General features: G+C 44.0%; 5 protein-coding genes across 5 annotated transcripts; 3 read left to right on the plus strand and 2 right to left on the minus strand.

Moving 5' to 3' along the window:
• Window positions 1-2,471: 2,471 nt before the first annotated feature.
• On the minus strand, window positions 2,472-5,966 carry LOC310835524 (uncharacterized protein). The gene is made up of 3 exons (XM_083720196.1): window positions 5,914-5,966; window positions 3,796-3,942; window positions 2,472-3,392 (listed from the first exon to the last, which is right to left on the minus strand). The coding sequence occupies exons 2-3, from the start codon at window positions 3,863-3,865 to the stop codon at window positions 2,875-2,877; spliced, it is 588 nt and encodes a 195-aa protein (XP_083576322.1). The 5' UTR covers window positions 3,866-3,942; window positions 5,914-5,966; the 3' UTR covers window positions 2,472-2,874.
• A 3,557-nt stretch (window positions 5,967-9,523) lies between these two features.
• Window positions 9,524-16,839, minus strand: LOC310837764 (uncharacterized protein). Its single transcript, XM_083724840.1, has 4 exons — window positions 16,729-16,839; window positions 12,438-12,533; window positions 12,254-12,337; window positions 9,524-11,091 (listed from the first exon to the last, which is right to left on the minus strand). The coding sequence occupies exons 2-4, from the start codon at window positions 12,504-12,506 to the stop codon at window positions 9,949-9,951; spliced, it is 1,296 nt and encodes a 431-aa protein (XP_083580966.1). The 5' UTR covers window positions 12,507-12,533; window positions 16,729-16,839; the 3' UTR covers window positions 9,524-9,948.
• Window positions 16,840-17,533: 694 nt separating this feature from the next.
• LOC310835878 (vomeronasal type-2 receptor 26-like) lies at window positions 17,534-33,073 on the plus strand (the record flags this gene model as incomplete). Its single annotated transcript, XM_083720865.1, has 6 exons — window positions 17,534-17,739; window positions 20,250-20,541; window positions 25,533-26,336; window positions 31,012-31,242; window positions 31,473-31,599; window positions 32,175-33,073. 6 exons carry the CDS (start codon window positions 17,534-17,536, stop codon window positions 33,071-33,073), a joined length of 2,559 nt encoding a protein of 852 aa, XP_083576991.1.
• A 5,003-nt stretch (window positions 33,074-38,076) lies between these two features.
• Window positions 38,077-46,808, plus strand: LOC310835892 (vomeronasal type-2 receptor 26-like; the record flags this gene model as incomplete). Its single annotated transcript, XM_083720866.1, has 5 exons — window positions 38,077-38,238; window positions 42,216-43,016; window positions 43,958-44,188; window positions 45,184-45,310; window positions 45,910-46,808. The coding sequence occupies 5 exons, from the start codon at window positions 38,077-38,079 to the stop codon at window positions 46,806-46,808; spliced, it is 2,220 nt and encodes a 739-aa protein (XP_083576992.1).
• A 2,692-nt stretch (window positions 46,809-49,500) lies between these two features.
• Window positions 49,501-60,138, plus strand: LOC310837273 (vomeronasal type-2 receptor 26-like; the record flags this gene model as incomplete). The annotated part of the gene is made up of 6 exons (XM_083723562.1): window positions 49,501-50,328; window positions 51,857-52,148; window positions 52,569-53,381; window positions 53,801-54,028; window positions 56,745-56,871; window positions 59,240-60,138. The coding sequence occupies exons 1-6, from the start codon at window positions 50,114-50,116 to the stop codon at window positions 60,136-60,138; spliced, it is 2,574 nt and encodes an 857-aa protein (XP_083579688.1). The 5' UTR covers window positions 49,501-50,113.
• Between the last annotated feature and the right edge of the window lie 6,297 nt (window positions 60,139-66,435).

Here is a 66,435-nt window from a genome sequence, read left to right on the forward strand (position 1 = left end):
AGCCTTTCCTCCACATCTGTCCATCTGCCAACTACCTGGCAGGAGAACAAAAGCCAGAGAGTTGCAGGGAAGTGGAGACAGGCTAGAAGCTGGAGGCATCGACATGCTTGATCTGTGCTAGATTCAAAACTGTGACTAACGGAGAAGCAAGATCTCTTGGGGCGTTAATGTTGTGTGCTGTCAGGAGTAAGCAAGTCACACTGTGCAAGTTGGAGCCAACTCTTTATTAGCAAGAACAGGATCTGCACAGACTTGAGGGTCAGGCCTGATGAGCACAGCAGCTCATCCCAGGTAGGTCTTGCCCCATGGATTCATGACATGCAATCTCCATGGTATGCTCAGGTTGTACATATGTGTCAGTAAAACCATATATCCTAAAGACACCAGTCTCTGCTGACCTTCATTATAAGGAAACTGGACCAGGGTTAGCACCTGGGACCCCTTGAATCTCACAACAGGTGTGCAGGGCCGGCCCAGCCATTAGGTAGCAGAAGCCCCTGATTCAGTGTCCCATGGGTATTCCATCTGCCCTATCTTCTCTGCTGCTGCTGGAGAAGGGGCAATGGCATTGGTGCTGATTTCCAGTGAAATCCTACCAAAATCATGTACAGTGGTGCCTCGCAAGACGAAAATAATTTGTTCCGCGAGTCTTTTCGTCTTGCGATGTTTTTCGTCTTGTGAAGCACGGTCCGTCGCAACTGCGCCTCTTCAAGTGGCTTTAGGAAAAAAGCGAACAAACGAAGGGGTTCTAGTGAATAAGATAAATAAGAGTATGAAAGAAGGCATAGATTTTGGATGAAAATTTGAATAATACAATATGTGAAGGAACTTTTAAAGGATAAAATTAAATATGAATGAACTTGCTAAATTAATTTTAAAGTGGAATACAAGAAAGGAGGGCGGGTGGAAGTCAAGAAAATAAGGTTATGAAGGATATGAATTTGAAGAGAGCTCTTTTTCCCTTTTTATGTTAATTTTTTTTTAGGTTTGTAATATTTTTATTTTTTTCTGTTTTTTGGCGGAGTTTTGATTCTTCTTTTTGTTGTTTGAATGTTGGTGTCTGTTGGGGTTTTGATGTTTATTGTTCTATTGTAATCTTTTATTTTTCTTTTGAAAAAATTTAATAATATATTAATAATAATAATAATAATAATAAAAGCGAACAAACTCGCAAGATGTTTTCGTCTTGCGAAGCAAGCCCATAGGGAAATTCGTCTTGCGAAGCGACGCAAAAACCGAAAAACCCTTTCGTCTTGCGCGTTTTTCGTTTTGCGAGGCATTCGTCTTGCGGGGCACCACTGTATTATCATGCCGAGTTTATGAGATCGGTGCCAATGCTGGTGCCATTTCTCTGCTGATGGCGGCTGGGCAGAACTTTCCATTTTTGCCTCAGGTGGCAAAATGGGATGTGCCACCCCTGAGATGGTGTGCAAACCATATAATATTTTGGTAGTCCTAGCTTAGCTCTCTTTCTGCTGGAAGTCTTAATAAAGCGAAAATGCATCTTCCCTTTCCACCTCAGCCATCCAAACAGAGGGGGAGGGTGCACGCAAGGATATTCTCCCTGCTTTTACTCCGAGAAAGGTGCCAACAAGAACAAAAAAAACCAGTTCCAGAATGAGAGTCAGATCTAGAATAATCTGGAACCCAGGAAAGCTGATGCCAGTCAGTGTAGACAATACTGTAGCCAACAGTCTGGTTCAGGGTAAGGCAGCTTCCCATGGAGCCAAGTGTGTTGATTTTAACGGTGAATTTTGGATATAATGGAGATGTAAAAGATTTGGATGATTATAAAAGATGCAGGAGGAAATGATTAACAATAGGACCCGCAAAGGGGAGGAGGGAAGTCCAGGGGATTCTCTGGAATCTTGTCTTTATGTTTGTGATTGTAAAATTTTAATTTGAAAACCAAATAAATAAATTTATTTAGAAGAAGAAGGAATGAGCCCCTTGCATTCAAAAGGAGCACGTTCCTTACTGCTTAAGGGGGCAAACAGAGAGCAGAAAACAGAAAAAGGCACACACACTAAGCTTTATTAGCAACACAACCACCATCAAAAAAGCAGGAACAGCCTATTATTAAGGAGAAGCCAATAGATTTCAATCCAGGACAACCTTCGCCCTCCCCCCTTCCAGGTGCTGATGACTCCAACTCCCATCAGCCCCAGCTAGCTTTACCAATGATTAGAGAAGATGAGCGTTGTACTCCGATGTCCAAAACTGTCATCAAAAGACTCTTCATGATTATCTGAGCATTTAGATCAGGTGCACAGAACATTAGGTGCTCCGGACATTGCTGAACTACAACTCCCATCAGCCTCAGCAAGCATGAGCCACGGGCCAGGGGTGGTGGCAGTTGTAGTTCAGCAACTCTGAAGGGCTAGCGGTTCCCCCACACTTGATTTAGATGCTTATTTTGTGACAGGAACATCCTGGTGTCTCCTCCCAGGGAGGGGGAAGATGGCTGTCCCCAGCTATCTAGCTTCTTCCAAAGACAATTTTCACAAATCGGTCACTCAGAACTAAGCAATTAAAGCTATGCAACTGAAAGAGGACAGTGAGCTCTGCATCAAGCAGTCAGTGAAACGCTTTCCCACGTCCTTCATGCAATCACCTTCCTAAGCTAAACAACAACAGATCTCCTTTGGTCGGTGTTAGATCCTTCAAGGTCCACCACGTTCTTGGAGCCTCACCACCTTCCATGTGGCTTATGTGGTTCTCCTCCTGTGGGTATTCTCACGATCATGAAACTTTGATTCAGCCTCAAAGCTTTCATCACAGTTTAGACATTGGCAGGGTCTCTCCATTGCATGGAATGGTCCACACAGCTCAAGGCCTAGCTGGAGACCTGCTATTCTTGCACACAACAAACATTTACATTCTTTGGTTTTGTCGCGAGTTGTCTGGGGTTCTGTGAGGTTTCTTCCCGCAGTCCGTGGACCTCATTGCCTGGTGAACTTTTTCGTGCAATCCCAGGTTTGATTTGTGATGGAAGCACTTTCCGCATTCATCGCATTTGTAGGGCACGTGAAAGGTCTTGTGTAAGCTTAGGCTTGCAATCCGATAGAAACCCTTCCCACACTCCGAGCATTTATATTGTTTCTCGTTTGTCCTGAGTGACGGCAATTCAGAAGTCTCTCTGCTGTGACTGCCACTTTTTCCAAGTTTTGAGCTTTGAAATTGCTTCCCTTCCCCACAGATTCTCAGGTGAGCACTATGACTCCCCTTGTCTGGATCTTCTCGTTCAATGAAGATTCCTTTCAGATCAGATACACCCTGAGCCCTCTCATTTCCCAATTTCTCCCTTGATCCATCCTGATCATGCAAGATCTCTCCTTCTACTTCAACCTCCATTCCTTCTCCTTCAGTCTTCCACTCCAGCACATCACCTGCTGGAAATAAGAGTGAAATTTTATTTTAGAGAGAGCTGGCAAGTTGGATGCTAACCTGAAGAAGGTGCAAATACAAATGTGTAAAGTGTTTCCTTATACTTCTTCTCAACTTCCCTCCTCCATGAGTGAAAAGCATGTTGCAACGAGTTTACTTTTCTTTCAGTCCTAACCATCAACAGGGAAAACACATATTAAATAGCCAGGAAAATTAAGCCAGAATTCTAACAGGACAGAAGGAACAGTGATGGATTGGAAGTAAGGGGAATTTCAGGAGCAGAAAAAGGCAACATAAAATGAGGTTGGCCCTTTGGGCACAAGTGGCCACCTACAGGATAGGAAGATATCACAGCCCTGATCCCTCAGCAGCTCTGTGACCCACAAGAACACACGGAAAGGGCCTCACCTGGGGGGAATTCTTCCATCCTGTCCAATCCCACTCCAGATGAAGGACTTGAGGGTTTGTCTTCTTCCATGACCCTCTTTACAAAAAATACTGTTGCAGTGTACAAGATGAGAAGGAATGCCAGTGATCTAGGCTGATGAGTTGAGTCTATGGACAAGAAGATAGTAAGAAGAACCTAGAACCAGCTTGTTATGGAAACTGGGGGCGGGGGCACATCTTTAAAGTTGTAAACAATTACAGATATTATGCCTGAATGTATCCTTTCGACTTGACAGCTCAGGGAATATACCTAGCTTTATGAATCATATAAAATCAACACCTTTGCCAAGTTCCTCCATTCCAACGCCATATTGCCCTTGGAAAAAGGACTCTTTCCCCTGCCACCTCCCCAAGCTTGAAGACATGTATACACTCCAGGAAATGCCTAGAGGTGACAATTGCTGGGCTCATTGTTCTCTAAGGGAAGCCAGAGCTCATCACCAGACTTGCCAAGGGGTCCAGACATGCAAAGGAAGTTCTATTGTACTTTGGGTGGTGGGACTTCAGAGGTGTTTGCCTATGCTAATCTTATACCTGGGTCTTGCCCAGACATGTCTGCTTATGCTAATCTTGTACCAAGGACTTGTCTGGACATGTTTGCCAAGGTTAAACTAGTGTAACCCCTGTCTACCCCTCCCCTTTTGTGACATGTCAGTGATGTAGCAATGATGCCATACGAACTGTATTCTGGGATATGGTAGGATAGTTCTAAAAGTCCTTGTCACCCCATCCTCAGGGTTCAAAATTCCTCTTTGAACCTGTTGCGCAATAAACTTTGGTTTACAGCTATTTGCTCCGGTTGGTGGCCGGACTCCTTCCTTTATTCTGCAGGGAGCCGTGGGCTCTGCCCGACCAGCTTGGGGACTGAGCAGCAAATCAGTCTCTTACGTTTAAGCCAAGAAAGAACATTCTCTATAAGATTGACTATCAATATACATATCAAGACTTTGAGACTAGACCACTGAAGAAGCCTGGAAAACTATTTGGGAGTGGGCTACCTGCAAGCCCCAGTTAAAGGGCCCCATCTGGGGCAAACAGCGGCCTTTTGATTACTTGGACTGCCAGGGAGAAACTGGAGCAAAACGCCGGCACCCTGTCTCTACAACTCTACTAGCATCTCTTGGTATTGTGAATATCACCGAACTTACCTTTGGTTGGTATCTTCATGAACTTATCTAATAGACTGAGTGAAGCATTTGAAAAAAATCTATTGAAACCAGACATTATAAGTTCATTTTAGGCTGGGTAGTTTGCAAGTCTTTGAGGCTTTGTTTAATGTTTTGTATTTTTCTCAGAAGGTTCATAAAGTAAGCCTAGCTGGAAAATGTGATGAAAATGATGTGAAGATGGTATATTACACCCGTTAAGTTAGCAAAAATGTATAAAGTTAGTAATAAGTGCTGGAAATGTAAAGAAAAAGAGGGAACATTTTATCACATGTGGTGGGAATGTAAAAGGGTGAAAAGTTTCTGGGAGATGATATAAAATGAGATGAAAAAAATGTTGAAATACACGTTTTTAAAGAAACCAGAAGCATTTTTACAGGGCATTGTTGGGAGTGATATAAATAGAAAGGAATGTAAGCTCTTTTTATATGCAATAACAGCAGCAAGAATATTATTGGCCCAAAAATGAAAGCAAGAAGAATTACCGACAATTGAAGAATGGAGGATGAAGTTAATGGACTATGCAGAACTAGAAAAACTAACAGGAAGGATTCGGAACCGTCGGGACCAGAAATTCACGGAAGACTGGAGTAAATTTACGGACTATTTGAAAAGTATTTGTGAAGATCAGACGACGTTTGTAGGTTTGCAAGAAGTTTTGTGAGTATTATTGGAACTATTGCAAAAATGCAAAAAGTTAAGAAATGCATAAGAAGTGGTTAAAACGGTGGATCATCAGAGGTGCTGATGGAAGTCTAAAAAGATTGTATAAGTGATAAGTTTTGTGGTACATTTTATAATTTATATGTTAAAATCAATAAGAATTATATATATATATATGTTTGTGTGTGTGTGTGTGTGTGTGTGTGTGTGTGTGTGTGTGTGTGTAAGCCTAGCCATCATGCCTACTTACCTCTTCCAAGCCCCTGGCTGCAGATGAAACCCTCGTAAAGGAAACAGGTATGAGAGGACTTCTTCTACACAGCTGGGCCTTGGCTCATTTTGAGTGGGGCCAGCTGCGAGTCGTTCCCTTGCTGGGAGTGCCTCAAACATTGAAGGCAGAGCAGGTGTGTAGCTTTAAAGAGAACTGTATTCCCCTCACAGAACTACAATTCTCAGGAGAGAGATGATGGTGATGATTAATTGCATTTATATAATGCAATGATATTAATTGCATTTATATAATGGCCAATACCTGCAGGTTTAATTATCTATTAAACCTGCAGGTATTGGCCATTATATAAATGCAATTAATCATCACCGTCTGCTAAACCATTCGTATATATATATATATATATATATATATATAATTTTATTAGTTTTTCAACATATTTTTTTCAACAATAATTAACCATACTTTTGTATCATATACCATTTTTTTTACTTCCATCAATCACATCGGAATTTTTTCCAATCTTTTCACTTAATATACATTTCTTCTTTCCACTATTACATTTAAATCTCATAACTAATATCTCTATTCATAGTTGTCAACATTTTCCTTTTTTTAAAAGGGAAATTCCTTTATTAGCTTCAACCAGAGCCAGGGCCTTTTCAACACTGGCCCCGGCCTGGTGGAACGCTCTGCCTCATGAGACCAGGGCCCTGTAGGATCTGATTTCTTTCCGCAGGGCCTGTAAGACAGAGTTGTTCCGCCTGGCCTTTGGCTTGGAATCAATTTGATTCCCTCCCTTTCTTTTTTCTTTTCCTTCTCTTCCTGCGATGAGGCTACATTTTAATGTTTCAATATTTTAATGTTGTATTTTAATTTTGTTTTTAAGTTGTAATCATTCAACTTGTTTTTATTATTGCTTGTAAGCCGCTCTGAGCCCAGCCTTGGCTGGGGAGGGCGGGGTATAAATAAAAATTATTATTATTATTATTATTCCGAATAGGATTCCTCACAAGAAAAGGGAAAAGTTGACAGCTATGTCTCTATTCTTTCTCTACTTGGCAATGTTTCATATATTTCTCCTTACAAAACTTCTTGCAGCCCTACTAGCGTAATTTGTTTTTTACAGTTCCTCTTCAAAAAGTTCGTATATTTCTTCCAACCTTCTATGAATCTCTGGTCCTGCAGGTTTCGAATCCTTCCTGTCATTTTATCTAATTCTGCTTAGTCCATTAATTTTGTCTGCTTCTTCTTTTGTCGGAATTTCTTCTTGCTTCCATTTCTGGGCTAACAATACTCTTGCCGCTGTTGTTGCATATAAAAACAATTTAACATCTTGCCTATTAATATCCTCACCTATAATACCAAGTAAAAATACTTCTGGGTTTTTTTTTTAAAATGTATATTTCAACGTCTTTTTCATCTCAGACTGCTAAGTAAAGGTAAAGGTAAAGGTACCCCTGCCCGTACGGGCCAGTCTTGACAGACTCTGGGGTTGTGCGCCCATCTCACTTAAGAGGCCTGGGGCCAGCGCTGTCCGGAGACACTTCCGGGTCACGTGGCCAGCGTGACAAAGCTGCATCTGGCGAGCCAGAGCCGCACACGGAAACGCCGTTTACCTTCCCGCTGGTAAGCGGTCCCTATTTATCTACTTGCACCCGGAGGTGCTTTCGAACTGCTAGGTTGGCAGGCGCTGGGACCGAGCAGCGGGAGCGCACCCTGCCGCAGGGATTCGAACTGCCGACCTTTCGATCGGCAAGTCCTAGGCACTGAGGCTTTAACCCACAGCGCCACCTGCGTCCCTCACCTGCTAAACCATTCCATAATTGGGTGGGGGAGTTCCTAACAGTTCTCAGCACCCTTGAACTACTTTGTCATTTCATGGTGATTTAAATAGTCCTTCCTTGGAGTTTTTAAAGCAGAGTTTGAATGTCCATCTGCATTGCAGGGGGTTGGACTAGATGACCCTTGGGGGTGCCCCTTCCAACTATGATGCTATGAAAGATACATGGGGAATATGGTCATGGGTAGGACTCCATCTAAACTTCATGACAGCTTAAACTTTGTTGCAGCTTAATAGGGTGATGAACTTGCTCAAGGTCATGGGGCGAGTTTCATGGCTGAGTGGGACTTTGAATTCTTGGGTCTCCCAGCTCCGAGGCTCACTCTCTAAGCACTACACCACACAGTCTCCTCAGTTCTCCCAGGGGGGATAGGGGTCTCTAACCACTCTTGGCACCCATAACAGACTACAGCATCTATGGTTTTTGGTGTGTCTGTTTGCTGTAAAAATGGTGTTCACATAGTGCTCCAAAGAGGAACAACACCTTAAAGGTAAAGGGACCCTTGACCATTAGGTCCAGTCATGGCCGACTCTGGGGTTGCGGCACTCATCTCGCTTTACTGGCCGAGGGAGCCGGGGCACAGCTTCCGGGTCATGTGGCCAGCATGACTAAGCCGCTTCTGGCAAAGCAGAGCAGTGCACGGAAACGCCGTTTACCTTCCCGCCGGAGCGGTACCTATTCATCTATTTGCACTTTGATATGCTTTCGAACTGCTAGGTTGGCAGGAGCAGAGACCAAGCAACGGGAGCTCACCCCGTCGCGGGGATTTGAACCGTTGACCTTTTGATCGGCAAGTCCTAGGCTCTGTGGTTTAACCCACAGCGCCACCCGCGTCCTCAGTGCCACAAATGACCAAATTCTCCCCACCAGAGGCTTTTGATCCATGCAAGCCTGAAGCAGCAGTTCTCTCCTTGCAGCAGTTGGTGGTTTGCATAACCCAGCCAGGAGGCCCATGGCACCATTCACATAACAAAAACTACTGTAGATATTAAGATTTTGAAAAGTGTGTGTGTGGGGGGGGTCCTTGACTTGTCTTTCGAAAAACGGGGGGTTTGCAATACTTGAGTACTAGGGAACCATTGCCCTACAGGAATTACTAGAAAACTGAATGTAGCAACCCAGGTGCTTTGCCTAATTTATGCTGTGTGGTAATTATCTCACTGCAGGAAGTGAAGTTACAGGGAACCAGGCAGAGGGCCTTCTTGGTAGTGGCACCAGCCCTGTGGATCACCCTCCCAACAGATTTCAAGGAGATGAAGAACCTCACAACTTTTAGAAGACATCTGAAGGCAGCCCTGTATTGGGAGGCTTTTAATGTTTGACCAACTATTGTATTTTAATATTTTGCTGGAAGCTGCCCAGAGTGCCTGGGGAGACCCAGCCAGATGGGTGGGGTATAAATAATAAAATTATTATTATGAGTGTTCTGAGCCATGATATCGGAATATGATGAATCTTATTCATCACAAAAGGGCCTGGTCTAAAGCATTAAGTTCTTTGGATGGCAGTGAAGTTAAGGAAGCAGTGGAAGAAAGTAATTTACGAGAGGAGAACAAACAATTTAAGGAAGATGAAGTGTGGATGAAGGCGGTACCCTAGACAAACCACAACCAACTGTTGTAAAGGCTTGAGTCAGTTCAGGGAAAATTGCCTTGCAGCATGCTGAGGATTGTAAACCGGAATGATAAAAGTGTAATTTGAAAAATCAAATAATTTAAAAAAAATAAAATAAACTGGACTGATGAATCCGCCTGTTTATTAGGATAAAGTTTATTCATAACCACCTTTTAAAAACAACTAGGACATCTCACAGGCCTTGCCTTTTAAACTTTGTACGAATATATCATTCACATAATCTTCTAGAACCTATGAAATGTACAAGGAACAAGCAGCAGAAGAGAGACAAGCTATATCTTGATTGCAGGCCATTTAAGTTAAACCACTCCTTGACCTTCGTACCGATTACTGGACTTCTTCAGAGGAAAAATACATATATTCCCCCCACTGAAAGAGTTCTGGTTATTTAGAGGTTAGCTTAGGCAGGTGAGGTTGATAAAAGTTTTTTTTTTAAAATAAAATATGCTAACCCACCATTCCTCCTCTAAAACCAGGGCTTCAACAATGCAACACGCTCCCTACCCCCCAAATATAAAGGCTGAAAATCATGTTGCTACATCGGGACTGCCTGGCAGTAGCAGATGCGGAGGACATCTTAAATACGGCGATGATGATGTAGAAGTTGCAGCATAAGCAGTAGCGGCAGCAGTACATAGCACCATCTTTGTATATGGCACCCTACAAAGGACACGCACAGATTCCAGGCTGCCTGTTGTAAGTCAGGTGTGCCTCCATTTATCTGGTCCTGGGATCTGGGCCTTGATAAGTCAAGAGGACCTCCAAGGAGTTGGCCCTGGGGTCTGTACTCTGGAAAGGCAGGAGTTTCTCCAGCTATTGGGTCCTGGGATCTGGGCTTTGATAAGTCAAGAGGACCTCCAAGGAGTTGGCCCTGGGCTCTGTACTCTAGAAAGGCAGGAGCTTCTCCAGCTATTGGGTCCTGGGGTCTGGGCCTTGATAAGTCAAGAGGACCTCCAAGGAGTTGGTCCTGGGTTCTGCATTCTGGAAAGGCAGGAGCTTCTCCAGCTATTGGGTCCTGGGGTCTGGGCCGCGATATGTCCATGGCCCTCTCACCTACCTGGCCCTCGGATTTGCGCTGCAATGAACCCAGGGCCCCCTGGCCCCCCAATCTGTGTTGTGTTAAGTCCAGGCCCCCTGAAGCTCTTTGGGGATTGTGCTGTGATAAGTCCAGCACTGCCCCAGCTCTCTGGCCCCAGGGTGGAAACCGCCAAAAGGCCGGGACCCGGGACTGACGCCAAGATGGTCTGCACCAAAATCCAGCCTGGTCCCCTTCCTCTTCCTCTGACAAGGGCAGGGACTCTTTCTGTACAGGCCTGCTGCGGCAAACCGTCACCTCCCCCAGGGAAAAAATTCCATGGGTTTGGATGCCGGACACCACCCCTTCTCCCGTCTTTGTCCCTCTGTCGGTTTCCTTTCCTCCCTCATAACCATTCTGCGGCCTTTCTTGGCAGCTACTTATAAATGTCTCCCAGTCCCACTCCATGCCTTCACCCCCCAGAATCTGTCGGTGGCTTTCCTCTTGCGCAAAGGGGCCTTGTCCCGGAAGGAGTTTGATTGATTTTGTGGGAGGCATCAGGCCTCGGCCCAACCCAGGGGACCAGCTAGCAAGACCGTCACTCTCCGCAGCTTCTGAGCTGTTGTCTTGCTCCTCTTCTTCGGCTTCCCCTTGGGCCTCCTCCGGATGAAACCGCTTAAGTCCCGTCTTCGGCTGGGCTGGAAGCTAAAAAGTGAGGGGAAAGGGCGATATTATAGAACAGCATCAAACGGGGAATAGAGAGGAGGAGGCTAAGAGATGACAGCAGTTACCAGAGGAAGAAGGGAATGGACTAGGAAGAAGGGATGAAAGAAAAGGGGAGTTTTGTAGGAAAGGAGAAGAGGAGGAGAAATTGCAGGGGATTGATAAAAAACAGCGCTTTTTTCCTAGAAAAAGGTGCTGGAACTCACCACAAAAACCTCCCTCGTTCTCGTAGAAGGGCAACAGTGCCCACCTGAGAAGTGCCGGAACTGAGTTCCGAAGCCCTGATAAAAATGCTTTTTTGAGAGGCATGTGGAGGAAGGGAGGGGGAAAATATAAAAAGGAAAAGCCTCCTCTGCTTACGAGCCTTTAAGAAGAGCAAATTCTGCCGAAAATGGGGAGGGTCACAAGAAAATCGCCAGGTTTCATCTTCTTCCCATCAAATATGGTGGGAATGCCTGCTTGCTACAACTCCAAGGAGAATAATTTCCTCAATGCATTTCATTTCATATACAACAGGCACTGCAACAAGGCCTACTACTGTTCTGTCAATTTTCAGAGAATCGTAGAACTGCAGAGTTGGAAGGGACCCCACGGTCATCTAGTCCAGTGTTTCCCAACCTTGTGCCTCCAGATGTTTTTGGCCTACAACTCCCATCATCCCTGACCACTGGTCTTGCTAGCTAGGGATGATGGGAGTTGTAGGCCAAAAACATCTGGAGGCACAAGGTTGGGAAACACTGATCTAGTCCAACCCCCTGCAATGCAGGAATCAGAGCTAATGTCTCTGGAAACGAGTTATATAATAACAACAAATCAGAGAGATACTGGCTTGTATAGTTTATACAGTGGTACCTCTGGTTATGTACTTAATTTGTTCTGAAGGTCCGTTCTTAACCTGAGGTACCACTTTAGCTAATGGGGCCTCCCGCTGCCGCCGCCACATGATTTCTGTTCTCATCCTGAGGTAAAGTTCTTAACCCGAGGTACTACTTCCGGGTTAGTGGAGTCTGTAACCCGAAGCATTTGTAACCCAAAGCGTTTGTAACCCGAGATACCACTGTATATGTGTTTATCTCATTTTGTTTGTTTGTTTATAAATCAAGTCTTTTCTTGAAGACAACAGGGGGCTTTGAACTGGGCTTACTTTTCTGGGTAAGCAATCTTTGGAAAACGCTGAGGGACTTCGCATGGTATCACTCAAGGAACTCACACGCGCCTCCCGTAACACCTGCAACAGTGAAGAAGAGATGTTTTAAGGCAGAGCATTAGGGCCGAACCCCATCTAGCTCTCCACCCCCACAGTAAGAAGTCTTATTGTCCGATGGCACCTGGATGATATCACGGGTCATATTTGGCCACATCCCAGGGTGGGAAAATCCGGGGTTTTGATCCGCCATGGGTTGCCTCAGACAAACAGTGCAGCACTATGGGAAACGAAAAGAAATGCAAGGGATCAAGACTGGATAGCAGGACATAATAACATAATAATAATACCTTTATTGTCAATGTACAACCAGTGTACAATGAAATTAACTGAGCCTCCCTCCTCCCCACCCACAAACACTCAGTCTCATTGCACTCTGTGTGCTTGTTGCACAACACACCAACCCTGAACGTCAGTTACACTATATTATTTTCCGTTCAGCAGCCTAACAGCCCACGGATAGAAGCTGTTTTTTAGCCTGTTGGTATGGCTGATTATACTTCTATACCTCCTGCCTGAGGGTAGAAGATTAAAGAGGTGCTGGTCGGGGTGTGAATCATCCCAGAGAATTTTTCTCACTCTCCTAAGGCACTGATCCCTTGCAATGTCATCTAGCAGGTTCACCACTCTCTGTAAAGACTTTCTGTCTGTGGCTGTCAAGCCAACGTATCACACTGTGGTACAATATGAAAGGACACTTTCTATTTGCTCAGCTTAGGACAGCTCGTTATATAGTGAATGGAGAGCCCTGTTCAATAATGTTTGTACCATTAAATTGACATATAAACTATGGGACAAGGATAACTGTGACTTTAAAGAGGAATGGGAACCTTTTACACAGTACCTAAAAACACAACAAAGTGAACTGGACTCTTTGGCAGGTGTTGAATAAAGACTCACAAACTTTTCATTGATAATAATTAGTTAGATGAATTAAGGATTTATACAATTCTGTAACATGCATAGAATAGCATTTATAGAGAAACCAGAGACTGGAACAGATAGGTAGCCGTGTTGGTCTGCCATAGTCAAAACAAAAAAATTCCTTCCAGTAGCACCTTAAAGACCAACTAAGTTAGTTCTTGGTATGAGCTTTCGTGTGCATGCACACTTCTTCAGATACACTGAAACAGAAGTTTCCAGACCCTTCTATATAGTGAGAAGGTGGGGAGGGGTATTACTCAGAAGGGTGGTGGGAATGGGTGATTGGCAGATAGCTGTGATGAGCCTGTTGACGACTCTTAACGACTGCAATAGGTCTTACAGGAAAAAGCAAGGGGTGAGAAGGTGAAAAATGGCTTTGTCATGTATAATGAGATAAGAAAGAGAAGCTGCTGAATTGCAACTTATCACCAAACTTAAAACCATGGAGAGACCTGGTCTGAACAAAGACCTTGGATTTTTATCTCATTATAATATGTTTTGTTGAATTACATAATAATAATAATAATAATAATAATAATAATAATAATAATGTTCATAGCATTATTTACTAACATAGAAACTGCTTGGCTCCAAAAGAGACTTCTAGCCTGGGGGGGGGGGATGACAACCAGTTGCAGGAACTGAGGGCGAAAGCAATTCTCTCCCCTCTTGAGATTCCAAGCAATTGGCGTTCGGTGGCAAGGCTGCCTCTGAACAGAAGAAAGCCATGATGACTAGCAGCTTAGGGACATAAGAAGAACCAAGCAGGATCAGGCCAAAGGCCCAACTTCCAATTTTCAACAGGGACCAAGTTGGAGGCCATCACCTCCCCCCCCCCCCCAGCCCCTGAAACCATTTTCAAAAAGTAATTAAAACCAAGGGCAAGCAATGGTCAGAGAAGCTTGTTTAAACCAACTGGGCCCCAGTCCCGGGTGGTGCAATGGGTCAGTGGGTTTGGCTTTTAACCCACCCAAGGACGGCTGTGGGCAGGATTCCTGCACTGCAAGGGGTTGGACTAGATGATCCTCGGTGTCCCTTGCAACTGTACCAATCCTATGAGAGGTCTCTTCCCTCATCTGCCCCCATCTGTCTCTCCACCCGTGCCCCTTTTCTCACCTAAAAAGCCACAAAGGTTGTATCTTTCCTCAGAGTTCCTTTTGAGGGCCCTTCCAACTCTTGCAGTCATTGGAGACCAGGGTTCAAATCCCCACCTGGCCATGATTGGGTGACCTGTTGGGTCAGGGACTGCCTGGCAGCCTAATCCACCTCACAGGGTTGTTGTGAGAATTAATTGGGGGCTGCCACCTTGAGTGCCTTGGGGACCAAGATGGGATATAAATGAAAGGCAAGTAAATAAAGAATTAAAACCCCCTTATAAGTATTATAAAATCCATAAGATGGATGGATCAAAAGAGTGGGGGAAATCTTCAGTCTGAGATGAAACCTGAACTGCATTGTAACGTCTCCACCCCCATCGTTCAGCCCAGACAGTGAGATCCAACGCTGAGGGCCTTCTCGGTAGTGGCGCCCGCCCTGTGGAATGCCCTCCCAGCAGATGTGAAGGAAATAAGCAGCTATCTTCTCTTTAAAAGACATCTGAAGGCAGCCCTGTTTAGGGAAGTTTTTAATATTTAATGCTGTATTGTTTTTAACGCTTGATTGGAAGCCACCCAGAGTGGCTGGGGAAACTCAGCCAGATGGGCTGGGTATAAATAATAAATTATTATTATTATAACAAAATGCGGGCAAGTGGAGAGATCCATTTAAGTCTACACCAGATGTGGGGAACCTGTGGCCCTGCCAAAGCCCGTCTTACACTTTATCATCCAGCTTCATTGGCTGGGGCTGATGGGAGTTGGAGAGTCCTGAAACATCTCAAGGGCCGTGGGTTCCTGTGCATAGTTTTACACACTTCTATTCATGCCCAACCCCAGCTGCTTCTTTCCTCGGGAGAGGAGAGATAGGTCACACCCACACCAGCCAATTAAAGCACATGGGCTTCCCCCAAAGGATCCTGGGAATTGCATGAGGAAGGGCTGTACCTCAGCCGCAGAGTATCTGCTTTGCATGCAGAAGGCTCTCCACCTGAAACTTTATAGACAAAGCCTTCCAGACAACACTGAGCCTACATGGACCAATGCTTTGACTCAATATGAGACAGCTTACTACCTTCCTAGTTTACCCCTCAGAGCTACAGTCCTTGGACCCGTGAACTACAGCTCCCAGGATTCTTTGGGGCAATCCATACGCTTTTAATATAGGGTGTAGGTGGAGCCATTTTTTATTTTTGCCTTGCCCTTGGGATGCCCCCATGCTGGGGTTCGGGAATTGCAAACACTTGTGAGAGCCCTGCTCTGCAACCACTGTTTAGGATTCCACATTTGGAATAAACACGGCGCTTCTGGAAACAGAAAATGCAGGAAAAGTGAGGGTTTCAAACCTAATCAAAGCAGTGGGATGGTGTTGTAATTGAGAAAGGGCCTTGCTCCTGCAAACCGTTGAGGTGTGTCGCAATCCCCTTTGATTATAGACAATCGCCATCGCTGCCACCACCTTTGTGGTGACAAAGATTTGTCTGCAGTCACAGTCAAAGGCGATTGCAATGCTCTTCTCCGGTTTCCTGGAGATTCCCCAGCAGTTTTCAATGGGCAACTGTGCCTTAAACTATTTGGGAATCTGGTTCCCAAGCCAAAGGCGGAGGGGGCACTCCCCCTAAGCCAAGCTGAGAAAATTGTCAAATGTTTTGTGAGGGGGCACTTTGGACCCACATTTATTAAACTCCTGCTCCTCTCCAGCCATTTCAACCACGCTGCAAAAGTGAGGAAGAGGGATTAAAAAAAAAAAAAAACTCCACGCAAGGATTTTGCACCCGAATCCGCAACGGAGAGTGGGATCTACTTTTCCGACCAGGGCTTCTTCTAAAATAAAAGCAGCGAGGCGCCTTGCACGGTCGTTTGACTGTGTCGATGCCCAATTTTCTCCTGCAACGCGCGCGCGCGCCTTTGGTTAAAGGAACTTGCCTCTGGGAATTTATTCCCCAATGGGAGCTTTCAAGCGCACGTGTTTTCTCCAGTCGCCGAGGCTTTAAATCTCTGCCTCGCTTTTTGCAACGTGGTTGAAATTTCCGGGGAATCGGTGCGCGTGCCCAAAAAAGCTAGGAAAAGTTGGGACACCAAAACGCCTGGCTAATGAAACCTGCAAGTGAGATCAGGATTCTTCTGCGAGGTGCGCCCTTTGCTTTAGAATCCACCCTTTTGGCGCAAAAGCAATAAAAATAGGTTTGGACTTGAATCCCCTGTTAGAAGACCCTCATGCCACCGTTGTTGCACGGAGTCTCCCAAAATATATGTAATACAATTATATACATTTACAAAATATGCAGATTTACGTCTTTGGCTTTATTACAGAAGAGATACACAACCCTCACTCCTCCAATTTCTGCTTTTCTCTGGAAGAGCATACAAAAAAAAAATCCCCTCTCCTGAACTCACCTAAGATCTTCCAGCGAGAGGATCCAGAAGCAGCTGTGTCCGTGGGGAAAAAGAGAGATCCGGAAGCGGGAATTTTTAAAAAAGCAGCTGGTTGCGACGTCGTTTCCGGAAGAGGAGCCCCATTGGAACAGAAGCCCAACCTGGAGATCTTGTGTTCCCAAGCTTACTCTCTGGAAGGGGGTTGCTCAATTTCCCTCCGAAAGCTTTCGATTTGAGGAAGGGGGGTTTCTTTAGGATTGGCAAAGGTTGATGGGAATGGTGGTTCCAACCAACCCCCGCTGTGTTTTGGGTAGGAATTTAAGCATGAAAAAGAAAAAAAAAACAGGTGAAAAAATTTGGGTATCCCCCCCCCCCCAGCAAAGGGGAATCTTCAGCCCTCCCCAGCTCTCTTTGTCCCTAACCCTTGGTCATGGGGGGCTGATGGGGGTTGGAGTCCAGCCATTTCTGGTCTTCCAGAGGGACATTGTTCCCACCATCTTTATGATTAACCTTTTAGGATGCGGTGGACAGAGTTGTACATGCACCTATATTATACTTATGCGTGTTCTTTTCATGATTCTATGCATTCAATGCACACTTTCCCCTAATGCTCATTTTAAACCTTTTTGCTTGGATACACCATCAGAAAAATCAAAGAGTGCAAATTTTACTCTGTGCAGGAGACTATTTGTCACACGTGGTGACTGCAGCTCGGAAGGTGGGGAAAGGGTGGTGGAAAGGAATAGGATTGGGGGGTTGGATTAAATGACCCTTTGGGTCCCTTCCACAACCCCACAAGCCCATGGTTCACTAAGGGGCAACCAAAATGATTGAAGGGGGTGGAGCTAGTCCCCTGATTGAGCTGGCAGAGGTGGTCTCTGGCATGGTTTTGGAGGAACACAGTCATTTAGAGATTGTCACTGGGCTCACTTGGGACTTCATGGCTTCTATTGCAATCATTGGGCTTACTCAAATTGTCATTATACTAGGAACATCACAACTGGAAGGGCACAACCTTGAATTCAAGATTGGGTTGCTGGCATGCACTCTATCTAGGTCTTTATTGAGATATTTAGTAATCCACTGAGTAGGTATATTTACAATTATGTAGTAACAGATGTTTAGACTTTTTTAAAAAAAATATATAATATTTATTGAGGTTTTAAACACATAAACACAAACCAACATACAAACATACACAAACAAACAAACAAACAAGTATAATTTCAATCCTTTCTTTCTTGAGCCTTATTTCCCCGACCTCCTCACACCTCCCCCTTCTGTATTATAACTTCATTTTTATCCACTCAACAAATACTTATTTAAAATCTTATATCTATTTAATCTAAAAAGAAAAACCACTTTTGAGTTAATTTTAAACCTAATTCCTAAAGTCGACCCAAATCTCCCTTCCGCGACTTTCCCACCTTCCATAAAGGTTACAAAGAATAAACATATGCATAAGATCTGAACAAATTATATTTAAACGCTCTTTGGATTCCCAAGTCCCCCCCCCCCTAGATGTTTAGACAAATTTATGGAGGGGGGAAAGGCTACCCAAGGCTATTGCCTTTAAGGATATGTTATCCCCCCTCTGCTGAAGGTAGGAGGCCCCTGTGCGATGGGTTTTGGAAATCACATGTCGGGAAAGTTCTGCTCCACATCTCCTGCTTGTGGGCTTCCCTTTGGGGCAACTTGTTGGCCATTGTGATTATAGGATGCTGGACTTGATGGGCCTTTGGCCTGATCAGCTGCAGGGCTCTTAAGAGGCCAATAAAGATAATTCAAACTCATCTTTCTCCCTCCTTGACCCACGTCAGTCTATTCAGTAAACATGTTTTTCTCTTGCTCTGCACCTGCTCTTCTGAAGTTCCAGAGGAAACCTCTCTTCCCTTTACAATTATCTGAACCACAGCGATTATTTGCAGAGTCCAAGGGATCCTTACACCCCGCCATCAAATATTGCATTTGGGAACAATGACACAAACATCACAATTAAGGGCAGCTGGAAGATTATTTCTTCCACTGTGCCTGAAGGGTTTGATATATAAAATATCTCATGTGCCACAGAGTCCTTGGGGCTAAGATATAGGCAGGTGAAGGGGGGAAGCTAAGTTTGTGCAAAGCTTAATCAGGACATAGGAAGTTGCCTTTGAGATCTGTACCATCTGGTGACTGGCAGAAGCTTTCCTGGAAGGGGACATCCTCAGCCCTGCTTGGAAAGGTTAGAGAGGATTGCAGTTCACACCTTCTGGGTGCAAAAGAAGATGCTTGTCCACTGAATCTTTGGCCCTTCCCCTCAATCCCCCTTCGACAAGAGACCCAGAATGATAACACTGCTTCTGGTGATGTCTCTCACAAACTGTGGGTTGCAGCAGAGGGTAAAGTGCCCACCTAGTTTGATTGGTGACACAAATTCTCCTGTAAATTTTTACTGGCCAGCGGACCACCTCATTGGTGGAATCATATCTCCAAGATTTTTTGAAAATCCATATTCCTTCACCTTTTCCAGCAACCCCTTCAACAGAATTGAGCAGTAAGTAATGATGTATTGATGGGGTGTGATTCTGTTTCCTAGCTATTGTCCAGTTTCCTTGATGTACCTGAGTTACCTCTGTTTTCTGGTAATCCTGGTAAATCACTGGATCCTCTTTTTTGTTGAGGAAACACCTCATTCAGTGGGATGCAATACAATTGGGAAATCTGGGTAGGAATATAATGTTACACAAAAGAAACAAACACCCTCTTTACTTATAAACCTATAATATGTAACTAGCTGAAGCTGTTGTCTGTTGTGGGTCTTTCCTGGGGGTCGAAACAAGAATGCCAATTACTTTACTTCATTCATTTAAAGATTTCTGTATGTCTCATGACTTGGTGAAAAACAGTGTTTCAAAGCATTTAAAAATGCAATTTAAGTAATTGGTAGTAGTTTTCATGTGTGCTGCTCTCTGAAGAATAACTTTTTCTCTAAAATGTATGAAATGGTGTGGGATGTGTTTGAGTTGCAGGTCTTCTGTAGTGAGTGATGTTGGAACTGCACAATTATTTCACCCATGCACAGCAAAATCTATGCAGCTGCAGATTGTAAATGTGTACTGTGCTTAGTCTCGTGCAAAGCAAAGCAGCCTGTGGGCTCAGTTTGGCTCCAGGACAATTTTCTCTGTTGTGCAGCACAGCCCAGCATAACTAAGACTTCTTGGCTGCTCTGTGGGGCTCCTCTCCCCATACCCCCATTAGAAATATGCAAACCATTATTTGGGAACTTATTTTGTGAGACATTGCCTGGGAGGTTGTTTTATACAGGGAGGGGTGGTAACCACTGGACCTAGTGGGGCGTCCGCCAAGGAACAGTTGTGTTCTGGTTTTGCCTCCTTTCTCCTCCTTGCAAAGATACTGTTGACACTGATACTGGTATACCTCCACCTTACTTTCCCATGCCACCTGGCCTCATTTCCTATTTGCTTTGATTAACACAAAAAAGAATGCAACTTTCATTTTCACTGAATTGAGGGTAACATTGTGACACACTACTTTTGCAGACGGATGAAGGTGCAGAGTTCACACGTTCTTTCATTCTCCCTTGCTGTTCAAGATGTCAATGACAACCCCAGGCTCTTACCAAACATCACCCTCGGCTACAGCATGTATGATACCTGTTTTCATGGAAGAATGACTTCCGATGCTCTGATAGACCTGTTTTCTGGTGGAGAAATCAGTATTCCAAACTACAGGTTTGGAAGACAGAAAAAGCTGTTGGCTGTTCTTGAAGCAGGTGAATCCGACATCTCCACACACATTGCAAGCATGTTGGGCATCTTCAAGATCCCACAGGTAAGAACTGGGTGCAGGTCCAACACACCAGGCAACATATGCCACCTAGTCAGACTGTAAGGAAAACTTAGGATAATGTAACTGATTGTATTGCTTACTTTACATTGTACACTGCTTTGAACCATTGTCTTTCATGAGGTGAAGAGCCATATAGAAACAAAGTGAGCCTGGAACTTTTTCCATGGTAAGTACAGTACAATTGTTTAAGGTGCAGTGAAATGGGAAATGCATAATGTGTCTGTATTGTTTACTGTGAAGCATGGCTGGAAACTATCATTGAATTTGTCCATGGCAAGTCTGTGTTTATATGTAAGTTGTTCGTATGTTGCTAGTTTGTATAAGTCTTCAATCCAATCACAGAAGGGAGCCACATTTTTATTTTTCCAATTCATCTTTCTCAGTCTTTCTGCTGTGGTTATGGCAGGGAGAGTCCACTTCTATTGTCGTTTTGTAAGGTTCCATGTGCTGGGTATATAATTCAAGAGGATATTTTGCTCTGTAAATGTAAGGTTGTTCCATACAGTTCTGTTGATGGTTTCAGTTACCTTCTGCCAAAAATCTTTCAACATGGAACAATGAAAAAACAAATGTTTTAGAGAAGTATTATCCCTGTTACATCTACAGCAGTTAGTTACCTTAGATAGACCTATTTAAAAAACCTGTAATGGGGTCCAGTATATTTTAAATATTATATTTTGCTAAAGGAGCCTTTGTTTAAGATCCAAAGACACCCTTGTTATATCAGTTAAAACAGTTTCCCACTGTGTGGTTGAAATTAAGATTTCTAGTTTTTTTCCCTATCCTCCCTCAGTACCTGTATATCAAATTGGTTTGCTAATAAGAAAGATTTATATATGTTGATGGCATTTTTTTTGTTCCGTAAGAATTAATCAGCTGCTTCAATATCTCTGGGGTCTCTGGGTCTGTAAAAGCTGCTAGTCTGTAGATGGTGGTTAAAAGCTAAAGGTAAAGTTACCCCTGACCACTAGGTCCAGTCGCGGATGACTCTGGGGTTGCACGCTCATCTCGCTCTATACGCCAAGGGAGCCGGCATTTGTCCACAGACAGCTTCCAGTTCATGTGGCCAGCATGACTAAGCTGCTTCTGGCAAACCAGAGCAGTGCACGGAAACGCCATTTACCTTCCCACTGGAGCGGTACCTACTTATCTACTTGAGCTTGATGTGCTTTTGAACTGCAAGGTAGGCAAGAGCTGGGACCGAGCAATGGGAGCTGACCCTGTCACGGGGATTTGAACTGCCAACCTTCGGATTGGCAAGCCCTCGGCTCTGTGGTTTGGACTCCAACGCCACATACGTCCCTTAGATGGTGGTTAGCAAGTGTTTATTCTGGATATATTTCCATTGAGCATTTGTAGGTAATCTGTATTTGTCTCTTAAGATGGAATATGTATAAATTTCATCCTCTTTGTTTATCAGCTGGTCTAATGTTAATATAGCCAAATTCACACACCTCTTCCATACAACTATTTTTTCTCTGATTTTTAAAGACGGGTTTCCCCACAAAATCATTTTGTCATGGGAGAAAAGGACAAATTTATATTTTTTGGACATGTGGTGCCATATTGTTCAAAATGATGTTATTGTTTCAATAGTATCTCGAGTATTAATGTATTAAGATCCAAGTGCTGCTCATCTTTCTAGAGGTGCTACATAGGAATATTCCAAAGCAGCCCAATTTGGACAGTTGTTTTCAGTCATGCATCTCCAGAATTGTCTACATGACAGTAAAGATGCTTGGTGATACAATTCTAAGTCTGGGATCCCAAATCCTCCTTCTTTTGTCACGATTTGTATTTTTTGCATATTCTTGGAACTGAAGAGCCCCAAAGGCATTTTCTAAAAAAAGATTTAATTCTGAGAAAGTATTTGCTCGGTATATGAATTTGAATTCCTCTTAAGATATAAGCTAGTTTAGGTATTATTCTCATTTTAAGAGCATTGACTTTCCTCAACAGGTCAAATTCAATGACTCCTATTTGTCGATGCCTTTTGATACCTCATGATATATTTCGTTGATGTTTAATGACACTAATTTAGATAAGTTTCATGGTATTAATATGCCTAGATATTTAATGTTGTCTTTGCAAATATGAAATTAGTATTGTTTATATGTCTGAACCAAAAAGTTATTTTCTATTAACATCAACTCCGATTTGGACCAGTTTATAGTGTAACCAGAGATATTTTTCATTAATACTGGAACAGTACTGTGAAGTTCTATAATAAGCAGAAGAATATCTTCTATTTGTATTCAAGTGAGTTACGAATTACACCAAAGAATTCCTTATGCTGCCTAATAGTACATGCCAGGAGCTCCAAACAGATATTAAAAAGCAAAGGCAAAAACGGGCAGCCTTGCCTAGTACCTCTGGATAATGCGAAAGGTGCAGACATTATGCCGTTTATCTTAACTCCAATATAATAGGTTTATCCATTTTATAAAGTCTAATGGAAAACCATTTTTTTGTAGTACTTTTTTCATATATAGTTTATCAAAAGCGTTTTCCACATCTAGAGATAGTATAGCTAAATCTTCACTGTTCCTGTCTAAATTGATCAAATCCACTACCAGCCTGATATGATCTGCAGCTTGTCTCATCTTTATAAACCCTGTTTGGTCATTTTTAATAATAGTTGTTATTACTGCTTGCAGTCTATTTGCCAGTATCACAGTTAAGATTTTTGTATCAATGTTTATCAAAGAAATTGGGCGATAGTTGGCACAAGCGTCAGGTCCCTGCTAGGTTTTGGAATAACAGTAATATAAGCCTGGTTGAATAATGTTGAGCTGATTCCTTCTCTAAATAGGTGGCAGAAGATCAATATATGTTTTATACCATTCCACTGGAAAGCTGTCTAGCCCTGGTGCTTTATCATTTACCATAGTTGAGATTGTTTCCCTAATCCTGGCTTCTGATATTGGAGACACCAATAGTTGTTTTGGTGTGTTTTCTAGCCCTGGTAGTTTTATTTTTTGAATTCCCCGCCCCCCCCATAACCTTTTCTGGTACCTCTTCTGGTTTACTTGTTGTTATTCGCGTCCGACTCTTCGTGACCCCATGGACCAGAGCACGCCAGGCACTCCTGTCTTCCACTGCCTCCTGCAGTTTGGTCAAATTCATGCTCGTAGCTTTGAGAACACTGTCCCACCATCTCGTCCTCTGTCGTCCCCTTCTCCTTGTGCCCTCCATCTTTCCCAACATCAGGGTCTTTTCCAGGGAGTCTTCTCTGGTTTACTATACAGGTCCAAATAGAATTTTAGGAACTGGTTGTTAATCACAGTTGGAGATGTATGCACTTCCCCTAATTCACCTCTAATTTATGAGATTATTGACTCTTCTCCCCCCCCCTTTTTTTTGCATAAGTCGATTTGCAAGAATCTTAGCTGCCCTTTCACCTGCCTCCCAATACTTTTGTCCTGTACACATAAGCATGAATTCAACTTGTTCGGACAATATACTATTTAGCTCAAATTTCTTCTTTCATATCTTCCTATACAATTCATCAGTTGTCTTATTAACTGTTAATGTCCATAAATAATTTAATTCCTCTTTCATTTTTCTCCCCTTACTATTTCTAAGATTTTTTTTATTTGATTCAATCTCTAACTAAAATAGTATTATTAAAATACTGTTGTATTTTATTGTATTTTATTTAAAAAGTATTAAAACACTATTGTATTTTAATATTCTATTGGAAGCCACCAAGAGTGGCTGGGGAACCCAGCCAGATGGGCAGGGTCTAAATAGTAGATTATTATAATATTATTATTATTATCTAATAAAAGCTTTATACGATTCCCTTTCATAAATCCTAGTGGTCGAAGTCTCAGTATTTAGAGTTGTTCAGTCTTGGTCTTCATTTGTTTTACAAACTCGTCATCGTTAAGTAGTGAGATGTTAAAATACCACTTTCTTGGTATCTTAGCTGTATTATAATACTTCCAATCCAAGCTTCATTACAAAGGACAAAGAGCCATGCACATATGGGAAGCACTCAATATTACATAATGAGATTTTTTTCTGAATACCTGTGGTTATCCAGACTTTCCCCCCACTTTGAACCCTTTGAAATAAAGATCTGTGCTCAGATACACAACATACATCAATCTCACAATCTTGAATTTGATGGTAGAAGGACACTGATATTAAGAAAAAATCCAACCTAAAATAATTTTTATGTACTTGACTATAAAACGTAAATTTCCTTTTAGTAGGTTTCCTTAAATACCAAGGGTCAACCAGATTCAATTCTTGTATGTACTTTTTGAGAGTTTCTCTAACTAATGAATCTTTTTTTCATGGAGGCCTGTTTCTATCCAGGTAAGGATCAATTATTTCATTGAAATCACCTTCTACTATAAGTTTATCGTATGTACTTTGACTCAGATGACTAAAACATTGATAAAACATATCTAGGGAATCTACATTTGGCCCATATATATTAATCAACATTATTACCATTTTGGCAATTTTCACACACAAAATTAAATAGCATCTATTTTCATCACTAATAACTTGTTGTGTATCAGCCCTCAATCCTTTTTGTATCAAGATAACGAGGCCTCCTGTATTGGAAGCATAATTTGCAGTATATACCTCTCCTACCCAACCCTTCATTAACACTTTTTTTGTCTTGTGCCCGCAAATGTGTATCTTGTAAATAAGCGTTATCGGTATTTAAAGATTTTAAGTATTGCAGAATTACTTGCTATTTTTTTGAATCTTCCAGCCCTTTTACATTTAAACTAACTAACTTCATATTGTATTATTAATTTCCTCTTGGCCCCTCTTATCTTGGTCATAAATCCAATATTCATTGCTACAAGGTTTCTTGTAGATGCATATATGTATATATATATAAAATGCCATTCATACATCTCATTAAATTGACCATCATCTTTCACATAGAAGTATGCACTCTTAGTCTTGAAAATCAAACCACCAGTCTCTTTTTCTTTCCTCACCAGCTCAGTTATGGCTTTGTTCTTAATGATAAAGCCCAGTTCCCTTTTGTCTACTGGATGACTCCAAAGCAAGACACTCAGTACCAGGGGGTGGTCCAACTCCTCCTGCATTTCCGGTGGACGTGGGTCGGCCTCTTTGCTCCAGACAATGACAACGGAGAAAGGTCCCTGAGTACCTTGACGCCTCTGATGATCAAAAAGGAAATTTGCATTGCCTTCACCGAAAGAGTAGAACATAAAACTTGGCTCTGGATACCCCATGAACTACCTGCCATGTGGAGAGAAGTCAATGTATTTGTTTACACTGCAGACTCTCAATATGGACTTTATATAATCATAGAGGTGGAATCCTTACTTCAAAGGGGACAGTGTGGAGGAGGGAAAGTCTGGATAACCACAGGTCTTCAGAACAAATTCTCATTATGTAACATTGAGTGCTTCCCATATGTGCATGGCTCTTTGTCCTTTGTAATGAAGACTAGAAAAAGGACAAAAAAGGACTACTATGAGCCAACATCCTCAGCTCGTCCAAGCTGCATAGTAAATGAATTTGATTGTTTATATTCAAAGCATGCCTTGTCTCTGAGGGGTTTAACGAAATGCAGGGAGAAGGAGAATCTGCAGTTGCTGCCCCAGGAAGAGGTGGAAAGAATCCAGTCACAAGACAACTACATCAATTACTTGAATATCCAAGTTGTGGCTCAGGCTTTAAATGCAGCATATTCATCCCGATCAAAGCGGATTTCGATTGTGGGAGGAGGAAGAGGAGGAGGCAGGTTGGAACATCAAAGTCTATGGTCATGGCAGGTATGTCCGTTCCCTTTTGCAAACTGCAGCTCATTGTCCCATGATGTCTGGAATCATCATGCTAGGATCACGGGAAGCTGCCTTGCACTGAGCCAGACCATTGGTTTGCCTAGCTTAGTATTGTCTACCCTGAGTGACTAGCAGCGCTTCTCCACAGCTTTTGGAAGGGAATACTTTCCTAGCTCTGCTTAGAGATGCAATTGAGGATTGTATCTGGGACCTTCTGTGTGCAAAGCAGATTTTCTACCACCTAGGTAAACCCAGCCAGATGGGTGGGAAATTAATTTATTATTATTATTATTATTATTATTATTATTATTATTATTATTATTACTGGGCAATGCCTCTTCCCCTATCATTCTGCATTCAGGGCCAAACATTGCAGCGATGCCCTGTGTTGATTTATTTCTACAAATTTATAAGCCACCTGTAATGGTTATGGGTGGGTTACTCGTGCGTAAATTGCTCCCAGTTCAGTTAGGTCGTTTGCTCAACCATGTTTAGGGTTAGAGCTCGCCCTCCGTGACCTGTTAGTCACTTGCAGAATCCGTCAGTGGGCGTTTCTTGAACCTCTTCCAGCATAAAAGCTGTTTGACCCCAAGTCTCCTCCTATGTTCCCTGCGCGGAACGCCTCTGCGCAAGTCAGGGGACGGCAAGGGCGTGCCCGCGCTCTCTCCGCTGGTTTCGGTTGAAGGGTCTTGGAGCCCTGACACCGATTCCTCCATCTCCCTCTCCTCTCTATTGGTGTCACGCTGAATTCCTTCCCCCCTGCTGGTTCCCTCCCCGGCATCGCCCTGCCTCCACTTTTCGATCTGATGTCAGTTCCCGGACACCACCTTTCATCACATCAGTGTGATCCCAGGGTGGTTTCCATAGGTAAGGTAAAGATAAAGGACCCCAGGACAGTTAAGTCCAGAATATAGGATTGCGGCACTCATCTTGCTTTCAGGCCAAGGGAACCAGCGTTTGTCCACAGACAGCTTTCCATGTCATGCGGCCAACATGACTAAACCGCTTCTGGCACAATGGAACACTGACAAAAACCAGAGTGCATGGAAATGCTGCTCACCTTCCCACTGCAGCTTTGCCTATTTATCTAACTGCTAGGTTGGCAGGAGCTGGGATAGAGCAATGGGAGCTCACCCTGTCACAGGGATTCGAACCGCTGACCTTCTCATCGGCAAGCCTAAGAGGCTCAGTGGTTTAGACCACAGTGCCACCCACATCCATAAGAATGCAATGAACATAAAATAGGAAAGACTGTTAAAATACTCCAATCATTTCCCCCAACCCGGCTCCCGGGGAAGGGAATTCTCCTAGAGTCAAGGGAGGGGCACATAAAAAATGGACGTACCAGTCAATAATTTGCTAGCAGCAACCTACAGACCAAATTCTAAGGCAGCACGAGACTCTAATTCAGAAATTATCTAAACATGCAGAATCTAGATTTGATTTTTTAATCATGATTATTGGTTTCATAAACACAGAATCAAAAAGTATATCCATATAAAGAGATTCCTCTAAATCTTAGGACTCCCCCCATCTTCTCTATGGGGTCTATTTTAAACTTTCAATACTGCATATTCTTTCATACTCCAATTTTTACTTCAAACCATATTATCCATGGTAATTGTTGAACTACAAGTGAGATCAAAATCCTACTAATGTTTCCATCTGCTTACAGTGGTCTCATAAATAACTCATATCCCCCCCCCCCATTCCTTTATAAAGTTTTTGTCCTCTTGGTTCCTGAGTTTTCCAGTCAGTTTTTCCATCTTATCATAGTCCCATCAGCTTAGTTTGCCAAGCTTTTATTACCTTACAAGTCCACCACATGTGATAAAGGTACATTCTTTTTCTGTACATTTCCAACAAGTGTAGTTGTCCTATACTTTTGCCAGCTTGGTAAGGGTTAAATACCACTGGTACATCATTTTCATATAGTTTTCTTTCAACACATAACATGCTGTGAATTTAAAATCTGTTTTCCATAACCTTTCCCAATCTGCCATCTGAATATTATGTCCCAGAACCTTTGCCCAGTGTATCATTACCGACTTGACCTGTTCATCTTTTATATGCCACTCTAAAAGTAAGCTAAATATTTTGGACAGGTAAGTTAACATTATTTTCTAACGTATCTTTTTGAACTCTTGATATTTCACGACTAAAATCTTTCTTTTTATTTATCTTAAAAATATCATTTAATTGGTGAAACTGCAACCAATCTGTTACTAAATCCCTTATCTCCTCATAATCTTTTAGTTTCACCTGGTGTTCTACTTCGGTTAACAGCTCTATATGTCAGCCAATTACTTCTCATATTCAGTTTTTTCGGAGATATTGCTTCTAGAGGGGAAAGCCACAATGGTGTTTTTTGTTCTAATAGGTTTATATATTTTCCCCATACTATAAAGATTATTTTTCTTATTAAATGATTCCGAAAGCCTTTGTATACCTTTGCTTTTTCATACCATAGATATGCATGCCATCCAAATCTATTGTTGTGTCCTTCTAAATCAAAAATACAGTGGTGCCTCGCAAGACGAAATTAATCCATTCCGTGAGGCTCTTCGTATAGCGGTTTTTTCCTCTTGCGAAGCAAGCCCATTGACAGCTTAGCGGATTAGCGCTATTAGCGGTTTAGCGGCTTTTAGCGGATCAGCTGTTAAGCGGCTTATCAGCGGATCAGCGGATAAGCGGCTTAGCGGCTTAGGAAAAGGGGGGAAAAGGGGCGGGACCCGCAGGAACTCGCAAGACATTTCATCTTGCGAAGCAAGCCCATAGGGAAATTCGTTTTGCAAAGCGCCTCCAAAACGGAAAACCCTTTCGTCTAGCGGGTTTTCCGTCTTGCGAGGCGTTCGTCTTGCGGGGCACCACTGTATCTGCATTTTTCAATGTTATCCATTCCCAGATCCAGCAGATGCAGGATACCTCATAATATTATTTTAAATCTGTCAGGGCGAAGCTTCCTCTCTCTTTAGGATCAGTTAACAATGTATATTTTATCCTTGGTTTCTTCCTCTGCCAGATAAATCTAGAAATATATTTTTGCCATTCATTGAAGTGTCCTGCACTGCTGATCACATGTATTGACTGGAATATAAATAGCATTCTTGGCAATACATTCATTTTTATAACTGATATTCTTCCCCAGAGGGATAAATTCATTCTACTCCAAATCTCTAAGTTTCTCTTTATTTCTTTCCAAGTGTTTGTGTAGCAATCTTTAAATATGTTAATATTTTTAGCTGTCAACCATGCCCCCAAGTATTTAACTTTCTTGTGTATACTTAAGTCTGTAAGTTGTTGGAAATCCTTTTTATATTGTGCTGTCACATTCTTATCTAAGGTCTTGGTTTTTGTTTTATTTAATTTTAAACCTGCTACTTGTCCAAATTATTGGATTCTCTCCAGAACCTTCGGTAAAAGCTTTTAATTTATATGCTTTATTTCCTACTGTTATTCCTTTAATTGTCTCATCCCCATGTATTTTTCTCGCCAGGGTCTCTAAGACCAAAATAAATAATAATGGGAACAGAGGGCATCCCTGTCTTGTCCCCTTCATTATTTTTACATTTTTCTGTAATCCCATTATTCACTATCAGCATAGCTTTTTGATCTAATTAAATTGCCTCAATATCTCTACTGAAAGCCTCCCTGAAGTTCATAATTTCAATCATCTTTTTAATGAAGGCCCATGACATATTATCGAAGGCCTTTTCTGCATCTATAAACAATAAAGCAGCTTTTTTCTTGTTCCTGACCTCAGGTATTCTATAATGTCAATTATATTTCTTATATTATCCTTCATCTGGTGGCCTGGCAAGAAACCTGCCTGATCTTGATGAATTAGATCAAATAAGACCCCCTTCATTCAGTTAGCAAGTATATTGGTAAATAATATATAATCATTATTTAATAAAGACTATTTTAGCCTAGGCCAATGACTTTTTACAAAATCTACTAAGCACGCCTGGACTAGACAATAACACTTTGGACAGCAATACATTTACAAGCTTTTGCACCCCCACAACAAATGGAGGGACTCCCAACCTTCCTTACAATCTTTGACTTTCAGGGCAACCAATACCACTGGATAGTCTTATTTTTACAGGTTCCTTTAGACTGGTTATTACAGTCATACCTCATGTTGTGTTCACTTCATGTTGCATCTTTTCGGGTTTTCCGGGTTAGCTGCTCGCGATCTGCAGAAACGATCTGCGTGCTTTGCGCACATGCAGAAGCACTCTATCGCACCGCGTGCATGTGCAGAACCGGCACTCTAGTTGCAGATTTCTTGGGGTGCAGACGGCACCCCGGAACGGATTGAGTCTGCAACTATAGGTACCACTGTATAGGGAAAAGAGGATCCTGCAACAGAAACATGACTTTATTCATCTTAGAACTTAGTGTTCTGCTCTTAATAAAGCCATCTTGATCATTCTATCCGTATTTTCCCCAACCTCTTAATCAACCTTTCCTATATGTTGACTTTGGTCATCCCAAAAATGTGTAAGCAGAATGAGGGGGCCTAATAATCTATCACAGTCGCTCTGAGTCCAGAAGAGAGATGTTCCTCATTGAAAGAAGATAAGGATTCAAAATATTAGTGGCCACTTAACCAACAGGGGTTCTCGTTCTCTCAATGGTGGAGTTTCCTCTGTCATTCCAGCTCCATCCTTTCTTGAAAGAAGTCCGCTTCTATACTAATACTTCAGCTGATGGACAGTACTTGGATGAGGATGGGGCAGTGGCCGCTGACTTCGATATCGTGAATCTGGTGCTGTTTCCCAACAGTTCTCTTGCTAGAGTGAAGATTGGGAGAATAGAGAGACAGGGGTCCTCAAATATGAAGTTCACTATTAATCCAGAAGCAATTGTATGGCCCAATCTATTTAAGAAGGTAGGGGAAATTATATTTGTTATTTGATTCACTGTGACATGTGCTATGCTACAGCTACATTTTGAATAGTAAATATGATGCTTGGACTGCAATCTTGTGCTCACTTCTCTGCAGCTAAGTCCCACTGAGATTAATGGGACCTGCTCTTGAGTAAACAGGTATAACCTTTAATCCAAAGGCACAATTGCTACTGACACTTTCTCCTTGGCGTTCAATCTCTTTACGTCTAGATAGTTCCTCGTTCAAGATGCACAGAAAGCTGTCTCTCAGGATTTGCCAAAAAGGTTCAGGAAGGGAAGCCGCCGTGCTGCTATGATTGTGCTCCCTGCTCAGAAGGGACCATCTCCACTCAGGAAGGTAGGGGAAGATAACAGAGGAAAGGACCTTTGATAGGAGGATGGGACCAATTCCTGAGTCACTCCAAACATGATGTTAGTAATGGCACCTCATGAATGAAATACCCTCTTCAGGGAGGGCTCCCCTGTTCCCACCCCCAGCACCAGGGAATTTTATTTGCCCATGTGGTCAACCTGTATTTAATGATGGTAGCTTTTCTACAAAATTTTGATTTGTGGTTTTTATAGGGTTATTTTCTCATTTCTCATATTGGCTTCTACTACATTACCCATATAATTTTAGAGATCTTTGAAATCCACCCATTCATCACTAAAGATTAACTCATATGAAACCTCAAGGATATAAGTACTGCTCAATAAAATCAAAGCCTCCTGTTCTACGAGAAGAAAGTGGGAATGAGCTGATGGATTGATACTTTTCTAGTTGTGGATGTCTGCCTCTCTCCTTCCCTACAAAACAATCTTCTTTCCTGATTTCTCCCATATGCCCACCTTTCTTCAGAATTGAAACAGCATAAGGCCATTGCAGGTGTGTGACTAATGTTAGGATACTGAAGTGTCTTTTCCTCTGTGCAGATGCTGATGAATGCACCAGTTGTCCAGAAGATCAGCATCCAAGTGAGGACCGAGATCAATGTGTCCCCAAAGCGATCACCTTCCTGTCCTATGAGGAATATTTGGGGAGCCTCCTAGCTTCCCTTTCTCTCTTCTTATCCTTAACCACAGGCTTTGTGTTAGGAATCTTCATTAAATACAAAGAAACTCCCATAGTCAAAGCCAACAACAGGGACCTCTCCTACATCCTCCTTGTCTCCCTCCTGCTTTCCTTTTTGTCTTCCTTCCTCTTCATCGGTCGGCCAAGGAAAGCCACCTGCCTTCTCCGTCAAACAGCATTCAGCAATATCTTCTCAGTTGCTGTCTCTTCTGTGCTGGCAAAAACCATCACTGTGGTACTGGCCTTCCTGGCCACTAAGCCAGGGAACAGGGTAAGGAGATGGCTAGGGAAGAGTCTGGCCAACTCCATTGTCGTTTCCTGTTCCAGTGTCCAAGTTCTCATCTGCATCATCTGGCTGGGGGCCTCTCCTCCCTTCCCAGAGTCTGACATGAGCTCCCAGACTGGAGAGATCATCCTGCAATGCAATGAAGGGTCTGTGTTCATGTTTTATGGCTCCCTCAGCTACATGGGCTTCTTGGCTGCCATCTGCTTCACGATGGCTTTCCTAGCCAGGAAGCTACCTGGAAATTTCAATGAAGCCAAGCTGATCACCTTCAGCATGCTGGTCTTCTGCAGCGTTTGGGTCTCCTTTGTGCCCACCTACCTGAGCACAAAGGGGAAATACATGGTAGCTGTGCAGATCTTCTCTATCTTGGCCTCCAGTGCTGGACTCCTGGGCTGCATCTTCATTCCCAAGTGCTACATTATTGTACTGAGGCCAGATCTGAACATGAGAGAGCATCTGACAAGAAAAAGCTAAACATGACCTTTGACACTTAACTCTAAGGATATCATAGAATCATAGAATTATAGAGCTGAACATCTCCATCAGAATCTTGATTGGAACCACAACTTGTTGTTGGGATTAAAAAAAATATATCTGGATCCCTGATAGCATTTTCCAGAGATTTCCAGTAAACCTCACAAATATGTGCACGTGCGTGCATGCGTACATATTATTCTTATTATTTATTGAATTTAGGAGGTCTTGGGGTGGTTCACAGAATAAAATCAAAGTATAAAACCACAAAATATATAATCAAAATACAACAACACCCCAATAAACCTTCCCCCACAGCATATTCAAGCAGTTTCCTCTGATTGCAATTTGTAGCTAACCATGTGTCTGGTGAGGCAAAGGTCCCAAAACAGTATGAACCTCATCTCCCAATATAAAACTGCTGGGGAATTGGGGAGGTGTTTCACAATCCCCTTTGACTAAGGATGCATTCAAATTTTTGTCACCGCAAAGGTGGCGGTGGTGGCAATTGTGCTCCATCATAATCAAAGGGGATTGCAACACACCTCTACAGTTTGTGGGAACAATCCCTTTTCTCAATTAGAACACCATCCTATTGCTTTGATTAGGTTTCAAGCCCTCACTTTTGAAGCACGATCAAAATTTTCTGGTTCCAGAAGTGCTGTGTTTATTCTAAAAGTGGAATCCTAAACTCATAGAATCATAGAATCATAGAGTTAGAAGAGACCACAAGGGCCATCGAGTCCAACCCCCTGCCAAGCAGGAAACACCATCAGAGCACTCCTGACATATGGTTGTCAAGCCTCTGCTTAAAGACCTCCAAAGAAGGAAACTCCACCACACTCCTTGGCAGCAAATTCCACTGTCGAACAGCTCTTACTGTCAGGAAGTTCTTCCTAATGCTTAGGTGGAATCTTCTTTCTTGTAGTTTGGAACCATTGCTCCGTGTCCGCTTCTCTGGAGCAGCAGAAAACAACCTTTCTCCCTCCTCTATGTGACATCCTTTTATATATTTCAACATGGCTATCATATCACCCCTTAGTCTCCTTAGTCTCCTCTTCTCCAGGCTAAACATGCGCAGCTCCCTTAGCCGTTCCTCATAAGGCATCGTTTCCAGGCCTTTGACCATTTTGGTTGCCCTCCTCTGGACTGTGGGTCCAGAGCGCAGCTCATACAAGTGTTTGCAAATCCCGAACCCCAGCATGGGTGCATCCCAAGGGCAAGGGAAAAATATAAAATGGCTCCACCAACACCATACATTAAAAGCCTATGTATTCCCCCGAAGCATCCTGGGAGCTGTTGTTTAAGGGTCCAGGGACTGTAGCTCTGAGGGGTAAACCAGGAATGTAGTCAGCTGCCTCATATTGAGTTCATGGAGGTTTAGTGTTGTCTAGAAGGCATTGGCTCTCCAAAGTTTCCAGTGAAGCTCCTGGAAATGACATTGGAGATCAAGCCTGGGACCTTCTGCATGCAAAGCTGGTGTTCTGCGGCTGAGCTACAGCCCTTTGACACGCTGCTCCCAGGATCCTTTGGGGGAAGCCCATGTGCTTTAATTGGCTGGTGTGGGTGTGACCTACCTCTCCTCTCCCAAGGAAAGAAGCAGCTGGGGGTGGGCATAAATAGAAGTGTGTAAAACAGTGCACAGGAACCCATGGCCCTTGATATGTTTCAGGACTCTCCAACTCCCGTCAGTCGCAGCCAATGAACCTGGATGATAAGGTGTAGGAGAGGCATTGGGGTCCCTTCCAACCCCACAAGTCCATGGTTCACAAAGGGGCAACAACCCTGATTGAGCTGGCAGAGGTGGTCTCTGGCATGGTTTTGTAGGAACATAGTCATTCTGAGTTTGCCACGGAGCCCAGTTGAGAGTCCATGGCTTCCATGGCAATCATTGGGCTTACTCAAATTGTCCTTATACCAGGCACAGCACAATTGGAAGGGCACAACCTTAAATTCAAGATTGGGTTGTTGGAATGCACTCTATCTAGGTCTTTATTGAGATATTTAGTAATCCACTGAGTAGGTCTATTTACAATTGTGTAGTAACATGTTTAGACAAATCTATGGAGGGGGGAGGATGCAGGTGGCGCTGTGGGTTAAAGCCTCAGCGCCTAGGACTTGCCGATCGAAAGGTCGGCGGTTCAAATCCCTGCGGCGGGGTGCGCTCCCACTGCTCGGTCCCAGCGCCTGCCAACCTAGCAGTTCGAAAGCACCTCCGGGTGCAAGCAGATAAATAGGGACCGCTTACCAGCGGGAAGGTAAACGGCGTTTCCGTGTGCTGCGCTGGCTCGCCAGAGCAGCGATGTCACGCTGGCCACGTGACCCGGATGTGTCTCCGGACAGCGCTGGCCCCTGGCCTCTTAAGTGAGATGGGCGCACAACCCCAGAGTCTGCCAAGACTGGCCCGTACGGGCAGGGGTACCTTTACCTTATGGAGGGGGGAAAGGCTACCCAAGGCTATTGCCTTCAAGGATATGTTATCCCCCCTCTGCTGAAGGTAGGAGGCCCCTGTGCAATGGGTTTTGGAAATCACATGTCGGGAAAGTTCTGCTCCACATCTCCTGCTTGTGGGCTTCCCTTTGGGGCAACTTGTTGGCCATTGTGATTATAGGATGCTGGACTTGATGGGCCTTTGGCCTGATCAGCTGCAGGGCTCTTAAGAGGCCAATAAAGATAATTCAAACTCATCTTTCTCCCTCCTTGACCCATGTCAGTCTATTCAGTAAACATGTTTTTCTCTTGCTCTGCACCTGCTCTTCTGAAGTTCCAGAGGAAACCTCTCTTCCCTTTACAATTATCTGAACCACAGCAATTTATTCTTATTATATACAGAGTCCGAGGGATCCTCACACCCCGCCCTCAAATATTGCATTTGGGAACAATAACATAAACATCACAATTAAGGGCACCCGAAGGATTATTTCTTCCACTGAAGGGTTTGATGTATAAAATATCTCATGTGCCACAGAGTCCTTGGGGCTAAGATATAGGGCAGGTGAAGGTGGGAAGCTAAGTTTGTGCAAAGCTTAATCAGAACATAGGAAGCTGCCTTTGAGATCTGTGCTATCTGCTGACTGGCAGAAGCTTTCCAGGAAGGGGACATCCTCAGCACTACCTGGAGAGGTGAGTCAGGATTGTACTTCACACCTTCTGGGGGAAAAACAGATGCTTGTCTGTTGAATCTTTGGCCCTTCCTCTCAATCCCCCTTTGAGCCTGAGGCCACGGCCAGACACTTCTCTTTATTTGTCAACTCACTGCAGCTTCTGATTTGCAAGAATGTGGGGTTTATTCTGAACAGCGGGTAGTGGGGAGAGGAATAGTCACAAGCCAAGTGCAGCCGAGAGACCCAGAATGATAACACTGTTTCTGGTGATGTCTCTCACAAACTATGGGATGCAGCAGAGGGTAAAGTGTCCACCTAGTTTGATTGGAGATACAAATTCTCCTGTGAATTTTTACCGACCAGCGGACCACCTCATTGGTGGAATCATAGCTCCAAGATTTTTTGAAAATTTGCATTTATTCAACTTTTCCAGCAACCCCTTCAACAGAATTCAGATGTAAGTATTGATGTATTGATGATATTTATTTCTGCTTCCTAGCTACTCTCCAGTTCCCTTGATGTACCTGAGCTAACCCTGTTTTCTGGCAACCCTGATAAATCATTGGCTCCTCTTTTTTGTTGTTGAGGAAACACCTCATTCAGTGGGATGCAATACAATTGGGAGATCTGGGTAGGAATATGATGTTACACAAAAGCAACAAGCGCCCTCTTTGCTTATAAACCTATAATATAAGGTTTATAATGCCGTGGGTCTATCCTGGGGATCGAAACAAGAATGCCTGTTATTTTACTTTATTTATTTAAAGATTTCTTTATGATGGTTCATACATTATTTTATACAGTGGTACCTCGGCTTGAGTACTTAATTCGTTCCGGAGGTCCATTCTTAACCTGAAACTGTTCTTAACCTGAAGCATCACTTTAGCTAGTGGGGCCTGCTGCTGCTGCGCCGCCGGAGCATGATTTCTGTTCTCATCCTGAAGCAAAGTTCTTAACCCGAGGTGCTATTTCTGGGTTAGCAGAGTCCGCAACCTGAAGCATATGTAACCTGAAGTACCACTGTAATGCAATTTAAGTAACTGGCTACCAGCATGAGTCTGACCAAACTGCGGGAGGCAGTGGAAGACAGGAGTGCCCGGCGTGCTCTGGTCCAGGGGGTCACGAAGAGTCAGACATGACTAAACGACTAAACAACAGCAGTAGTTTTGATATATGCTGCTCTCTGAAGAATAACTTGTACTCTGAAGTGTAGGAAATGCTCTGGGGTGTGTTTGAATTGCAGGTCCTCTGTAGTAAACGGCGTTGGAACTAGACAATTATTTAACTCATGCACAGCAAAATCTATGCAGCTGCAGATTGTAAATGTCTACTGTGCTTTGTCACGTGCAAAGCAGCCTGTGGGCAAAATTTGGCTCCAGGACCTTTTTGTCTGGCGTCCAGCACAGCCAACACAACTAAGACTTCTTGGCTGCTCTGTGGGGCTCCTCTCCCCATTCCCCCATTAGAAATATGCAAACCATTACTTTGGAAACCTGTTTTGTGAGACATTGCCTGGGAGGTTGTTTTATACAGGGAGGGGTGGTAACCACTGGACCTAGTGGGGCGGCGGCCAAGGAACAGATGTGTTCTGGTTTTGCCTCCTTTCTCCTCCTTGCAAAGATACTGTTGACACTGATACTGGTACACCTCCGCCTTACTTTCCCCTGCCACCTGGCCTCATTTCCTATTTGCTTTGATTAACACAAAAAAGAATGTGACTTTCATTTTCACTGAATTGAGGGTAACTGTTTGACACACTATTTTTGCAGATGGGAGATGGTGAGGAGCGCACAAGTTCTGTCATTCTCCCTTGCTGTTCAGGATATCAGTAATAACCCCAGGCTCTTACCAAACATCACCCTTGGCTACAGCATGTATGATACCTCTTTTCAGGGAATAATGACTTCCGATGCCCTGATAGACCTGTTTGCTGGTGGGAAAATCAATATTCCAAACTACAGGTGTGGAAGACAGAAAAAGCTGTTGGCTGTTCTTGAAGCAGGTGAATCCGACATCTCCACACACATTGCAAGCATGTTGGGCATCTTCAAGATCCCACAGGTAAGAACTGGGTGCAGGTCCAACACACCAGGCAACATATGCCACCTAGTCAGACTGTAAGGAAAACTTAGGATAATGTAACTGATTGTATTGCTTACCTTACATTGTACACTGCTTTGAAACATTGCCTTTTATGAAGTGAAGAGCCATAGAGAAATAAATTGAGCCTGGAGCCTTTTGCTTGGTAAGTACAAGTGCTTAATGTGCACTGAAATTGGAAATGCACAATGTTTATGAACAGTGGTACCTCGGGTTACAGACGCTTCGGGTTACAGACGCTTTGAGTTACAAACTCCGGTAACCAGGAAGTGGTTGCTCCAGGTTAAGAACTTTGTCCCAGGATAAGAGTGGAAATTGCGTGACAGCGGCAGCAGGAAGCCCCATTAGCTAAAGTACACCTCAGATTAAGGACCGTTTCAGGTTAAGAACAGTCCTCTGGAATGAATTAAGTTCTTAACGCGAGGTACCACTGTATTGTATACTGTGAAGCATGGCTGGAAACCTGCAGGAAGGTTTGGGCTGGATGAGATAACTGTTAGGGGGATTTGTAGCTGGTTGACCGAGGGTCCTCTCCTGTGTTTGATGCAGTGTGGACATGGTGATCCATGCACTGGTGACCTCAAGGCTCCATTACTGCAATGCACTCTATTGGCAGCATGTAGCTCTAAAGTGTGCTCTAGCGACCCAGTCACTGAGCTCTTTGGGGGAGTCACTGTTAGTGGTTCCCAATGGCTCAGATGCAGTCTCTGTGTGTGGTTTGGGAGCTGCATGGTCAGGGGAAAAACAATGCTGTCCAGGGTTGTAAAGACTGCAGAGAGAATAATTGGGTGCCCTCTTCCCACCTTGGATCAAATCTACGCTTCCAGGTGCCATAAGAAAGCTGCAGAGATAGCGCAGGAACATGCGCACCCCGGAAATGATCTCTTTCAGCTTCTGCCTTCTGGAAGAAGGTACAGGGTTATAAAGACTAGGACTAGCCGCCTGAGAAACAGTTTCTATCCAAATGTGATTTTGGTTTTAAACGCAGTGTAAGGTAGTCTCTATGGGAGTATATTGTATTTAATTATGGGGTATCAGAGTTTTTAGGGGGTTAACCAGGCTGGGATAGCTGGGATAGCAGACTTGTTGGTTTTTGAATGTCTGATGTAGATTTTTTCAATTTCATTGTTTTGTATGGGACAATGACAATAAAGATTATCGTATCCAACAGAAGCCATGTGTTCAGCATTTATATCTGCACCAAACATGGTGAGGCATGTAAATAAAAGAGAGAAAAAGAAGAAGGAAAACCGAACTCGTGTAGAAGGGAAAATAAAGGGGAAAGGGAAAAAAACCAGAACTGTATATTTTACAAAGTTGTTAAAGCCCTGGTGCTTTACCATCTGCCATATTTGTGATTGTTTTCTAATCTCGGCTTCTGATATTGGAGACATCAATACTTTTTTGTGTGTGTATTCTAGCCTTGGTAGTTTTATTTTTTGGATCCTGCCCTCCCCATAAACTCTTCTGGTACCTCTTTTCAGGAAGTGGTTGTTAATCACGGTTGGAGATGTATGCACTTCATGAGATTATTGAGTTTTCTTTCTTTTGCATAAGTCACTTCACAAGAATCTTAGCTGCCCTTTCACCTGCCTCTCAATACTTTTGTCCTGTACACATATGCATGAATTCAACTTATTGGGACAATATATTACTTAGATCAAATTTCTTTTTTCATTTCTTACTATACAATTCATCAGTTGGCTTATTAACTATTAATGTCTATAAGTCATTTAATACCTCTTTCAATTTTTTCTTACTATTTTCAAGGTTGTCTTTTAAAAAAGTGATAAGTATGTGTAATGGTTCTAGGGGTTGCTCGTGCGTAAGTTGTCGCCACACCTGGCTGGGTTACCTGGGTGAACCCTTTCTGTCCGGACAGCCACCCATCCGTGGCTGTCTCAATCGCTGGCAGAATCCGTCAGTGGGCGTTTCTTGAACTTCTTCCAGCAAAGAAGTTCTTTGACGCCGAGTCTCCTCCTACTCTCCCTGCGCGGAAGCCTTCTGCGCAGGGTGGGTGTGGGCAGCGGAGGACCCGTGCTCTCCCCGCTGGTCTCCGGCGAGGAGTCATGGAGCCACCTCGCCGATTCCCCCATCTGCCCCCCTTCTCCACTGGTGCTACGCTGAATTCCTTCCCCAGAAGATGGGCTGCTTCTCTCCCTCCTGGGACGCTCTCCAGAACCCCTCTGGAGCCCTCCCTCTCCCTCTGGCTCCGATGGCAGTTCCCTGACAGTATGCTATAATTCGACCTCTAATAAAAGCTTTATACGCTTCCCATTCATATATCCTAGCGGTCAAAGTCTCAGTATTTATATCAAAGAGTTGTTCAGTCTTGGTCTTCATTTGTTTTACAAACTGGTCATCATTAAGTAGTGAGATGTTAAAATACCAGTTTCTTGGTATCTTGGTATCTTGGTATCTTAGCTGTATTATATCCAAGCTAATTGCATGGTGATAAGATACACAACATACACCAATCTCACAATCTTGAATTTGATAGTATAAGGACACTGATATTAAGAATTTTTTTGTACTTGACTATAAAATGTAAATTGCCTTTCCTCAAACGCCAAGGGTCAACCAAATTCAGCTTTTGCATGTACTTTTTGAGAGTGTCTCTAACTAATGAATCCTCCCCCTCCCCGTGGAGGTGTGTTTCTGTCCAGGTTGGGATTAATTATTTCATTGAAATCACCTTCTACTATAAGTTTATTATATGTACTTTGACTCAGGTGACTAAAACATTGATAAAACATATCTAGGGAATCTACATGTCCCATATATATCGATCAACATTATTACCTTTTCAGCAATTTTCATACCCAAAATTAAATAGCGTCCATTTTCATCACTAATAACTTGTTCTGCATCCACCCTCAATCCTTTTCGTATCAAGATAAAAAGGCCTCCTGTATTGGAAGCATAATTTGTAGTATATACCTCTCCTACTCAATCCTTCATTAACACATTTTGGTCTTGTTCCAACAAATGTGTCTCTTATAAATAAAATCTTTAAATACTGATATTGCTTAAGTATTGGAAAATTACTTGCTGTTTTTTGGAGTCTGTCAGCCCTTTTACATTTAAACTAACTAACTTCATATTGTATTATTAATTTCCTCTTGGCCCCTCTTATCTTGGTCATAAATCCAATATTCATTGCTACAAGGTTTCTTGTATATGCATATAGGTATATATATATATATATATATATATATATATATATATATATATATATAAAACCTGGCATTCATACACCTCAAATACCCTACACATATCTCTCTCTATATTTGGGATTTATGGACCCAATGTTATCAAACAATAGCATTGTGGACCCAATATTATCAAACTCCTTTCCAGTTGAGGATTGGCAGGCCACTTCACTACTGACTTTCTGGGGCCGACTAAAGTATTTTATAATTTTATTTTATTTCATTTTATTTTATTTCAGCAGGCAATTTAATTGAAGTTTGATTTGAAAATTTTGCCTTCTTGATTTTTTTGTAAAGTGGTACCTCGGGTTAAGTACTTAATTCATTCCGGAGGTCCGTTCTTAACCTGAAACTGTTCTTAACCTGAAGCACCACTTTAGCTAATGGGGCCTCCTGCTGCCGCCACACCGCCGAAGCATGATTTCTGTTCTTCTCCTGAAGCAAAGTTTTTAACCTGAAGCACTATTTCTGGGTTAGTAGAGTCTGTAACCTGAAGCGTATGTAACCTGAAGAACATGTAACCCAAGGTACCACTGTATTGCATCTTTCGAAACTGCTTAGAGACTGTTGCAGTTAAGCAGCAGAAAAACTGCTTTAATTTTTTTATTAAAAAACACACACTTATGAGGTTTGCCCTAATTAAATTGACCATCACCTTTCACATAGAAGTATCCAATCTTAGTCTTAAAAAATCAAACCACCAGTCTCTTTTTCTTTCCTCACCAGCTCAGTTATGGCTTTGTTCTTAATGATAAAGCCCAGTTCCCTTTTGTCTACTGGATGACTCCAAAGCAAGACACTCAGTACCAGGGGGTGGTCCAACTCCTCCTGCATTTCCGGTGGACGTGGGTCGGCCTCTTTGCTCCAGACAATGACAACGGAGAAAGGTCCCTGAGTACCTTGACGCCTCTGATGATCAAAGAGGAAATTTGCATTGCCTTCACCGAAAGAGTAGAACATAAAACTTGGCTCTGGATACCCCATGAACTACCTGCCATGTGGAGAGAAGTCAATGTATTTGTTTACACTGCAGACTCTCAATATGGACTTTATATAATCATAGAGGTGGAATCCTTATTTCAAAGGGTACAAAGCGGGGGGAAAGTCTGGATAACCACAGGTCTTCAGAACAAATTCTCATTATGTAACATTGAGTGCTTCCCGTATGTGCATGGCTCTTTGTCCTTTGTAATGAAGACTAGAAAAGGGACGGAAAAGGACAACAATGAGCCAATGTCCCCATCTAGTTCTAGCTGCATGGTAAATGTATATAACTGTTCATATTCAAAGCATGCCTTGTCTCTGAGGGGCTTAACAAAATGCAGGGAGAAGGAGGATCTGCAGTTACTGCCCCAGGGAGAGGTGGAAAGAATCCAGTCGCAAGACAACTACATCAATTACTTGAATATCCAAGTTGTGGCTCAGGCTTTAAATGCAGCATATTCATCCAGATCAAAGCGGATTTCGATTGTGGGAGGAGGAAGAGGAGGAGGCAGGTTGGAACGTCAAAGTCTATGGTCATGGCAGGTATGTCCGTTCCCTTTTGCAAACTGCAGCTCATTGTCCCATGATGTCTGGAATCATCATGCTAGGTATCTGCCTTGCACTGAGCCAGACCATTGGTCTGCCTAGCTTAGTATTGTCTACCTTGAGTGACTAGCAGCGCTTCTCCATAGTTTTTGGAAGGGAAACTTTCCCAGCTCTGCTTAGAGATGAATTCGGGATTGAATCTCGGACCTTTTGTGTGCAAGGCAGATGCTCTACCAACTGGGCCTCTTCCCCCATCATTCTGCATTCAGAGTCAAACATTGCAGCAATGCCTTGTATTGATTTATTTCTACAAATTTATAAGCCACCCTTCATCACTTAAGTGGGATCCCACTGTGGTTTCCATTAGAATGCAATGAACAGAAAATAGGAATGAACGAAAGAATAATTCTCCCAGGGGAGGGGCACATCAGAAATGGACATACCAGCCAATAATTTTCTAGCAGCTACTTACAGACTAAGTTCAAAGGCAACACAAGAGAGAGAGAGTGATAGAGATGTAGAGCTAGTTGGAGAATGCTCTAATACAGGAGTTATCTACCTTTTAGCAGCCTCCTACCCCGGAGGTCCCCCAATCAGTGCTGTTTTGAAAGGTCTAAACATGTAGAATCTAGATCCTGTAATAGAAAGATGACTTTATCCTTCTTAGAACTTAGTGTTTTGCCCTTAATAAAGCCATCTTGATCATTCTATCCATATTTCCCCCAACATCTTAATCAACCTTTCCTGTATGTAATAATGCGGACTTTGGTCATCCCCAAAATGCGGAAGCAGAAAGCCTAATAATCTATCACAGTCGCTCTGAGTCCAGATGAGAGATGTGCCTCATTGAAAGAAGATAAGGATGCAAAAAATTAGTGGCGACTTAACCAACATGGGTTCTCGTTCTCTCAATGGTGGAGTTTCCTCTGTCATTCCAGCTCCATCCTTTCTTGAAAGAAGTCCGCTTCTATACTAATACTTCAGCTGAAGGACAGTACTTGGATGAGGATGGGGCAGTGGCCGCTGACTTCGATATTGTGAATCTGGTGCTGTTTCCCAACAGTTCTCTTGCTAGAGTGAAGATTGGGAGAATAGAGAGACAGGGGTCCTCAAATATGAAGTTCACCATTAATCCGGAAGCAATTGTGTGGCCCAATCTATTTCAGATGGTATGAGAAATTATATCTGTCATTTTATTAACTATGGCATCTGCCACGCTCTAACAACATTTTGAATAATACATATTGTCAGGACTGCCTCTAGGTCCCAGCTCACAGAGGACCAACGCCCGGTTGATGTAATGTACAAAAGTCTTTATTGAAGTTTAGTTTCCATTTCAAACCCCAGAGCGCGCAGCCCTACGTCTAGACTCTAGATCGGCGAAGTCCCCTCTGAGTCACTATCCCTTCCGCACCAGTTCAAGATCCTAGCCCGGCTCCACCTCCTGCGCTGTTCCTTCCTCCTCTGGGTCCTTCTGCCCCCTGGGGTTTCCTCCTTCCTGGACTCTTCTGATGCTGACCCCCCTGAGTCTTTCCCTTCCTTCCGGCGGGCTTTAGGACCTGGCTCCCTATCCGGGCTCCCTGCTGTGCCGCTCGCCTGTACATTTGAATTTGGCGCGCGCGCCCAGCCGGTAACCTTCCTCCTGACCGTTTCCCCGCTCTCCGATGTGGGCGTGGTCAAACCTGACTCATCTCCTCTCGCTGGTGGTGAGAACACTGGTCCCGATTCCTGGGACTCCCCCTCCCTACTGCGCTCTGGTGGGGAAGCTGGTCCTGATTTCCAACTGCTGCTCAGGGAGTCCCCGCTGGCCCCTTCCTCCTGGGGTTTTCCCCCTGGAGCCCCCCTTGCGCTGGCCATCGGCGCTCCCTTCTGTGAATCTTCCGATTCGCTGGAGAGGCTCGTGGAATGACTCTGGCCACTGTCACTGCCTCCACCCCACTCGGATTCCTCCTCCTCACTCTCCATTTGCTCCCCCTCCTGTGTCTCTGCTCCTGAACCCCTGACACATATGATGCTTGGACTGCAATCTTGTGCTCACTTCCCTGCAGCTAAGTCCCACTGAGATTAATGGGACCTGCTCTTGAGTAAACAGGTATAACCTTTAATCCAAAGGCACAATTGCTACTGACACTTTCTCCTTGGTGCTAAATCTCTTTATGTCTAGACGGCGCCTCGTTCAAGATGCACAGAAAGCTGTCTCCCAGGATTTGCCAAAAAGGTTCGGGAAGGGAAGCTGCCGTGCTGCTATGATTGTGCTTCCTGCTCAGAAGGGACCATCTCCACTCAGGAAGGTAGGGGAGGATATCAGAGGAAAGGACCTTTGATAGGAAGATGGGGCCAATTCCTGAGGCACTCCAAACATGATGCTAGTAATGGCACCTCATGAATGAAATACTCTCTTCAGGGAGGGCTCCCCTATTGCCAGCCTTCAATGACCCCCCCCCAGCATGCACATGTGCTCAAGCATGTAGAATTAATCTGTATTTAATGGTGGTAGCTTTCCTACAGAATTTTAATATGTGGTATTTATATAGTTGTTTTCTCATTTTGACTTCTACTACATAATCCGTACAGTTTTACAGTAGGACAGGTGAAACATCTTTCAAATCCACCCATTCATCGGTAATGATTAACTCATATGAAACCTCAAGGATTCAAGATGAGCACTGCTTAATAAGATTAAAGCATCGTGTTTTAAGAGAAGCCAGTGGGAATGAGTTGATGGATTGATTCTTTTCTGGCTGTGAATGTTTGCCTCTCTCCTTCCCTACAAAACAATCTTTCCTGATTTCTCCCAGATGCCCACCTTTCCTCAGAATTGAAACAGCATAAGACCATTGCAGGTGTGTGACTGATGTTAGGATATTGAAGTGTCTTTTCCTCTCTGCAGATGCTGATGAATGCACCAATTGTCCAGAAGATCAGCATCCAAGTGAGGACCGAGATCGATGTGTCCCCAAAGCAATCATCTTCCTGTCCTATGAGGAATATTTGGGGAGCCTCCTAGCTTCCTTTTCTCTCTTCTTATCCTTAACCACAGGCTTTGTGTTAGGAATCTTCATTAAATACAAAGAAACTCCCATAGTCAAAGCCAACAACAGGGACCTCTCCTACATCCTCCTTGTCTCCCTCCTGCTTTCCTTTTTGTCTTCCTTCCTCTTCATCGGTCGGCCAAGGAAAGGGACCTGCCTTCTCCGTCAAACAGCATTCAGCATCATCTTCTCAGTTGCTGTCTCCTCTGTGTTGGCAAAAACCATCACTGTGGTTCTGGCCTTCCTGGCCACTAAGCCGGGGAACAGGGTAAGGAGATGGCTAGGGAAGAGTCTGGCCAACTCCATTGTCATTTCCTGTTCCAGTGTCCAAGTTCTCATCTGCACCATCTGGCTGGGGGCCTCTCCTCCATTCCCAGATTTTGACATGAGCTCCCAGGCTGGAGAGATCATCCTGCAATGCAATGAAGGGTCTGTGTTCATGTTTTATGGCTCCCTCAGCTACATGGGCTTCCTGGCTGCCATCTGCTTCACGGTTGCTTTCCTAGCCAGGAAGCTACCTGGAAATTTCAATGAAGCCAAGTTGATCACCTTCAGCATGCTGGTCTTCTGCAGCGTTTGGGTCTCCTTTGTGCCCACCTACCTGAGCACAAAGGGGAAATACATGGTAGCTGTGCAGATCTTCTCTATCTTGGCCTCCAGTGCTGGACTCCTGGGCTGCATCTTCATTCCCAAGTGCTACATTATTGTACTGAGGCCTGATCTGAACATGAGAGAACATCTGACAAGAAAAAGCTAAACATGACATTTGATTCTTAGCTTGAAGGATATCATAGAATTGTAGAGTTGGAAGTCCCCATCTGAATCTTGAGTGGAACCACAGCTTTTTGTTGGTAGTGTTTTCCAGAAGGCTCCAGTAAACTCCACAAATATGTGTGTGTACATGTATCCTCATCAAAGTTCCCTTTGTTCACTTGTGATGGGCAGATAGATAATTTGCAGTAGACCTCTTAAAGTTTCTGATTCCTAATTCTTCACTAATAGCAGCTATGGAATTGCCCATTGCTGCTTGAAATCATTTCTGTACCAGGCTCTTCTGTCTTGAATTAGATTGCACATTATTCATAGCTGAATTTCCTAAGCTGCTTAAGACGTTGTCAACTGAATTGCTAAAGTGCAAAATGAACTTAGCTAAATTAGAAGAAAAGGGACATTAAACTAGCTACATGAAGGACATAGATAAAAGGTCATATGGGAACGGTGATACACATAGTTTGTGGAAAAGAAATATTTTTGACACGTGAGTGTTGACGAGGATCAAAAGTGGAAGAGTAGGAGAAAGTACATAGAAGGACATGACGGAAACGATATTAGGTAGTCAGAAATGAGATAAGTGGTCTCTGGAGAAGTAAAAGTTGTCGTTCCGGAGGTCCGTACTTAACCTGAAACTGTTCTTAACCTGAAGCGCCACTTTAGCTAATGGGGCCTCCTGCTGCCGCTGTGCCACCGGAGCCCGATTTCTGTTCTTATCCTGAAGCAGTTCTTAACCTGAAGCACCACTTTAGCTAATGGGGCCTCCTGCTGCCGCTGTGCCACCGGAGCCCGATTTCTGTTCTTATCCTGAAGCAGTTCTTAACCTGAAGCACTATTTCTGGGTTAGTAACCTGGTGTGTAACCTGAAGCATATGTAACCTGAAGCGTATGTAACCCGAGGTACCATTGTACAAGATGCATGTGATAATGGCCTCATGTAGGCCTGTCCTGGTATCTATGCTAACCAAAGGGAATGTGAACAGTTTGACACCAGAAAGGTCTATTTCATTGGCAAAAGCAAACTGAACGCATAGAACCAAGTGCTTTTACACCAAGAGCTTGTCTCCTCTTCAGAAGTAACTGAATCTGGACAAAATACGTCCCTCTGGAAATGTTTTTCCTGCTTTGTATGTTTCGATCTCTGTTTCTCTTATTTTCCGATTCCCCCTCCCCCACTGTATTAGGAACTCTGATTCTTGAAATAAAATAGCATTTTATTACCTATTTCTGGGGTCTTCCTGTATGGTCTTAATAGCTGGCAAACCCCTCACCAGTACAGAATCTGTATGGCTGGATCTAGACACATCAAAGAGCTATTCAGTTAAATGTGTTGTAAACTTCATACAGGGAAATCCTGTTGGCGAATGATGGGACCCCACAGCGCCATCTGGTGTCACAGTGTTATAATGCATATAAAGCACCTTATCTTTACGAACATAGCTGAGTCCTATGATAGTGGGAAGGAGATTCCTGAAGCCAGACATCTCAGTTTGATTAATTCTTATTATTTATTAAATTTCTATAATGCCCATCGGCCATAGATGTCAGGGTGGTTCACAATATAAAAATACAATGTAAAAAAGACAAAAGACATAATAAAGATAAGAACAAAAACTAGCCAATAATCCCTCCACTCAGAAGACATTTCAAAGGGCATTAGATGTCAACCAGCCAAAGGCCTGGTTAAAAAGGAACGTTTCACTTGGCACCTAAAGGTGTACAATGAAGGTACCAGCCGAACCTCCCTGGAGAGCATTCCACAAATTGTGTCCTTGAGTTATTCCCCTGGAATCTTTGTGAATCCTCTAAGCCCCTCACCCTTGTCCACTCGGTTATGAGGTAGTGAGGGCGATCGCCTTTTAATCCCTTGAAAATAACATGGAACTGAAGAAGGAGGTTGGAAAAAATGATGCTCTTTCCCACTTCCTCTTACAGCTTCGGATTATAAAATACCCAGTTGTTTTTAGGGGCCTAAAAAGGTTGGTAGACCCTGATTAAGGAATGAAGACTGTAAAAGTGGGACTTAATAGAGATGCATAAAATCACGGAGGAAGAGGAAAAGGATAGGTTTTTCCTGAAAAATTATTACTCAAAGAGGCATCTACGGAAGAATCCACTCGGAGAATCTAGATAGAAAATGGGAAGCAATTTTTTGGATACTGTAGCCCAATGGAGAAATTCACTGACACAGGAAAGAGTGAAGCAGTTTGCATGCACGGGACACCGGTGGCACTGTGGGTTATACCACAGAGCCTAGGACTTGCCGATCAGAAGGTCGGCGGTTCGAATCCCAGCGACCGGGTGAGCTCCCGTTGCTTGATCCCTGCTTCTGCCAACCTAGCAGTTCGAAAGCATGTCAATGTGCAAGTAGATAAATATGTACCGCTCTGGCAGGAAGGTAAATGGCATTTCCATGCACTGCTCTGGTTCACCAGAAGCGGCTTAGTCATGCTGGCCACATGACCCGGAAGCTGTAACCCAGCTCCCTAGGCCAATAAGGCTAGATGAGCGCCGCAACCCAGAGTCGGCCACGACTGGACCTAATGGTCAGGGGTCCCTTTACCTTTACCTATTCATGCACACAAAAGCTCATACCAATAACAAACTTAGTTGGTCTCTAAGGTGCTTAAACTTAGTTGGTCTCTAAGGTGTTTCAGCTGCTAACTGAGACACTTTTAAAAGACACATCACTTCCAGAATCAGAGGCTGCATATCTCTGAATGTCATTTGCAGGGATCAACTCTATTGCCATCAGCTTGGGGGGATCCCAGAAATGTCTGATTGGCCACTGGGTGCAACAGGATACTGGATTGGATTAAGCTTTGAACTGAACCAGCAGCAGGACTCTTCTAATGCTCTTGTCAGCAGCAAAGTTCATGCCAAACTCTCACTCACCACGTGACCCATGTCAAACTTTGGAGCAGCAACTTTGTTTCCTCCCAAACATGTTTATCTCTAACTCTGCACCTGCCCCTCAAGCCACACAGAGACTTCAGGTTGTTGCAGAGATGAACTTCCTTCCCCTTATAATTATCAACATCATAGTGATTTATTCTGCCTTGTTCCTGAGGGAAAAGTTGATGCACAGAAGATCACCTGTGTCAGAGACAGACTGAGTCATGATTGAGAGTAAGGGGGGTGGGATACATCTGTGTGAGGTTTAATGGCTCTGAAGGTATAGCTGAGCACTACCCATATTGGATAAATAAGAGTTTTTTTTGGCTTTTTCTGATGTAGCTGGCTATGGGGGAGAGAGGAACACTCGCAAGAGAGTTGTAGCAGTCAGTCAGAATGAGATCCCAGATGCTGATGCTACTCATTTTGCTTGAATCCTGCAGAAACCTGAAGGCAAAATGCCCCTTGAATCCGATCCGGGAAGGAATCAAAGCACAGAATTATTTAAAGACTGGCGACTTTCTCATTGGTGGGATAATAACTCCAAATATGTTTAATCTACAACTTCCATACAACTTTTCAGAGCCCCCATTGACCAGGTTTAAAGAAGAGTAAGTAATTATATGCAGAAGGACGTCACGTTTTTCTACTGCACCCCAATGGCTCCTGTTAACTAGGGAAATAGTCTCCATTTTAGGGGTGAGGGTTTCATGGTCTTCCAGATGTTGCAGGACTGCAGCTCCCATCACCCCTGATCACTGGCCATGCTGGCAGGGGCTGAAGGGAACTAGAGTTTCGCAGCAGCTAGTGGGTTCCATGTTCCCAGACGTGCTCTATTTTTACCTTTTGTGCTGCTGTGTTGCTTGCTGAAGAACACAAGTGTATAAATGAGCCTGATCAGGCATCAAAATGATTCACTGAATGATCACACCCGTATTCGTGAGATGAGTGGGACACTGGAGAAAATCCTACTTTGTGTTCCTGGTATGCAGGTGTATGGGAAATAGCACTTTCTGAACACTTGACTCAATGCAGCAGAGTTTTCAATGGACACGTAAATGAAGCCAATTTTTTAAGCATGTGGTTGTTCTTTACAGATCACATTAAGAAGCCAGCACAATTATTGCAACCCCCTATTACACATCTATCTCTATGGAGAGGACTAATTAACCAGTGAGCCTATTATGTATGTACCTTAAGGTTACTTCCAATAACATATACTCTAAGTGTTGTGTTTGCTGTTCTTGTTAAGTTTATAGTGTTACTGTTGAAAACCAAAACAAAACATATTGAAACAAACAAAACAGAGGTCTTTTGTGATGATATTTGGGAGGACATTTGATTCCATCCCTTCCCTGTCTGAAATAACCTCCCAGAAGATATCAGCAGAATTAGTGTCTGCGACTGCCATTGCAATGAGATTGAACAGTTCCCACAGGGAGAAATATGAGTGACCATGAAACTATCCTCTTGGATGAATTGCTAGTTTAAGTGGACATTATCTGTTAGTTTAAGTAAACTGAAGAAAATATATCCTTCTGATTGTTTGTTTTGCTGAAAGACTGGTTGAAACTGACCTTTCTTAAATAAAAGACCAATCCTAATCATGCCTATTGAAAATAAGCCATACTAATCAAAAAGAGATTCTAAAGAGACTTAGCTCTCCATTTCAGTTGGCTCTTTATGCAACTCCTTTGAAGCAGCCAATACTAGCCTTAGGAGCCATGGCCCCATATTTCTCACACATTCGGAAAGAAGAATCTTTTCTTCATTTTCCTTCTTTGAAGATGTGCGCTTCTCCTCTTGAGAAATCCTTATATTTTAATTCTTAGGTGGCAAATGGATTTTCATCTTGTAAGAAGGATATGTCTCTTCTCACCCTTCAAACAAACATACATCCTAGAGTCCCCATGTTGCAACAAGTGAAAATCCAGACCAAAAAGATTTATTGGCAATGTTTCTGAGTTGTTTTAAGGGAAATTCCAGTGATTTCCACCCACACACTGTTTCCAACTGCTGTCTTCATGCTATGTGTGTATGGCAGCCCTAATGCAGACCATGATTTAGGGAATCAAATACTATTTATTTTCATTAAGTGGTGAATGGTTTGACACATTTTATTTGATTGATTTCTTACAGATTGTCATTTAGGTTGTTCTGGCACATCTTGTCCTTCTTGTTCACCATCCAAGAGATCAACCGGGATCCCAGGCTCTTACCCAACATCACTCTGGGCTACAGCCTCTATGAGAACTATTACAATGCAAGGATCACTTCTGATGCCATGCTAGACCTGCTTGCAGGTGGGGAAAGCAATATTCCAAACTATCGCTGTGGAAAATGGAATCATATATTGGCTGTTCTTGAAGGAGCCAATTCCATCATCTCCAAAGTGATTTCAACCACGGCAGGCATGTACAAAATCCCACAGGTATGAAGGGTGGGGCATGGAGGGACACAAAAGAGGTTCAGCAGCAAAATCAATTCTCATTATCGTCAGCAGAGTCAAAAAGAGGCATCAAAGAGGGAGAAAATCCTGAGCTATGTTAAGCTAGATAGCTCAGTTGGTTAGAGTGTGGTGCTGCCAATGTCAAGGTTGCAGGCTTGATCCCCGTATGGGACAGCTGCATTGCAGGGGGAGGAGGACAAGATGAACCTCAGGGTAGCTTCCAACTCTACAATCCTATTATTTTTCAACACAGAGACTTTGCTAGTGTTGCAGCCTCCCAAAGTTTCCAAATATAACTATCAGCCCCCGCCAGCACAATATTTGTTAGGTATTAAATATTTCAGGCTAATCCTGTACTTTGCTCTGAAAATGAAACACTATATTTTTTCTTCCCCACTTCAGATCAGTTATGGCTTTGTACCTGGGGTTGTTGATGAGAACACCAACGTCCCTTTTGTCTACCGTACGGTCCCCAGTGAAGAAGTTCAGTACCTGGGGATTGTAAAGATGCTCCAGCATTTCGGATGGACATGGATCGGCCTCTTTGCTCCAGACAGTGAGAATGGAGAAAGGTTCTTGAGTGCCTTGACATCTCTGATGGCCAGCAATGGAATTTGTGTTGCCTTTTCAGTAACAATACCAGAAAATAATGAACCTAAGATGTTCACACAAAGTGGATTAATTGCCCTACGGAGACAGACCAGTGTATTCCTTTACTATGTAAACAGTCATACAGCACTGCGTATCCTCATGACACTAGAAGAAGTACTTTGGAAACAAGAACTTGGGTCAAAAGTATGGCTCACAACAGCTTTTCAAGACATTGACATGTATTTGCTTTATGGTCCCAAGTCCTTGAAGTATATCCATGGTTCATTCTCCTTTGTAATGAAGACCAAAATAAGGAGCAAACGTGACTGCTGTAAATCAGAGTCCCATCTTTTTAATCTGTTTCAGCAAAAAGCATTTAGTTGTTCATACTCAAAGCACGTCCTCGCTGTTTCAGGTTGGACAAGATGCAGAGATGTGGAGAATACGGAGGTGCCGTCTGAAGAGGAGCTGCAGACTGTTCTGTCTCAAGACAGCCACAGAACATACTTCAGTGTCCAAATCATGGCACATGCTTTAAATGTTGCCTGTTCATCTAGATCAAAGCAGATGTTGATGGCGGGTGGAGGAGACCAGTTGGCATGTCAAAGGCTACAGCCATGGCAGGTATTTCCTTTCCCTTTCTAGAAATCAAAGTTCTTTCTACCAACTCTGCAATAATCATTCTCATTGATTTAGACACGAATGCAATATCAAGGTGGTCTACTGCAATAAAAAGCCTAAGACCATATAATAAAAGCATAAGAAGTGAAAACAAGTTAAAAGCAGACGTCCCTCCACCTGGAGGGTGTCTGTTTAGTCTTGCCAGTAGGATAAGTTGTGGCACAACAAGAGTTTTGACTTCCAAGGAAGCAGGGATGAGGCATCTAAAATGCTTTCTAAGTTCTGGTGTTCAGTCCTCCGTAAATGCCAACGAGGCCAGGTATGCCAGGATTTGGGAGCTCAAAGGGAGAATGTCCAAAATGCTCAAAGGGATGAGATGTCCAAAATGCTTTGAAATGCTGGTGTTTCCCCTGTCATTCCAGCTTCACCCTTTCTTAAGAGAAACCCGGTTGTTGAACACTTCCATGGGCGGACTGTATTTGGGTGAGAATGGGGAGCTGCCAATCATGTTTGATATTGAGAATTGGGCGGTACTTCCCAATGAGTCTTGTGTTAGAGTGAAAATTGGGAGTATAGAGAGAGAGGCATCCACTGACTTCAAGCTCGCCATTAACCCAGAAGCTATTGTGTGGCCCAAGTGGTTCAACCAGGTAAGAGCCCCTTTATTCCACATGATACGCATGAAGATCTAGTAATCTGTCGAATTCCCAAGAGGAATTCAGGTATAATCTTTTGGAAGTTTGTCTGATGCTTTCATTATAATTAATTAAGTAAATTATTAAATGTGTATAATGCTCTTCATGTGCAGATACACACACACATGTAAGTATGTATGTATGTATGTATGTATGTATGTTTGTATGTATGTAATTTTTTCATATATTGTGGGAGCCTTTTTTGTGGAACCTGCTTGAGCTGCACAATATGGTCCATAGTAAATCCAGCAACAGATAAATTCCTGTGGTCCCCGCCTTCCCTGGATGCCCTAAGCACGTGCTTATTCTGCTTAATGGCTAATCCAGCCCGGCCCTGCGAGATCTCATGAGAACATCGCAGAGCCCACGCAAGAGCATCCTGGAGCCCAGGGAGCAAAAGAGAGAGCTTGGGAGTGAGGCCTGCTTGGCATGCCAGCTCCGGAAGGTCAGGGTGGTTGTGCAGGAGCCGTTCCAAGGGGCTCATTCGAGTACAGTGGAATTTTGGTTCTTGAACTTAATCTATTCCAGAAGTCGGCGCAGCTCCCCAAACTGTTTGAAAACCAAGGAACTGCTTCCAATTAGCTGCGGGAGCTTCATGCACTCAACTGAAAGCCGCGTTGGACGTTTGGCTTCTGAAAAATGTTCCGGGTTTGCAGCATTTAGTAGCTAATTTGTTTGGGAGCCAAGCCATTCAGGAACCAAGTTACCACTGTATATACATTTTTGCATTTACTACTCCTTCCCCGGAATGTAACCCCTGCATAAGATGTGATCATACTCTATGTTTAAATACTGCTCTTCATCAGAGTGTTTTATTGCTGCTGTTCTGGGATGGGATTTTTCTTTTCTTTTCTTTTCTTTCTGCATCTTTTGCCCTGTGCCTAGAGAACTTGTTGGGTTGTTTCCAAACTCTATGAATCAACTCCATTGACACAAATACTCGTTGCAAACAAATACTTCCCCTGTATGTGCCTTCTTTTTTATTATTATTAGACTGTGCCTCAGTCCAGTAGTTCAAAGACCTATGTATTAATACTTTTTTCAGTACATTTCCGAGCACAATTCAAAGTGTCGGTGCTGACCTGTAAAGCCCTAAACCGCATCAGCCCAATATATCTGAAGGTGCATCTCCACCCCCATCGTTCAGCCCAGACACTGAGGTCCAGCTCCGAGGGCCTTCTGGCGGTTCCCTCCCTGCAAGAAGTGAGGTTACAGGGAACCAGGCAGAGCGCCTTCTCGATAGTGGTGCCTGCCCTGTGGTACGCCCTCCTATCAGATGTCAAGGAAATAAACAACTACCTGACTTTTATAAGACATCTGAAGGTAGCCATGTTCAGGGAAGTTCTTAATAATTGATGTTGTAATGTATTCCTAATCTTTTGTGGGCAGCCTCCCAGAGTGGCTGTGCAAACCCAGCCAGATGGGTGGGGTAAAAATAAATTGTTATTGTTATTGTTATTATTTAAAAAGCAAACACAGCAGGGAGGCTTCCATTCTACATAATAATAATAATAGTAATAATAATTTATTATTTGTACCTCGCCCATCTAGCTGGGCCTCCCCAGCCACTCTGGGAGGCTTCCACAGAGTCCAAAAATACACTAAAATGTCACACATTAAAACCTTCCCTGAACAGAGCTGCCTTAAGATGTCTTCTGAATGTCAGGTAGTTGTTTATCGCTTTGACATCTGATGGGAGGGCGTTCCACAGGGCGGGCGCCACTCCCGAAAAGGCCCTCTGCCTGGTTCCCTGTAGCTTTGCTTCTCGCAATGAGAGAACCAGAAGGCCCCCGGCGCTGGACCTCAGTGTCCGGGCAGAACCATGGGGGTGGAGACGCTCCTTCAGGTATACTGGGCCAAGGCCATTTACATCAAGAGAAGGAGTCAACTCCTAGGAGCTGTGGGGGCTTTGGCCCCCACACTAAAATATTTGAGGGAGCTGGGGCCCCACAAAGTTGATGGGCATCAATTATGTGCTGTGACTTTTAGAAGACATCTGAAGGCAGCCCTCTTAATGATTGATGTTTTAATGTATTTCTAATCTTTTGTTGAAAGCTGCCCAGAGTGACTGGGGAAACCCAGCCAGATGGGTGGGGTATAAATAAATTATTATTCTTATTGTTTAAAAAGCAAACACAGTAGGGAGGTTTCCGTTCTACATCAAGCATACAGCCAACTCCTAGGAACTCCTACTGGCCCCCACAATAAAATATTAGAGGGGACTGCAGCCCCATAAACTTGATGGGCATCGATTACAAGAAAGAAGATTCCACCTAAACATTAGGAAGAACTTCCTGACAGTAAGAGCTGTTTGACAGTGGAATTTGCTGCCAAGGAGTGTGGTGGAGTCTCCTTCTTTGGAGGTCTTTAAGCAGAGGCTTGACAACCATATGCCAGGAGTGCTCTGATGGTGTTTCCTGCTTGGCTGGGGGTTGGACTCGATGGCCCTTGTGGTCTCTTCCATCTCTATGATTCTATGATTCTATGATTATGTGTTATGCGGCTTACTTGGGTCCCCACAATATTTTACTCAAGTTGGCACCCCTGACATCAAGGGTGCTTTCTTGTGGGACTGGAGACCCTGTTGGGTTCTTTCCAGACTCTCTGAGTTCCATATGCACAAATATTGCAGACACTTCACCTTTTATGTGCATCTTTTCTTTATGGCTAGACTGTGCCTCACGCCAGGTGTACCAAAAGGTGTCGCCCAGGATATGCCAAGGTGGTTCAAGAAGACAAGCCGGTTTGCTGCTACGCTTGTGTTCCATGTGCGGAAGGGACCATATCTACACAGGAAGGTGGGTGACGCCACAGGAGATGGAATTTGTTGGGAGAATATGAATAGGGCAACATATTAGTCAGACACATTCTGGGAAGATTCTAAAGACATATTTGGATGCAGATCCTTTCTTGATTTTTAATCCCCTTCCAGGAAGTAATTTGAAAGAAATGACTCGCAGGAAGCAATCTCTGGGATGCAAATTGGGTTCAGCCTGCCCTGCCCATAAGGCACAGCTTTGGTTATTTTATAGCAAGCCTTCTCGGATCAGACAACCAGAACCACCCTCACAAAAGTGAATTAAAAAATGTTTTTAAAATAAACGAGAAATAGTGAAAATAGCAATTCACTTAAAAGAGAGAAAGCATGATGCACAACAATAAAAAAATTAGGTGAACATTACATTACATTGCATTGTAGAACAATTAAAAATTATGGGATTTCAGCAGGAAGTTACTGGATATCCCAGACAAGGAGTTTGAGAACAGCTGTAGCAGCTTGGCTGCTTGAAAATAAAACTCCAAGGTGGTTGTCACCCATGGAAGCTAAGGCTCTGAAAAAACTCAATATGGAGGCAAATTGTCCGAAATATTGGGAAATTTTGGAACAAGAAGGAGATAGATTAAAACTGCAGAGTTTTGACAAACTAAAAAATAAGGTACAAGATTGGCTTCATTATTATCAAATAAGGGAGGTTTACAACCTGGATAAGAAAACTGGCTTTCAGGTGGAAAAATCAAAATTGGAAACAGAATTGTTAGATCCTAAAACTAAGAACTTGTCAAGAATGTATAACTTGCTGTTGAAATGGAATACACAGGATGAAATGGTTAAATCTGTTATGATCAAATGGGCACAAGATGTTGGACATAATAATATGTTGGCTGACTGGGAAAAGTTATGGACCACAGGTATGAAGTTTACGGCATGTAATGCCTTAAGAGAGAATATAATGAAAATGATTTACAGGTGGTACTTGACACCAGTCAAGCTTGGAAAAACTTATCATTTGCCCAACAATAAATGTTGGAAATGTAAAGAGGTTGAAGGTACATTCTTTCACCTTTGGTGGACATGCCCAAAGATTAAGACCTTCTGGGAGATGATATATAATGAAATGAAAAAGGTATTTAAATATACCTTCCAGAAGAAACCAGAGGCCTTTCTTTTGGGCATGGTCGGCCAATTGGTGCGAAAGGAGGATAGAACTTTTTTTATGTACGCCACAACAGCAGCAAGAATACTCATCGCAAAGTATTGGAAAATACAAGATTTACCCACCCGGGAAGAATGGCAGATGAAGCTGATGGACTATATGGAACTGGCTGAGATGACTGGCAGAATCCGAGACCAAGGGGAAGAGTTGGTGGAAGAAGAGTGGAAGAAATTTAAAGTTTATCTTCAGAAATATTGTAAAATTAAGGAATGTTAGAAAGATGTTGGGGAAAAAAATTATGTGGTTTTAGCAGAAAGGATATAAAGGATTAAGTAAAAATGAATTGGTGAAAGAGAGAAGGTAAAATTAGAATATGTTAAGATAAATTATCAGGATAAAAACAAAGTTGGAAGGATTTGCTGGAATATTTAACTGAATTAGAATACAAAAATGGGAGGCGTGAGGAAGTCAAGGAAATAAGTGAATGTAAGTAAGCGAGTTAAAGGTGTGACTTGTTTTTTATATCTGTTTTCTGTTTTTTGATGATATGTATTCTTTTCTTTTCTTTCTTTTTTTCTCTGTAACCTTTAAAATCTAAATAAAAATTTGTTTTAAAAAAAAAGAACAGCTGTAGCAGCTTGGAAGAGAGGAGTTCAAGGATATTAAAAATAAATTATAAGTTGTGTGTCCAGTTTCTCAGTTTGATCCTTTTACATGGTTTGCATGTTTTGTGGTATTTCATTCATTGTGACTTGCTGTTTTTTATTGATTATTGATTGGTAATTCTTTATTGTACATGATAAGTGTAAGCTGTTTAGCATTTGCTGATATTAGATTTTACTGTTTACTATTTCTTAGTATTATTATTGAATATTATTGAATTTTGCTTTATTTGATATGTTGTTTATTTTAAAGTTATGCTTTTATTATGACTTTTTGTGTGTGTATTACGTCTGTGATCTTTGCTGTCTATTTCGTAGTTTTTTCAGCTTGTAACCCTCCTTCTGCATAGCAATATAGAAAGGCAGTATACAAATTAAAAGCGAAATGAAATATGGAAATGAAGTAGTGTTACTGCCCAAAAACTATCGCATAAGGAAATGCACCAAAAAGCTTCCCTTTCTTACAATACATTCTCATTTTCTGATATCTCCCATATGAGTGCATTTCTCGACATGTAATAGAATATGTCTGTAAGCAAAGCCAAAGCCATTCCTTTTCTCCTCCTCAGATGCAGAGCGTTGCACCAAATGTCCAGAAGAACAATATCCAAACAAGGACCGAGATCACTGCATTCCAAGGATTATCAGCTTCCTATCATATAAAGAATATTTGGGGATTCTCCTGACTTCCTTGGCTCTCTTCCTGTCCTTAACCACAGGCTTTGTTGTCGGGATCTTCATGAAATACAAGGAAACTCCCATAGTCAAAGCCAACAACAGGGACCTCTCCTACATCCTCCTTGTCTCCCTCCTGCTGTCCTTCTTGTCCTCCTTCCTCTTCATTGGCCGTCCCAGGAAAGTCACCTGCCTCCTTCGACAAACGGCCTTCAGCACCATCTTCTCAGTTGCTGTATCTTCTTTGCTGTCCAAAACCATCATGGTGGTGCTGGCCTTCCTGGCCACAAAGCCAGGGAACAGGGTGAGGAGATGGTTAGGGAAAAGTCTGGCCAACTCCATTGTCATTTCCTGCTCAAGTGTCCAAATGGTCATTTGCATCATTTGGCTGGGCATCTCTCCCCCATTCCTAGACTCTGACAAGCATTCCCAGGCTGGAGAGATCACCCTGCAATGCAATGAAGGGTCTGTTGCCATGTTTTATGCTGCCCTGGGTTACATGGGCTTCCTGGCTGCCATCTGCTTCACGGTGGCTTTCCTGGCCAGGAAGCTGCCTGGGGCCTTCAATGAAGCCAAGCTGATCACCTTCAGCATGCTGGTCTTCTGCAGCGTTTGGGTCTCCTTTGTGCCCACCTACCTGAGCACAAAGGGGAAATACATGGTGGCCGTGCAGATCTTCTCTATCTTGGCTTCTAGTGCTGGGCTTCTGGGCTGCATCTTCATTCCCAAATGCTACATTATTGTTCTGAGGCCTGATCTGAACACAAAGGAACACCTGGCCACAAAAAACTAAAGTTGTTGCCTGATTCTTAACATATTTATAACCGTTTCCCACCACAGTAGTAATGAAGCACACAGAGTTGCCTTGGGAATGAATGCATCTCTTCAGATAAAGTTTGCTCATTTTTCATTCATCTTGAATGATGAAAGGTAATCATTGAATCACATGCCTGGAGAGTGTCTGGACTTACAACTTTTAGGGATAACCCTACCTGTAGAGTCTCCTGGAGTGCATCCTCCCTCTTCAAACATAATAATCGTTCTTTACCATATCCAGTTTGTACTTTGACATGACCCACCTTCCTTTCTTCCCGAGTTCATAACTTAAGCCTAAATAATAGCTTAGCGTAACTTGAAATTCTGCTTCTATTATTAAAAACAGCAACTGAAAAACGGAATCTCATTTGAGTGTATTAATGCTTGAATAAACCTTCAGAAGGCCCTTGGAGCTGGACCTAAGTATCTGGTCTGGACGATGGGTGTGGAGACGCTCCTTTAGATATACAGGGCCAATGTCATTTAGGGTTTTCAAGGTCGGCATCAACAAATGAATGTGACAGCTGTCTGTTTGTTGGGAGTGAGAGGGGCACCACAATAGCTGGAGCCAGAGACAATGATGGAGAAGAACCACCACTTGTAAGTAAGAAGGCAGGTGAGTGGTGGTGGCATGAAGTCAGGTTGAGATTGGTGGGGTAGTCCCCACTCACCCCCATGGAGCAGACCTCTCACTTATTTGCACTGAGCTGCTAAAGAAGGGCAGGATGCACCCCTTTTGTCTCCCTCTCTTGTATAGCACCAGCACTCATAGACATCCAATGAATCTGAAGGTTGTGAGATTGAGAGCAAACAAAAGATTGAATCATGCAGTGCATAGTTATTTCCCCCTAATGCCAGTCGCTGGTGATCAGTGCCTGGCAAGGCCCATTGCTTTCATGCCCTGCTATGTGAGCTTCTCAGCAATGTCTGATTGGCCACTGTGTTGCAGGACTAGATGGGAGTTTGGACTAACCCAGCAGGGCTGTTCTTAGCAAAGTTCAAGCCAAACTCATCCCCGAAATGCAAGTGACTCGTGTTGCAGTTTGAAGCCACATCTCTGATTTGGTGTAAACATATTTTCCACCAGCTCTGTCCCTCCCCCTTGAACCATGTAGAGATCCCGGGAACTTTCTTCCCCTCATAATTATAAAAATGATAGTGGTTTATTCTTCCCAAAGCTCAAGAGAGATCTCTGGCAATTGCCCAAACATCAGAAGCCAAGGAAGCCTGAGGTTATACGTATCACACTGTGCTGGAGGGTGTTGACTTCTTCTGCTTACCTGGCTGTGGGGGAGAAAGGAGAGGTCAAAATGGAGGTGTAGGAGGCCAAGCCAGAACGACCTCCCTGTTGCGGCTTCTGCTGCTGCCTCTGCTTCTAACGCACTATCAAGTCTTGACGCGCAGCGTAAATTAATAATGCAGACTTTTAAAGAATAAAAGCTTTACTAAGTTACAATAAACTTCTTCATAAACAACATGGTTCCAAACAGTTTGACTGAGATTACATACTGACTCTGCTCACAACCGAAGCAGACAGACTCTGATTTCTTACAGAGAGCACAAAAGAGAAACTGGCTACTTTGTCACATGTCCGAGTGACCCAACAGTTAGCAGTTAGGCCTGAATAACTTTAGGAGGCCCAAATGACTGTTCAGTCCCAGCACTTCCCAGCCTGCTTTGCTGCTTCTGCTCTCATGTGTCTTTGTCACATGACAAGTCTGTGGGAAGCTGAAAGCTAAGTGCTCCTTAAATTTGATGAGGGAAGAAAATGGTGTGGCAGAGTTACTCCCGGCCTGGAGATTTCCTCATTAGCGGAATCATATCTCCAAGAAGCTTTGCTGAGCAACTTCCATATAACTTTTCCCAGCCCCAGTAACCAAGCTTAAAGTGTAAATAATTACATACATCGTGGATGTCAGGCTTCTACAGCACACCTTCAATGTTTCCCTTTCATAGGGAAATAGTTTCAGGGACAGGGAGACAGTGGCCCTTCAGGCACTGCTGGACTCCGGCTCTTATCATCCTGACCACTGTTTGTGGAGGCTGAGGCTGAGGGGAGTTTCTAATCTCTTTTCCTTTTGCTCCTTTTGGTCTTCAAATAAAAACATCTTGGACGTCCTGGGCCACAGGGAGGCTAGGCTGGCTTCAACCAGAGCTAGGGCCTTTTGGGCCGTGGCTCCGATCTGGTGGAACGCTCTGTCACAAGAGACTAGGTCCCTGCGGGACTTGACATCTTTCCGCAGGGCCTGCAAGACAGAGCTGTTCCACCAGGCCTTTGGCCAAGGCACAGTCTGACCCCCTCCTTTGGTAATCCTCACAAGTAAGGGGAAGGCAGGGGCGTGTCAGCGCTCTCTCCACTAGTCTCTGGTGAAGGGTCTCGGAGACCTGTCTCCAATTCCTCCATCTCCCTCTCTTCTCTACTGGTGTTACGCTGAATTCCTTCTCCCCTGCTGTTCCCCTCTCTGGCATCGCTCTGGAGCCCTGCCTCCGCCTCTCGCTCTGATGTCAGTTCCCTGACATGCACCTCCCTCCCAGGACCCCCTCCACCCCCGGCCCGACCCGGTTACGTAACCTTGTCCCCCTCTTTGGCCAACGATGCAGGGAACCCCCGAAAGGAGCTGCTGTCGTCATCCGAGGACTCAAACCCCGCTTCCCACCCACTCTGATTTCTTCGCGCGGGACGGGCTTCCCAGTCTGATTCCTCCTCTCCTGACGCTTCTCCTCCTTCCTCTTCGGAAGCTGGAAAACCCTCAAAATCCTCCTCCTCCTCATCGGTGGTGGCAAATTGCTCCTCCCAGAGGGTTTGGGCTTCCTCGGATACCTGTTGTGGAACTCTTCCACCAGATATCCATCATCTATCTCCCCCGCGGGAACCCATGTGTTTTCAGACTCGGGTTCTCCCTCCCACGCTACCAGGTACTCCACCTGCCGCCCCCGCCATCACAAATCCAGGATCTCCATCACCTGGTGGTGGTGTTCCCTCTCCTCCACTTGTGGGTGTGTGAGCCCTTCCCCTACTTCCCCCGGACCCTCCACCCCCCCCCGTACGGTGAGAGCAGTGACCTATGAAACACCGGGTGGATTTTCATGCTGTCTGGCAACTTGAGCCGGAATTCTACCAGGTTCACTTGGTGTGTCACCTCAAAGGGCCCCAGCTGTTTTGGCCGCAGTTTCTTACACCCTCCCTTGAAGGGTAGGCATTGGGTGGATAACCACACCCAGTCCCCCACCCTTATAATCTCCCCTTCCTGGCGACGTTTGTCTGCTTGCCTCTTGTACACTTCCTTGGCCCTTTCCAGGTTCATCTTAAGCTGCTGGTGCAGGGCTTCCATTTCTTCCACGAACTGCTCTGCTGCAGGTACGCTCCACCCTTCCTCCCCCCTCCCGGGGAAGGCCCTGGGGCAGGGGTCAGCAACCCATGGCTCCGGAGCCGCATGTGGCTCTTTTACACATTTGCCGCGGCTCCGGGGCGCATACTAGCGAGGGGAGGAGGCGCATTGTGTGCCCCGACACTCCCCACTGTTTTAAATGTTGCAATGGTTTTGTGGCTCCCAGTTTTTTTTTTCTTCGGTCCAAGTGGCTCTTTTTGTCTTAAAGGTTGCAGACCCTGGCCCTGGGGTGACACCCATAATTAGCCATGAACGGGCTCATCCCCGTGGACACATGCTCAGCATTATTATACGCAAACTCCGCCAGTGCTAGCTTCTCTACCTGATCGTTCTGTCTCTCGTTGACGTAGCAGCGTAGGTATTGCTGTAAAATGCTGTTCACCCTCTCTGCTTGCCCGTTGGTCTCTGGGTGTCTCGCCGTCGAGAATCCCACCTCCACCTGCAATAAGTTCATGAGCCTCCTCCAGAACCTCGAGGTAAATTGTTTCCCTCGGTCTGAGATAACCCTCGAAGAAGCTCCATGCAACCTGAAGATGTGATCCACAAACAACCGGGCAGTTTCCTCTGCCGTTACTGCATGTGAGCACGCTATAAAATGGCACATTTTGGTTAGCAGATCTACAACTACCATGACTGCTGTCTTCCCTCTAGATTTGGGTAAATCTGTCATGAAATCGATAGACACCACCTCCCATGGTCTTCCCGGTGTGGGTAATGGTTCCAGTAGCCCTGCCGGGGCAGCCCTCTCCCCCTTGGCCTGTTGGCAGCGTTCGCAACCACGTACATACTCCCGTACATTTTCCCTCACCCTTGGCCACCAGAACTGCCTAGTAACCAGTAACATAGTTTTTTGTTGCCCAAAGTGCCCCACTGTTGGGTTGTCGTGAAGCTGTACTGTGGCGGCACCTCTCCTCTTGGCTTCAGTGTCGTTGCTGCCACTCTGGCCAACCTCCCCCTGGGCTCCCCCCCCCAGACAGTGTTCCAAACAGTGCGCTGACCCGAAGGTGACTGCCCGTTGATGCCAAGCCACCACTGGATCATGTAGCACTAGCCAGCTCATGCCTAGTATTATCGTGGGTCCCGCCAGTGTGGCCACATGAAAGGCAATGGTTTCAGTGTGTCTGGAAACCCTCATACTCATTGGCGGAGTTTGATGTGTCACCTCCCCTCCCAGCAGCTCCCTGCCATCTATCGTGGTGACCTGGAGGGGAAAATCAAGTGGCAGCAGGTGGAGTTGGTGCTCTAGTGCGAACTCCTTGCTAAAAAAGTTGCACGAGCTGCCTGAGTCCAGCATTGCCTTCACCTTGACTGGGTGTCCATTTGGGAGTTCTAGCACCACCTCTATCGCTATAGATGCCTTGGGTGGGTCTGGTTGGGGCACTTCCATTAGTTGCTTGCCTGGCTGCTGCGCCCCCCTGTGGGCAGCCAAGCATTGGCGTTTCCCTGCACCTTGTCCTCCGCCCCCTCCTCCTCGCTGCCAGCGGCCCCCACCATCCCTTGCCAAGCCTTTCTTTGTGGACAGACCCTGGCAAAGTGTCCTGGCCGTTGGCAGAGGAAACACTTCTTGGTGCTTTTGGCAGCCTTTCCCTCCCTTTTGAATCCTTGGTTGGCGCTCGAAACCTCGCGCACGCGCGCTCCATCGATTTCCATTGGCTCAGCGTCCCCGGAAGGCTGCCTTGGCATCTCAGGAATGCGGTAGTCAGGGCAACGTTCTCCTCTCCCTTCCCGCCTTTCCAAAGCGCGCGCTTCCTGCCGAGCTCCTATCGCAAGCGCAGCTTTGGTCAGTTCATCCATCGATTGCGGGCGGGCCGCGTGGGAGAGCTCGTCCTTCACGGTTGGGGACAACCCCTCCTCAAACAGCATCCGTATGGGCGGGTCATCTAGATCCCATTCGAGCCGGTATATTAGCATCGCAAAGCGGGACCAATAGCCTCTAACAGATAGATCCCCCTGCTTGCATCTCATCAGCTCCCGCTGGGTTACACTCTGCCCAATTTGGCTGAGTACATTGCGTCCATTGCCTGGAAGAACTTCTGGACGTCCCTCATGGCAGCATTCTGCGTGACCATTAGGGGCCTGACCCATTCACATGCCCCATCTTGAAGGTGCCCCACGATATACGCCACCCTCTCTGCATCGTCAGCAAAGTCATCGTACTGCAGCTCCAAAGCGTACTCTATTTCCGTTTGGAACCCATTATAGTCCTGGGGCTTCCCCCCAAACTTGTGTACCAGTCCCGGCACTTTCTTTGCCACTGGGGTGGGTCTAACCTGTGCATCCTGGGTTCGCCTTTCATCCAGCCGCGCCGTCAGCAGAGCTACATGCTGTTCCAGCTCCCGGTTCCTCTTCACCAGGTCCTGCACACCCGCAGCTTGCTCCGCTGCCCCGGCGCCTCCAGTCTGGCTCATGGTCCCCCTGCCTGTGCACAAGTAACTTCAGGGACTGACGGATTGCTGTAATGGTTGGAAGGGGGTTACTTGTGCGTAAGTTGCCTTCAGTTTTAGTTATATTGCCTGGCCAACCATGCTTTGGCTGACAGCTCACACTCCGTGACCGGTCAATCACTCGCAGAATCCGTCAGTGGGCGTTTCTTGAACCTTTTCCAGCATAAGAGCTGTTTGACGCCAAGTCTCCTCCTACTTTCCCTGCGCGGAACTTGTCTGCAGAAGTAAGGGGAAGACAGGGGCGTGTCAGCGCTCTCTCCACTAGTCTCTGGTGAAGGGTCTTGGAGACCTGTCTCCAATTCCTCCATCTCCCTCTCTTCTCTACTGGTGTTATGCTGAATTCCTTCCCCCCTGCTGATCCCCTCTCCGGCATCGCTCTGGAGCCCTGCCTCCGCCTCTCGCTCTGATGTCAGTTCCCTGACAGTTGCCATTAATTTGATT

This window comes from Podarcis gaigeae (assembly GCF_964106915.1).
Source record: "Podarcis gaigeae genome assembly, chromosome: 2".
NCBI lineage: Eukaryota > Metazoa > Chordata > Lepidosauria > Squamata > Lacertidae > Podarcis > Podarcis gaigeae.

Excerpts from the sequence above, each read along its gene's own strand:
- LOC310835524 (XM_083720196.1), bottom strand. The coding sequence starts at position 3,865 with ATGGAAGAAGACAAACCCTCAAGTCCTTCATCTGGAGTGGGATTGGAC. Across the intron at positions 3,393-3,795 it reads GATGGAAGAATTCCCCCCAG|CAGGTGATGTGCTGGAGTGG; the intron begins GTGAGGCCCTTT and ends TCTTATTTCCAG.
- LOC310837764 (XM_083724840.1), bottom strand. The coding sequence starts at position 12,506 with ATGGCGGATCAAAACCCCGGATTTTCCCACCCTGGGATGTGGCCAAAT. Across the intron at positions 12,338-12,437 it reads TGACCCGTGATATCATCCAG|GTGTTACGGGAGGCGCGTGT; the intron begins GTGCCATCGGAC and ends TCACTGTTGCAG. Across the intron at positions 11,092-12,253 it reads AAGATTGCTTACCCAGAAAA|CTTCCAGCCCAGCCGAAGAC; the intron begins GTAAGCCCAGTT and ends CTCACTTTTTAG.